At 38.9% G+C, this 72,089-nt stretch overlaps 1 protein-coding gene and 1 long non-coding RNA gene across 3 annotated transcripts; one reads left to right on the top strand and one right to left on the bottom strand.

Moving 5' to 3' along the window:
• Positions 1-14,126: 14,126 nt before the first annotated feature.
• TOLLIP (toll interacting protein) lies at positions 14,127-40,912 on the bottom strand. Of its 2 annotated transcripts, XM_027702729.1 has the most exons (7): positions 40,750-40,912; positions 33,388-33,537; positions 29,359-29,541; positions 28,131-28,283; positions 26,741-26,831; positions 23,288-23,308; positions 14,127-17,576 (listed from the first exon to the last, which is right to left on the bottom strand). In XM_027702729.1, the coding sequence occupies exons 1-7, from the start codon at positions 40,780-40,782 to the stop codon at positions 17,362-17,364; spliced, it is 846 nt and encodes a 281-aa protein (XP_027558530.1). In that variant the 5' UTR covers positions 40,783-40,912; the 3' UTR covers positions 14,127-17,361. The 2 variants fall into 2 exon arrangements, with proteins under 2 accessions (XP_027558530.1, XP_027558537.1); XM_027702736.1 differs by lacking the exon at positions 23,288-23,308 and having other exon boundaries at positions 40,750-40,911.
• A 13,365-nt stretch (positions 40,913-54,277) lies between these two features.
• Positions 54,278-56,475, top strand: LOC113974994. Its single transcript, XR_003536730.1, has 3 exons — positions 54,278-54,371; positions 55,310-55,478; positions 56,199-56,475. It is a non-coding gene; the product is annotated as an uncharacterized LOC113974994 (long non-coding RNA).
• The last annotated feature ends 15,614 nt before the right edge of the window (positions 56,476-72,089 follow it).

Genomic DNA, 72,089 nt, shown 5'->3' with positions numbered 1-72,089 from the left:
TTGAATGCAACAAAATGTTCTCTTGTTTTGCCAGAATGCTGAAAAGACCTCTTGAATGTATTAAAATTCTTATATAAAAATCCTGTGCTGCAAATTAAATTATTATTTGTACTTAACAGTTGCTACAACTGGTACATCACAATCAAGTCATATTACAACAAGCACTTCTGCAATATTCAGTTCTTCGACCAGCACATCTGTGACAACAGAAGCCAGTACCCATGTTACGTCCAGCAGAGTAACTCCATGCTTTTGTCATGTGTTTGATACTTTATTTTCTCCAGGTAAGTGTCTTATTTTTTGATTATAAAAATTTTTATAAGCAATATAAACACTTAAGACACTATTCAATTAAAGGTAATCACTCAAAATAATCTAAACATAGAACTTTTCATAGATGAATACACTTTATATTTTCACAATATTTTCTTGGTTTTTCTCCCTAAGTATTTTCATTTGTCTTGTAATTTCTCCTCCAATTTTCCTCTACAGGTGAAGTGGTATACAACAGAACAGACAGAGCTGGCTGTAATTTTTATGCACTTTGCAGCAAGGAATGTGAAATCGAGCCATTCCAGGGACCGTGTCCTTTGACAACTCCTGTCCCTTCAGTCGCTTCAACAACTACAACACAAGGCACCTCATCCACAGATCACGTATTGTCTTCTGCCTCACCAACCACAGCAACATCCCTCACAACTTCAGCAGAAAGAAACTGTACTGATGTCAATCCTCCACGAAAGGTGGTTCCCCTCCTTACTTTCTAATATACCACTGTTGCAAAACCAGCACAATTTCTGTCCTCTAATAGCCAGTTCAAATCAACCTCTATGTATTTCAATAAGGAAGTTGGTTGTGTAACAAATGACCTGATAACACACAATTCTTTAACCTGGTATTACCAGGCTTTTAAGTAATCTGCAGGTGGAAAAGCTCACTAAGACCATATCAGACCATTTGTTTTTAATAAAAAACATTTAAATGTCATAGAAATAAGCAGCCTATCTATGAAAAGTAAAATATACTTCTTTTTATGCAGAAGAAAATTGTTCTCAGCATTCCTGCTCTTAATAGTATGCTAAGAAAACTCTAATCTGAACTTCCCACCAATTTTGAGTCTATCTTAAGCTGAAACAAAACAACTAGGGCTAGGAAGAGCATTTGAGAATAAATCATTTACATATTTTCAGCCTGGAGAGAGCTGGATAAGTGAATGCCAGAAGTGTGTCTGTGACTCCCTCACTGCTACTGTGCAATGCCAGCCGCTCCCATGCCAAACAGCTCAGGAAACAACTTGTGACCTAGGATTTGTCTCCATGGCTGTACTACCACAAAAAGACCCATGTTGTCCTGAATTTAAATGCCGTAAGTATTAAAAATACATATATAAATACCACACTACACATTCCAATAAATTACATTTGCACTTCTGTTGATACCTAAGGAAGTTCTTCATGTATCACGATAATAGTAAAACCTTAAGTTGTTCTGTCTCAGTGAACACACATCAATTTTTGGCTAAATGTGCATTAGATCTTTATTTAAAAACAAAATGTTATTTTCAATTAACTTCGATGAAAGAATGGGTGGGATAGCAGGATAATACTTTGAACCTTCATGAAGTCTATATAGCTCAATTATCTCTGCATCTGTAATCATAAATGTTGTCAATGCCTTTTTTTAAATGTTATTAATGTAATGTTGGAGCACATTAACATTAGCCCAGCTGCAGCTAAACTAAGATGCATAAACATAAGAATAGCACAGCAAAAAGCTTAACAATTAACTACAAGAGCAAGTAACAGGAAGCAATAATACTAAGTGAAGCGTTATCAGTAATTGAATTGCCAGTGTATGAAAAAAAATAATTATACTTACAATGTCGTTGAATGCTCATGAAAATTTAAAAATCCTACAGCTATACAAGTTTATTTATATACATAAATTTTTATATATATTTTTGTGTGCAAAAGAATAAAAAGAAAAAAGTACCTATAAATTAAGCCTGAAACAGGAAAGTCAAAACAAAGGAACAGGCAAGTTTGAAGTGGTTCTGTGAAAGACACTCTTTTTCGACTCAGAGTCAGTATTCCATCCCACCACGTTCTGAGAGGTCATAAAGAATCAGTAACTAAAGCATCTTTGAATATTACTGGACTGGACTTCTAAGGTTCAAAGAGGAAACAGCTAATTTAATTTGAAGTGAACCAGATATTGAAAGGGCAAAAAAAGGATTTTTCATGCATAGCTTGAGTTTGAAGCCATTCCTCACCAACTCTTCTAGCTAATCTCAATGATGAAACTTTACTTAAACATCCACTACCTATGAGGTCTAAGCATGTAGGAGGATTGAATTCAAGTTTTCCATACTCTCTGTGTTACTAACAAAACTTGATAACATCTTGACTTCTCAGGAAGTCTCACAATTTGAGTTTACTCTGGAATAATTTTTGTTTTGTTTTTCAGAACCAGTACCTGATGTCTGTGTGATTAACGGTACATTGTACACGGTGAGAATGTTATAGCATTGTATAGTATATTGCTGGAAAAGTACATCCTTTCTACCAAAATAAGTCTTTGAGAAAGTTCTTTTCCCAGCACATGTGGGTTTTTTATCTCTCACCCTTAAGTGGAAGTTTTTCAGTTTTTTTAATGTCAAAACCAAATTGATCCCAGAAATGTTCCACAACGTGTAGCAGAAAAGAAGAGTGTACTATTTTTAGTGTTGTACTTTCTTTTTTAAGCTCCCTCCTACTTCTGGAACTAATGAATTTCCCAAACAATCTGATGAATAGTGCAAACTCAATGAAATAAGCACAGAGAACCTTAAAAAAAACAAAGCTAGCATTTTTGCTTTAATTGATACCCTAAACCTTTTTTCTAAAATTGGTACTTAGGTCATTAACTCAAAACTGAAGCATTAGCATTGGAGCCTTTGGGGATACGTTTCAAAAGACTAAAATCCATGTGTAAAGTTTTACCTCTACTTATCTATATGCTTATTTTAATCTCCATTTTCAAATTACAAGTGTTTTACAACCACTGAACATGACTTATAGAGAAAAAATATTCTTAAATGGAGCATTGAAAAGCTGGGAAAATAATGAGACAGTATAAACCAGTCTTACCTTCATTTTATTAATATGCTCTTCTTTTTTACATTGCTTCATTTAGTTTCCTCTTACTGTGTGCTTTCCTGCAAGGTTTGAAGCCAAACAACTCTGTGTTCCAAGAGAGTTGAAGAACTCAGGAGCACTTGGATTTCAGCAACCTTAATGGTTCTCAGCAATGCGTTCAACTCTGCCTATACATTATATGGAAACTGTTGCCATTTGAATGTTGGGGTTTTTTTTCCGTCTTCCAGGTTGGAAAGTCAGTAGTAATCAATTCATGTAAGAAATGTACCTGCAGTTCTGAGAAGGATCCAGTGACTAATGCTAACACTGTGCATTGTGAAACGGTTCAATGTGAAACATCTTGCCCACTGGTGAGTTCAGATTCTCTAGGCTGCCCAGTCAGCCCTCAGTTACAGCAAGACTAGAATTCTCCATCACCAATTCAACATACTTTCTTTTCATCTCCTTATGAGTAGGGTTATCAATATATGACTGAGGAAGGAGAGTGCTGTGGGAAGTGCATCGAAGTAGCTTGCAAAGTCAAACTAAGTAACAACACTGTTCACGTACTCAATGTAAGTATTCCTTTCAATTTCAGATCTCTCTGTTAGCTGATATAACAGCTAAGAGTCAATTTATGTCCCTTACTAGTAAAAACATAATACTGAAATTACTCTGAAAACAACACACCAGCTTTCTGACACTTACTTGGAACAACAAATTCTTGATATGTGTGGTTAATGGGTCAATGATTTCTAATTTGGGGTCTGAGTGTTCAGATCCAGGATTTAAACTTTCAAGTTAGCTGCAGTTTGCAGAATTTCATTTCTGCCACTTCAAAGAACTTCAGAAGCATCTAAGAACCTCTGAGGTATGATAACTTAATTAGCTCTGACATACTCGATGACAATGAAAAAAAACTTTTGCTTTTCTTATAAAATCTTAGGTTAATGAGATCCTGCCACTCGACCAATGCAGCCATTACAAATGTGAAAAAATCGAAGATCAGTTTGTTGCAGTCCAAAGTAAGAGAGTATGCCCTGAGTACGAGCCCGGAGAGTGCGATCCTGTAAGTTTTAATCAATTCCTCACTGATTGAATGCAGTTCAAAAGAACAAGGAGGGACAAGGAAGAATACAACAAATTAGTTTCACTGAAGTTGCGGGAATGTCTTAAGAATGAAATTAGTCTTGCTATAACATTAGTAATAAGAAAGGCTTAGTATTTTTTTATGAGGCTACAAGGATTCAAGACTTCTACGGTGAGGACAGCAAGTTTCATTTAGGGTTCATCACAGAGGAGCTTTCTGCCCAGTATCAATATACTGCTAACTCATATTCTTACTCATGATTGTCATCCATGCACTAATACAAATCCTCCTTTACTTTTACAAAGGATGAAACAGAGACTACGTCCGATGGCTGCTGCAAAATATGTAAACGTAAGTAATGCTGTGTTTATGTGTTCTGCTTAAAGAGGATTGTGTTCAACTTCTATCTATCTTTGAGTGGATGGAAGGAGTCTTCACTCCCCCTGTTTTCACATATTCTATATATGAAGACCCTGTGTTTCACTATTTATTCAAAAGAAAAATGCAGATTTGTTTTCCTGATACTTAATATCACAAATCAAACCAGCAATGGTCAGGCCTCTGCATTATTTTCCAAAGACACTTTTAGAGCTGAAATCAAAGAATAATCTGAAAACTCCAGATACTTTACACAGCACCCACTCCCCACCCCATCACATACTGCAGATTCTCAAAAATCAAACATCGTGCACTTCAAAACTGTTTTAGCATTCCTTTAGTTCTGAACTATAGATTTGAAATCTACTTTCACCTCTTCTTTTTATGAAGCTGCAAAATGCAAGCCTTACAGCAAGAAAACTGTGATCCGCCATGCTGGCTGTGAGTCTTCTGAACCTGTTGAGCTGTCATATTGTGAAGGAAATTGTCCTGGCTCCTCAGTGTAAGTTCTAAAGATTAATTTAACATCTTCATGGCTTCATTTATACTTTATTGGTCTCTCACAAGGAGGCTCATGGGAGACCTTACTGCTCTCCACAACTACCTGAAAGGAAGTTGTAATGAGATGAGGAGTTGCACCAGGGGAGCTTTAGCTTGGATGTTAAGAAAAATTTCTGCACTGAAAGGGTTGTCAAGCATCAGAACAGGCTGCCCAGGGAAGTGATATTTAAAAGACATGCAGATGTGGCACTTAGGGACATGGTCTAGTGGTGGACTTGGCAGTACTGGGTTAATGGTTGGACTCGATCTGAAAGGTCTGTTCCAACCTACATGATTCTGTGATCACAGAATAGCAACAAAGTTAATGTGTTTATATGACTCCATTGAATTGAATCAGATTCAATGGAAGCAAGAACAGTTTCGCTATTGAGGAGACAAGTAATTAAAATCACATTCATAAGTGTGTCTGAGAGGGAGGAAAAGAGAATGTATAAAAAACCAAAAACCAAACCAAATACCCCCAAAAGAAAAGTCACTGAGCAGGTTCTGTGTGTCAGTTTTTACTGAGATGTTTTTTTCCTGGTGGAACACAGGTATTCCCTTGAAGCAAACCAGATGCAACGTGAGTGTGGCTGCTGCCAAGAGCTCAGCACCCAAACGAGAGAGGTGACCCTGACTTGCCAAAATGGAACAAGCATAAATTATAACTTTGTGTATGTGGAAACATGCCAGTGTACCAATGGTTGCTCTTCACAAACCTCTGCATCACAAGACTCCCAAACACAACAATCTGGAGAATACGGCTCCCAATTGCAACAGGCTGCAGCATTTGGTTCCCAATGGCAAATCAGCACAAGCAATAAGATATATCGTTGAAAAAAGAAAGCAGAGACCGTAGGGAAGCTGAAATCATGTCTTCCCTAGAGTAACTTGCTGTCTTTCTTTAACAGATCTTATGTCAACTTCTGTTATCACCTTTTCTCATTTCTTACTTGTAAAAAAAAATTAAAAAAAAGCAAATAATTACATTGTAGTGTTTGGATTTTTTTTCAGTGATACAGTATTGAAGGGTAAAAACAAATGAAAATTAAATATGCAAACACATTTCTACTTGATCACAAAACTGTTATTTTCTGAAAAAGAAAAAGGATTAAGGGGTCTCTAAAAAATAAAACCAGAAAACGTTGCAGCTACATTGTATTTCCTGTCCCTAGTGAAAGCTTTATTGCATAACATTTTTATAGATTTAATGGTCCTAACACATCACAGTGACAGGGACAAAGCTGTTTTCTTTTATTTAATAAAACTTCCAGCATTTTTCAATTTTGGTGACTGTCCAATACCCATCTTCATTATCTAAATGAGAGTCCAATGGCATCAGGAACTTTTCTAAGTCAGATAAGTATGTTCTCTAGCAGCCTTTGGGAATGAAGACACTCTCAAAGCCCTTTTCCTGGATGATGTAAAATTCACTCACTCAGGTCTAAATAGCTCTTTCCACTGGCATAAAAGGTACAAAGATGAAAAAGAACCCCTCTCATGTGCTGCGTTCTAGTTGCCAAGAGGGTGGGATAGCAGGCAGGTGTAGTAATAAATGAAGAGTTCCAGAAAACAAGTATAAAAAAAAGAGGAAGGGAAAACAGTATCCATCACTATCATTTTATGCTTAGATCAAAAGGTATTTGACTGTAGAAATCAGCACTTGCTCCTTCAGCTGAAGAAACAAATCTATATACATACTAAAGTCCATGAAGTTAGTAAAATAAGAAAATTCTTCTGCCTATAATTTTAACAATATTCAAAAACAAGTTCAGGATGTATTTTTAAAGTGTGTGTTTGTTTCCTGTATGACCTAAAAGATTTTGAATGGATTTACACTAGGGAGGAAACTGGCTGCCCTTTCCCCACAGTAGTTCACCATGTTTACCTGAGCTGTTTGGAGCATTTACCTTATCAGTAGCTGTTATAATACAAAGCCTGAAATCTGTCGTGAAGGCTTGGCTGAAAAATAGAGGAGGAGCTCTTTGATCAAATAGCTGCATATTTTTCGCATGCTTACTTAGAGGCAAAATTCAATCCCTGAATGAAATCAGTAGAGCCCTATCTATTGGCCTTCACAGGCATGATCTGATACCGTATTAGGATTAACCAGTGGGGAGAAGTAGATAGGGTTGTAAGCTTTGCATTAAGTCTGGCAGGGCATGATCAGCCATCAGAGATCAATTAATTATATTAGTACATAAAAGTATTTTTTAATTTTAAATTTCCAAATTAGAGGATGTAGGGACTATTTCTCAAAGCTGAACACCACATTATTTCCAGGTAGCTGATTGCTTACCTATGAGTGTAATTTGAAGATGCCATTGCAACACTCAGCGATCACTGCATTCATTAAAAATAAATCAACAAATAAAATTCAGCACCATAACTCACCATTTAGAAGAAATAATCTTGATTAGTGGGATTCTGGGGGGTTGGGTTGCTTGTTTTGGTTGGTTTCTTTTTGCTTTGAAAACCAGCCCACTGCAAAATGCTAGAAACCACTGAATTGTCTCTGCTTTAAAATACAGCTTCCAATTTTTTTAAAGAAAATCTATTTTTGTACTTTTTTTCTCTCAGGCCTACACAGAAGAAAACACAAGGGATTTGCACTTTGAGTAAACAAGATTAGGAGAAAACAATAATTTCAATTTCTCTTTTGAGCAAATGCTATACTGCAATTACAATTCCAAGGAATCTCTGGTAATTACATGAAAGCAAAGAAATTACCTAAAAAGGAAAACATGAAGACATACATTTGTTTGATTTCAAGAAGATACCATTTATATTAAAATATCTCTACTTATTGTGTTCTATATCAAGCTATTTTAACTTGAAATTATAAAATGCATGTATGTCTTAATTTTATAGGAAAATTTCCAAGTATGTTAAATATACAATCATAGCATCAGAAAAATTCCTGTTACAGAACTACAGATTAATAATATTTTAAACAAAAACCAATATATAACATAAAATGAATCCTGAATGCTCTATAATTAGTAAGTGCTGTCTTTTTATCCTATATTTACGATAATCAAATATACTGATGCTTCACTAAAAATTACCACAGAAAAGTATTTACCTTTATCAGGAAACAGAACACTCCTTTTTGTATTCCACTAAGTAGATAATTGCAGGGACTACTGCATTAGGGAATGTTATGTAGCAATATGCATATGTATGGTGGAACTACCCACGTAGTGATTTATTGATGTGTTGACATAATGCCTCTTAAACAAAGCTGTTGACCGTACCAAGAATCTTATTAAATTGTTCATTATTGCTCATTGAATAAAATGTCCCATTGCAAATAAAATGATTTACAGGTTTTATCATCTGATAATCTTAAACTAGACAAATATGAAGGTTATGCTACTGTTCTGTAAGTCAGTGCATTTGTGGAACTGTGGTGCTTAACCACATGAGAGACATTTGTTAAGTTTTAAATTATTATCAATAATATATAAACCCAGACTTCATTAGTTCATCAGCTGGAGGACAGAATTTAGTGTCCCTGACCAAAATAAATTGGGTAACATACCTGTACAACATTCATAAGCAGGGCCCTTTACCTTCCAATCCAAATTATGACCTGTGCTTCCACTAGCCTTTCCAAACAAAATACCAACAACACTCAATCAGGTAGTGGACTGGAAATATGCCAAATAGACTAAAAGTAATTTGAAAGACTAAATGAAATCAATTACTCTGTAAACTGGGAAATAATAGCTCCAAATTGTTTTGGTTAAAAAGAACAGTAGGGCCCTATTTATCAGATCCTTCCCTAAGTCTTAAGCATATGAAAAATTTGCATGATACAGAAATGCTAAACAAGATAAATACTTCTCCCTTTACATTGTTTATTTTTCTTTTTCATCTTTCAGTGCAACTTCTCCTGTTTCCTCTTCTTTTGTAACAGCACCACCAGGCAGTGATTTAAGGAGATATTTCGCTGATTTTGGCTTTTGACTTTTATTCACCTCTCTTCCTTCCCCTTTCCTCTAATGGTATTTGATAGCACTTCCCATAACTTTATGTCTAAAGAGTTTGATGTGTTCATTCATGTCACCTACTTGTCTCCCAACAAACACATGGAGTTACTGCATTGTTAATTTTACCAGTACACACAGTGCAATTCCATCTCTTGAGAGCGGAAATTCTATTCTCTAATGTGCAAGCCTTCCGGGCAATGAGTTATACCAGAAAGTTCTTAAGGATACTTTTATATTTCCTGTTTTCACACTTTCATTTCCTAAGCCCCAAGATTATGTTGCCAACATGACAATAAATCACTGATTTGGCCTATTAGGCTCACCAATAGTTACTGGTGCAGTATTTGAAGTATATTAAGTTCACTTACCGTAATCCTGAAAACAAGGTATGTGCAAAAGGGCTTGCCTGATGGATGAGCATACAGAGCCCTGATATCTTCATGATTTTTGGGGATCTAGAACTTTATCATGAGCTGTCCACAAATTAAAGAATACCTCCTTTCTACAAGATGTCAAAAGGAACCATTGAAAGCCGGCGTGCTGATCTTCTTTAAAAGATCAATCATACTCCATTTGCTTTTGTTACAAAAATCATCGATGCACCAGTTCAGAATCTGAAAATTAAGATACTGCAGACCTTCAATCTGCTTTTATTTATTCTTCTTTCTAAAGCCTCAGCCTTTTGCTTTCTAGAGAAGTAAAAGATTCTTAACTGGATGTTGCTTTCAGTAGTAAAGGACTAAGAATTTCTTTTGCATAAGCTTCACTCACCCCATCAAACCCAACTCACATAATAACACAAAAAAAAATAATTTTTATTTAAAACAAAGAAGTGACAATCAAAGAAAAAAAAAAAAAGGTGTGTTCTAACATGAATTATCGCAGCAACTTTTGCGGCTGCCTATACAGAGATAGTCAAAACACAGTCCTTATGGTCATGTTGTTTCTGACAGCTGACTATACACAACACTAATGAAGCATCCCTGCTTCTCCCAGCTGTTTTCACTGTTTTGTTCCGCTCACTGGGGGCACCACCTTCAATATAAAAATATTCAGGCTCTCTAGCCTCTTGTACCCCAGTTTGTATGTATAACCAGGATTACTCCATCCCAGATGGACAATCCTGAAGCTGCTCTTGTTAAAATCTCATACCCTTGGTGATTGCCGAGCTCTCTAGTCTATCCAGACCTTTGTAAGGCCTCTCTACCCTCCGTGGAGTCCACTGCGCCTCCTAGTTTAGTATCATCAGTAAACCTACTTAATGTACTTTTTACTTCTGCATCCAGACCATTTATAAAAGCTTAAAACTGAGGCCTGGGGAGCCCCAATGGTGACTGGTCACCAGCCTGATGTAGCCCCATTTGCAGTAACTCTTTGAGCTTGACCCATCAGCCAACTGATAATCAATTGTATTGTGGATTTGTCAAGCTGTATGCCAGACTTTTTGTCCTGAAGGACGCTCTAGCACAGCTTTTTGATACTGTGTCAAAGTACAAAACTACTACATCTACTGGTTTCCCTTGGCCAACTAGATAGATGGGTGACCTTGTCATGATAGGAAAGTGAGTCAGTTAAGCAGGACTTTCCCCTCATGAACCCATGTTGGCTGGGATAAAATGATTTCATGGTTTCTCAAGTGTTTTTTAATAACTCACTGAATAACCTTCTCCATAATTTTAACCGGCACTAAAGTGAGTCTGACAGGTCTGTAATTACCAGGGTCTTCTTTCTTTCCCTTCTTGAAATCTGGGACATTTGCCAGCTTCCAGTAGACTGGGACTTCTTCCAGATTCCCAAGACCATTGAAAAATAATGCAGAGAGGTTCCATGATAACAGGAGACATTCCACTACCCTGGGATGAATCTCATCAGGTCCCACAGATTGACGCACATCTAGCTGGAACAGCAAGTCTCGAACAAGTTCAGTTGGCTGGGAGTTTATCATGGCCCCCAGAAACAGTATTCCAATGCAGGAGTCCGGGGGTGACAGAAAAAGAGATGACATTAAATGTCTCCACTTTGTCAAGTGTGCTTGTGTATCTGACCCTGTTCAAAACCAGGCGGGCATCACAACTGGTCCAGTCCATTGCTCCCCCCCCTCCACATGAACACCAAGTTAACATCTGGGAAGCTAAAACCAGCCATAAGGACAACAGTAGTTGATCTAGAGATACCCCTTAGTTCCTTGTAGAACAATTCACTGGTGACATCATCCTGACTGGGTGGTCAACAGTAGATTGCCACAACATTTGCTTTATTTGCTTTCCCCTTCATGCTTACCTAGAGGCTCTCAACCCCTTGTCCTTGCCAAGAGTAAGCGTTATACAATCCAACCTCCTCTACATACAGCACACTCCCCGCTTCGCCTGCCTTGCCTGTCCCTCCTGAGGAGCCTGTAACTATCCATCATGGCACAGCACAGGACACATCCCACTGGATTTTGCTTAAGCCGATGATGTCATAGCTCTGGGAGTGGCCCAACACTTCTAGCTATTTTTGTTTGTTCCTTGTGCTATGGGCATTAGCATATAATTCAAATGTGCTGCAGTGCACTCACACATCATGGCGCGGTGTGAAGGACCTTGCTATCACTCCATCCCTCAAACACTGGAGTGTAGTCGCCAGGCTTACCTCTAGCAAGCCTGGATTTATTCCCTTCCCCCTTCAATCTAGTTTAAAACTGTTTCAACAAGCTCAGCACCTCTGTGCAAAGATCCTTTTCTCCCTTTGAGACAGTTGTACCCCATCTGTTGCCAGCAGGCCTTGCATCATGTAAACCGACCTGTGATCAAAAAACCCAAAATTTTATGGTGATACCAGTCATGGAGCCAGATGATGGTTCTTGTTTCTTCCCTCATCATTCCCTGCAGCTGGAAGGATAAAGCACAACCCTGCTCACGCTCCAGATCCCATAGTAACCAGTTGTCCCAAGGTCCTGAAGTCTCTTTTGACAACTCTTGGCCTTCATACTGCAACTTCATTGCTGCCTACATAAAAAAGCAATAATGCATAATAATCCAAAGGCTGTACTAGGGTTGAAAGTTTCCTCACCACATACCTAACCCAGGCCCCAGGAAAGCTCTAAGAAGTGGGTCTGCTCCCCTCAGAAGAGGGTCTCCTATGAAAATAACTCATCTTTTTTTCTTTCTGGAAGCAGTTTTGATACAGTGCATAGGGCAACTTAACCTTGGCGACTTCTCCAACATAGATGAACCATCATCCTCATCACTGTTCACTTGCAGAGCCTTGTACCTATCACACAAGGGCACCTGAGAAGGTGTGGTAATCACAGAGTGTGCCAGCCAGGAACCTGTCACTTTTATAACTACTTCATCAATCATTTTAAAATTAAGCATTTCAAATCAACCTGAATACTCCACATCAAGATGATTACTATTACAGAGATTATGAATTTAAGGTAGAAAAACATTGTCCTGTGACAGCGTTAAGCTCCTGAATCTAATATATAAAGAAACATGGACAGTACAGACATGGAAGATAAGCTTTTTCACTCACTATTTTGTAATTGGAGATAATTTTAAAATAAACTGAATCATCTTTCATTCTCCTTTAGTTATAAATGCATTAAACTTAAAAAAGTTGTCCATTTTTATCTAGTCCACCTCACATACCAGGGTAGTACACTTGGTGTTTGAAAAACATGTTCTGAGTGAACTCTTTCAATACGCCAAACAGCAGTACTTTCATAGTTCTCCCACACATGGAAACACAGGCGTAGCTAAGACCAATTTCAATCTACTTGCTTCCCATAAATTCACTTCTCCCAATTACATGCAAATTTTCCTTCAGAAGTTATGGTATAATATAAGTATAGTCTATTTGTTGTTACAAAATTAATTATGCTTTTTGGCAAAATAGTAAATACTTCTAAAATATACTGCTGTATGAAAATAGTTCAACGTGCATTTCTAACTAAGCTTCCTGAAGATGTAGAAGAGAAAGCTCGGGTCTCTAGCAGGCTACAACTTAAAACTGCAGAGAAAATTGCTAAAATGGGGGTTCATTTTTCCTATTTATTTTAAGACAATACACATTTGCATTTCTTCCTAGGGACTATGTGCTCACTGATGTTCTGAAATGTTTTAATAATTCAAAATACTCTGATTTATCTTTATCTTTACACCCACACACATCATCAGTGGTTGATTATCATTGAAATGAAAAAGCTAATAAAAATATAAAATGCTAAATAGATGCTTCAGCAGCCACAAAAATGTCAACATCTGTTTAAAGAAAACTAATTCTCACTCTTCCTATCTCTCACAGTACAATGGAGAAAAGTGAAAGCAAACTGTAAGCCTTACAAGATAAATTGGGACAGAAACTGACACTCCAGGACTAGAAGAAAGCACAATTTGAACACAATCGATAATACATTCATAGTTCACAATTGCAGTTGATTAATAATCACTAAGCACAGCAATGCTGTTAAGTGAGAGTGACTTGGTTATCTTTGCAATCACAGAATTAGAAAAAGATACTATGCAAACCAAATCTTCCAAATTCACTTATTACATATTAGCAGATAAAGACAGCTCATTTTGTAGCTGAAATAGCAAACAACAAGGTCTATTTCGTAACTCTTCACTTGGACACCACTCTCATCCACAGTCCTCAGTCCTTCACACTGCAGCATTTCCTCCACACCCACACACTGTTCTTCCCTCCTCCCTTTCCCTCAATGTTGCCCTTCAATGCAACCTCACTACTGCCTTGTTCTGTCCTCTAGACCTGAAATAGTGTAATACTTTCTTGAGAAAGTAACACCTAGAAGAGTCAGAGAGGTATCTACCTGGAGAGGAACTCTTAAAATACTTTTGAGTATTTAATGTTAGTATTCCCACCAGATGGTCCCTTTAAGAACCAGTGTAATTTGTCAACTAATGTGGAACACTGAATAAAAGACATTAACTGATACTGAATTCTAGATCAGTCTATGGACAAAGACTCAAAACTGTGATGCTTTCCAACAGAGACATAATACACTTTCATTTAGATGATACATTTATTAAATTAGAATGAAAAAGTTAATGTACTTTAGAGTGCAAGAAACGTAACTGGACACTGGACCTCAATACAGAGAAACAATGTCTTCAGAATAATTACAGCATAAAACATCCTCTGTACGGTATTACATATCAACCAAACAGGCAATAATGTTTATAAGGGGGGGGAACATTCAGTACCATCAGCAGATGCAAAGAGCAGTAGAGAAGTTGCAAGGATCTAGCTAGACAAAAAATGTTCCTACCTTTAGCAAGTTGAGGCTCTTGGCAGGACTCAAAACTAAGTACTAAGAGCACTAACTTTTAGCAGACGCCTGTCTTACACAGCTGGCTTTGGCTCCAAGCTGCTTGAAGCTGTTAAGCAGAGGAGCAGCATCAAACACAGTATTACCCCATTAGCATTTTGTCAAAGGCTACAATCATGAGTGACAATTTATTCATTTAAATAAACAGACTTTCAATTCAAATACCTTAATTTCACAGACCTTAAAATAACTAAACACTCCCTGCATTTTTACATCTCTCTCAAATTCAAACCTGCCAACAAACAGCTTGACTGGAGGGATATGTATGCTGAATAGCTGAGTAGGCTTATGATTTTTGTTCTTTTTAACAAGAGAAAGTAGCATGCCTTGACATAAGAGTTTCAGCTCTAATGTTTAACTAAATAAAAGACAAAAAAACCTCACAGAACAATATTTAAGTATAGTGTAACATACTGAACTCCATTTACTGGCCATACTGCTCCTACATATCCCAATTTTTAACTCATACATGTACCCTGTTTTGCACAACATTTGCCTAGGAAAAAAATACAAACCAAAAGTAAATCTAAGAACAGGAGTCTCTCTCAGAGGCTCAGCGCCCAGTCTATGAATAAACCTGGCTGGCCTAACACTCGCACTTACCCCTCCTGGCAGTTAGGACTGAAAGGTGTTTATTCTGTGCTTGAAATGGAGCTGTAATAGGATGCAGTACAATTTACCAGCCATTAAGTTGAACCATGACCACTTGCTTTTATGAAAAGCTGTATTATGAATCCCACCGTTTTAATATAAAAATTTAAATATATACATTTTCCCTGAATTGTTCCATCCCTAGCAATTCATGCTATTTGTGTAAAAGTTAAAGCAAGGGACTCTTCACGGAGGTATCTAAGCATTAAATCCTTACCAACATTTACCCTTTTGGGTCAAGATGTCATAAAACACTGTGCTATGAAGACCAAATGCCTCTACACCTACTCAATCACAAAATTTACCATGATTGTAGAGAAGGGGAAAGACTAGTTTCTTGAAGAACACCCATTTTACTTTAGAAAACAAAAGTGTGGTGATTCTACAACTACAGCACACCAAAACTATAGCTTTGAATATCAAAAGCCAATTGGAGGATGTTTAAAGACACAGGTTTTCAATGGAAAATTTAAGATGTTAAGGGATTCATAACAAAATTTAAAACCATACATTATGAAAAGACAGCTTTAAAAGGTCAGAAACTGGGATGATTTTTGGTGCTGTATTTTAAAAGTTTCAGTACTTTAATGATATAAAAATAAATATTCATGCTCTACTGACAGTGCTACCTAAAGGCTACTTGAATGTAGGTTTGGGAGAAAAAAATAAAATCAGCTTTCCAACAGATAATAAAGAAAATATTTTAAGCATGGGACATGAAATAAAGTACAGGGAAGAAAAGAATATGGGTCATTATTCCCTATTCCAAACCTGGCTTTAATGTTCTCATGAATCACTCAAGAGCCTAGATTTCAACTGTACATTCATTTCAACTCTTGAAAATATAAAGGTCTATGGCTATTGTAGAAAGTATTTCAAATCAATCATTAAAGAGATAAAACAGCAACATTGCACATCACTGGAAAAATTAATTGGTGCTTACTATTTAAAGTGCATTATTTTACAAAAACAGACACCGCAGAAATTTATCCAACAGGCGTAACTGATGCAAACTGTAAGATTCTGCAGCTCCTAAATCAACTCTTATTTGAAAAAAATTACACTAACAATAAATACAAACAACCTCCTCTGAGGATCAGACTGTAACTCAGATATGTTAAATTGTCTCTCACAACGAATTTTATTTCCATCTGCATAATAGTAAATTGACTACAGCAAATGTAGTCTAACAAGTCACTGAGCAATTTATAATGCCATTCTAAGATCCTGAAGCTACTTTTCATGCTTATTTTAATATTACAGGAAAAAAATACAATAGTTGTTCCACTAATGTAAAGCAGTAATTTTGCTGAAATATAGGTGTAAAGAAAGAAGCCTTATAACCAGATCATAGATGTTTTTTAATGTAAGACAATATCTTTAATAATTCTTTACGGCTTCAGTCGTTTTCCAGATATAAAAATCCTTCCTTCTGCACTTATCCTTTGAAACAGCCATGGGAATGCAGAAGTAGTAGTTAGAGTGCAATTAACTGTGGGAGTACATTAGGGCTTAGTCCTGTTCTCTGCTATAGCAATACATACTGTACAAGTTAAAAGTCACCTATTAAGATTTTACAGATGCATAACAATAAATACTATGTGGGAGGACAAAGCCCCAAATGCTCACCAGAAAATACATTGCTTTGGTGCCCAATGACTAGATTGAATAAAAGATGTTCATTGCAAATACCAACAGCACGACCTAAAACATTGAGCTTATTAAACTAAAAATCTTTAATCAGAAAGGGGTGAGTGTATCACAGTAATAACTAAACATTACTGGACAAAAAGGGTCTTTCTTTTAACTTCTGTCAAAAGTAGTCTGCTTGCTGAAACCTAAATACTTTTAACAAATCAGTTGTGTTTAAAGAGCAAACCTTCCATGGAAAGATTTTTTTCCTCAGTCTAATGTACACTAGTCAACCCTGTACTGCATAGCATTACTTTGTAAGTTTATGAAAAGGAGGAGAGAAAGAAACAAAGCAGCATTACTCCCCACCCCATCAGATTACAGCCACACAGGGCACAGCTGATAGCAAAGATGCTTCACTGCTCTATTGCATGACATAAGCTAAACTAAGTATGTACAGATTGAGAAAGAAAAAGATCCAAATGTCCAAGGAGAAAAGGGGTATAATCTTTCACACCAGATGCGCTAACAGAAAGCTGTTGGGAAATTCTTCCTCTAGCTAAATCCCTGGCTTGGCAAGTAAAAATAAGTGGCATCAAGGACGGGGACTATGCAGGAAGTGGGCATCTATGATTCTTCAGTCATCTGAAGTAAGGAGTTGATAGCTGCATCCTTGTTCCCCCTCTGAGCTTCTAGCACTGAGCGGATTACTTCCCTGTCCATGTTGGGAAACATGTCCTGGATAGATTTCAGGTCCTCTTCATTACACAGGTGCTGAGGGTTGACCGCAGGTGGTGGTATTGCCATTGGTACCATGCCTGGATTACAGACTGCAGGCATCCCTGCAGGTTAAAAAGAGAAGAAGAAAAACCACGAAACACATGAGTGGAGGGAAAAAATAAAAATCAGTGATTTTAAAGAAGAGAGCAGCTCATGGCTCATCCCAACCCACCAACTTCAGCATTTATTTATTTCAACATGCACTCCAGAAGAGTGGGAAAAAAAAAAGATTGCAGAGATTATACCTATAGTGTTGTAACTGGAAAATATTTTTCTGGAACAGGTTGTCCCCCCAGAGTTGCATTCCAGAAGTTGTAAACTACAGTATGGCAACAGGTACTGGTAACAATTAGGTACATCTTGCATTAAGCAGGTTTACATATGGATCGCTAACCAAATACTGAGCTCATCACAGAAAGGTGTGGTTCGTGTCCCTCTCATCATATTTAAGTTCCAGTGTATTTATGTTGTGATGAAAAAATTGGTTTTACATCAGCAATATACATAGCTGATATTCAGAAAGTCAATGAATGCAATCTCCAGCACATTCAAAGGAAAGTAAAGTACTTTGGTCCACTAGGAGACTGGACCACACAAATTAACAATTAAAATTTTAGCAAATGTTTTTCTCTGGCTAAAGTTTCATCCAGCCTGGAAGGTCACTAAGTGGCAAAAGAGCAATGCCTATAGGGGTATACACACTGCTTTTCCCTGTCTCTCTGCTAGAGGACATTCATCTAACCTGACATTTTTTGTTAACTTCTTGCATGTCTACATGAAATCAAAGCACAGGCAGTTTATAAAGAGTTTTACAAAAATGAGTTTTAGAAAATGAGTTTTCCAATTCCTCTTAAAAGCAATCACCAGACAGAATCCCCTTTTCATCACTTCTGAAAATGGTGTATTTCATGTCTTCACTATGTAGTTTCAGATCCCTTATTATCTTAGTCCTACTCCTTTGTGTGTTACCTTCTGTAGTTCTCCCACAGTATTTCTAAGGTAGGGCAAGGAGAATTACCGGCATCTAGGCACAAACACGGCACTGCCTCATACTGAGAACAAACACTAAAACTTTATCATGCTGCTATTTGCTTTCAAGCATTTTATGCACTGTTTCAAAGACTATTTACCTGGTATTTTTATGGAGTAGTCTACAGTAATTCAAAGACCTTCACGTGCAGTAATAACCAATCAAGAAATCATCACCAAACGTGTTAGCCAAGATTTTTCTTTACACATACTTTAACACCAGCCTTAAGGTACAATTTTATTTCCTATTTACTATAAGAAGATCCTTCTGCAACCTGCTGCAGTCAGAGAGACACAGAAAACTGCTAAGTGTTTTTGTTTTGACAAATTGTCTATTAGTCTCCTTCCTTCAATTAGTTTTTTAAGAAATATGATGCACCCCATCAAAGGTCTCTTTCCATTAGCAGATGAATAATCACTTATTTTTATCGGCTCATTGGCTTTTCAAAATAGCTATTAAACCACAAGATGACCTTTATTGTATCAGAATAACGTATGATAGAAAGAATACTTAGCAAATAACATTTTCCAAATGCATCTCACAAGATGATACCCACGCACTGCACCATTCTTTTTCACATACTCATACGCCTAAAAATTTCAAGGTATGAGCTTTCCCTACTCAACCACGTCACTTATTCCTTACGTTTACCTAGTTACGTGCTTGGTTTAAAACAGTTTGTTATAGTCTTCATAGCTTTTAATCATTTTATGCAATAGAGAAAATGGTTACTTGAGAACTGTTTTTAAAAGAAATTTCACTTTGCTATCCTCCAGTCCTCTGAAAGCAAGACTAATTAAGCAATAGATTACATACTGCATTTGGTAAAAAAAAAAACAAACCTGACATGCAAGACAGGGAATGTTATCTTACCTGCATTTTCTTATTGCTCACCTTAACAGTTCGTGTTAAATTCTGAAATTATAATCTAAGGTTCCTTCTTCATAAAAAAAAGCATTCCTTCTTAAGAAGGGCAAAACCACTTTCTTCCTCCGCCCGTTATTATCTCACCTTCCAACTGGGTTTTTTTGTATTACCTTACATACATATATCTTTTTAGTCATTTAATTACATAAATGATTCTAGGTTCTCTGCTTCTTTAAAATAAAGAGCTCTCAACTTTTTACACATTTGATCTTCAAAACCTTACAACCAGTTTAGATTTAATATTTAATTAACACCCACATCCCCATATTTGGGCAGGCCTACCAATTTTTGACAGAAACCTACTTCACTGTTTTACTTCATATTTCTTAGGATTCACAGTAATAAGTACACACAGGAATAGAACGTTGCTGATTTTGTGGTTTTGGTTGGGTTTTCTCTGAGCAGCTAACAACTCCCTTTACATAATTTTTAGTTCACTTGTTTAGCTTTCTATATATGACCTTAATTACTTCCCTGTAAGTTAAACAAAGCATGAACTATTTGCATCACTGCTATTATAAACCTCCAAAATATGACTCTTTTTGAACCAGGTTTCATGTATTACTCAGAAGTAGATCAGAAGCTGCTTCTCTTCTATTGAATTCTATCTACTCAAAAATCATAACAAAGCATATGTACAACTGATAAAATTTCCAAGAGTGCCTCTCTGCAGCCTCATCTCTTTTAGCATAACGACTAAAGTACTTATGTGATTATTGCAACTATATTATACTACTTCTATTCAGACTTAACATCTAAAAAAAAAGAGCAAGGAGCAGTTTCAATACTTACCTTGTCTCTTCAAGATTTTCTTTAATCTAACTATGTAATTAGAAACATCTATACTCACTTTAACTTGTATAAATGTTTTAGCATCTCTGTGATTCTTTTTTTCTATCAGCATTGAAAATGCTACATTATAAATCAGATTCAAGGTTGGATTAGCTAAGCATCAACTCTGGCTGACAAGGTGCTGTAATGTTATATAGTTTGACTATGTGTATTTCCACTACAATTTTACCTAATGTACTCTTCCTATTTCTTTCCTCAGCTCGGACTTTTGTCCTATCTGAAGGGATGCATTACTGATTTGTAAGCATCTCCATATATATCAGTGTTCTTCAATTTTGATTTTAAAACTCCCCTAAGGAGTTTTAAAGGAACCTAGAAGCTTTAAGTCAAATGTACAGGCTGCATCTATTCAAAAAGATTCATGCTGACAACTCAGTCATGATTCATAAATTTATTACCTGCACACTGGAACCACGTCCCTGTCCCGTCCCCCGAATCACACCTCTACCAAGGACATCTAGTACCTTTTCCGCAACACCCTAAACTTTAGCTCTACTACTTTTTATGCCATTTGGACCATGGCCCCTGTAATCTTGCCTGGCACTATGCATCTGAACACATGGCAAATCAGACCATGTGTGCACTCTAGAGGCAAACCACTGTGCAGTCCTCACCAATACTGCAAATACACTTTCCCCAATAACCATATCCAGCAGCATTTCTGACTGCCTCTTCCATAACTTCAACAAACGTCAACTCATTCCTCACACCTCCTACAAACAATCTTTGTATTTAAAAGGGTTGAACAAAGATGCGCGGCCTCAAAAAAATAAAGGTGCAAAGTACCTGAAAAAACAGAGCAACAGAAGTTATGTTTTAATTTTAACACAAACTTCCCAATACTTTTAGTACGTCATCAACACCCTAAGATTATCTAACAATCAGTCTAAACTGTGTAGGAACTGTCCATACAGGAGGTCAGCTTAAAATATTAATCCAAATTAAATATGAGGCTCACTTCCCGAACACCGCAGCATCCTACAGCCTACCAATGTTTCAGTGTCTTATCAGCCCCAAAAAACAAAAATCAAGACTAGAACACAGTTTTCCTTACTGCTTTCATAAAAAAAAAATAAAAAATTATGAAGCCAGACATCTGCAGACTTCAAAAGTATTTTCAATATAAATAATCAATTTTATACACGAAATTTCTTAACTGCATTGTTTCTCACTAATGATTTTTCAAAATCCATTTTCTCAGTTCTTACAGTTTTAGAAATAGTTTATACTTCCTACAACTACACTGTATACAAATGGAAGTCAGTATCACAGTGATTTTTAATAAATACCTCCATGATAAATGCTTACTTTTCATGAAACTTAACATTCCAGCTACACAAATACCAATTTAAGAGTGGTGGGGTTTTTTTGTTCCACACTCGGCCTAAAAGCATCCATAAGTTCTGATTTCCAAAATAGTAAGACTTAAGCATAGACTTGACGAACTACACACTAGAATTTAGAAAATATCCATATATACACAGTCATTAGAGAAAGTTATCAATGCTCAGTAAAGATCTGCTTTACATATTAAAAACCTCATATCACTAGCAGGTGAAAACTGGAACTGAACGACATTAAGAGTCCACTACCAATGGAATTGCAGGCTCCTGTGTTGCCCTCAGGTATCAGGTTAAGTGTTAGAAGAATGAAGCACTGTTTTCCAATTCAGTGAAATGGCAATGGCAAACATGCTGGCATAAGCAGTGACATTCCAATACGTGAAACAACAGCAAGTCAATTGCTAGAAGCATCAATGGAAGCATCAAAGCAGAATTAACAGGGTAAACTTTTCTAACTGCATACAAGGCATTACACACTTGTAATTTTATTTTCTTTTTCAGTCAAGTGCCCTATGGTTAATCTCTTAACTCATTATTATTCTGTCCCATGTATAGACTCTTTCAGAGTAAACTCAGGAACCTTCTCAGCACAAATTGTTTCATTTAAATGAAGAAATCAGTATCACCTTTTCTAAAAGACACAATAGGTCTTAATGATATTTGCCTCAGAAAAAAACTCAGTGCTAAATATGCATGACATCTCAATTTTTTCAAATGGTGCTTCTTTGCAAGCTACTAGAAAAATTAAGCGTATGGACCCACAAAAAAATTCTAAAATGCCACTGCTCTGAATAAACCAAATATGTTGCAATAACCACAATATTTTTATTTACAGCATCTTTCTGAAATTCAGAGCATCAAGAAATTACATTATATCTCACAAGGAGTAATTGTAGAGTTTTCTGAACATTTTTGATTGAAGACCAATGTTTTATCAAAGTTAATGATGTCATAATATCTTCACACGATTCCAAATCAAAGGTGTCACAGTAAAGTAAGTTCTAAATTGAAGTAAAATTGATTTCCTGTAATATAATCTGCCTTTAAGAGTTCTAGTCAGGTGCTTAAACTTGACATGGATCTAAAACAGATGTGCATGAAAAATACACACTGATGAAAAAAAGTGTTATCTTTTAGGAAAAAAAAAAGCTTATTTGAAGATTAACAGAAGGCAACTGGCAGGTTGTCTTCTCAGTGTCATCGCAGAACTGAGTTCTTTGCTTTCAAGCTCACAAAAAGTCATGACATTACCGGGTTCTCCCTTGCAATAGCAGAACAGCTGCAAGCATAATGTTTCTCTTCTACGAAACTATGACCTAGAAGAGCTCACTGACATAAAACAGCTTCAGAAGAATATTATAACATCACATTATATCCATCAACACCATTATCACCAATTAGTGTAAGCATTACAGCACAAAGCTGAATCTTTGAAGATTTTGCAACAGGTTAGAGAGGCTTTAACAATTTCCAGGAGATAGATCAAATTGTACTATTGTGACAACCAAGTGGCAATACCTTGTGATACAGTCTGCTGTAACAATAAAGCTGTTTAGGTGAGTTCATGCAAAGACTCTTGAGTCAATGAGGATGGGAGTGAGAAAAGAGCTTGGAAACTTACCCAGTGCAAAGTACTCAAGCCCTAAAGACAGGTGAAAATGAAGGGGCAAGGGGAAAGGAATAAGACATGGGAAAGAAATATTAATCTATTTTTGAAAGGAAATTGATCATTTAGCTTCCAACAGTGAAAGTTGGATAAACTGAGGCAGTTGGGTAAAACCTAAACTACCTAATACTAAAAAAACTAAATGCTGCTAGGATTCAGTGTCTCAACTAATTTGCTTCAGCACTCTGATCAAGTTTCCTAAACGTGCTGTTTATAAAGAAGTCACAATTAGAGGAAATGTTTCCAAAATAAGTAAACCACCAGGTATTTGCAGCAAGGATTATATTTTATAGCCCACAAAGGACAACATACATTCATGGTTTTCTGAACAAATACCAATAGTGTCACAAGCTAACCCAAGAAACTCAATACGGACACCAAAAGGACTAATGTACATATAAACACAACCTTGCCTCAATGAAAAGTGATATTCTCCACTCTGACAGGACCCTGGAACACATGGGTTTTTGAGGTACTTTTCACACAGGTGTCAATAAATTAAGTACAAATAAATTTCCTATTTATCCCATGATTATTTAGCTGATAAGAAATATCATTTGCTTATTGAACTAACATTTTTTAGCTTACTGTTTCTGATACACTACTACCAAGATACTATCAGCACCAGTATATCACAATATTCTACAGCCTAAATTAAGCAATCTTTAGAAAAAGAAAAGGGAAGAGATGGTAGACAAATTCAACTTCCAGAAGAGCAACAGGATTGATAAATTTAAATTTTCGTATATTAATCTACAAATATATCATCTACATCAACTATAGTTTGTAGCAACTAGTGCTATTGTCAGAAGTTTCCAATTTTAAAAACTTTTGAAATTAATTATCATGGTGCAAGAATATTATATGGTCATTTCTGCTCTCATCACAGCTCTGTAATTAACATCTATTGCCAAATGTGAGGAAATGAGCAGCCTTCATCTGCTTACCACAATGACTCACTTCTTGCTCCTACTGTTTATCCCAGAGCAATTAGCTGCTCTGAGCCTAATTAGAAAGTTAGTTACATACGCCAAGTTTGGAATAGAAGGTTTCTGTTACATTAAAACAGCTTGGCCTTTGTGACACACCTGAATTTAACTTAACATCATCTCTCCTTAAAGCGCTGCTATTTTGGACAGTTAACAAGTAATTGTTAAACTCTCTGGATAAGCATTTTAGTCTACCCGCTATATTTCCATCATAGATAAGACTTAGATTCTAACAGCCTTGCCCAACAGCGGAATCCCCTCTGTTTCAGATATAATAAACTATTCAGTGATGCTCTTCCACTCTTCTGAAGGAAAACAAATAGAACTTGCTTACTTACTACACTCATTTAGCTGGGTAGGTAAAAAAACTGAACTAAAAAGATGCAAAGAAGATAACCATATTCCTCTGGAACATACTGATGTCCTACCATTGCCCTTCTTGAAGCAGTTTCAAAAGAAAAGAGAAAAAATGCTGTACAGCGTTACAAAGTGTGCCAACAGAGCAGGCCCAGAAGATACAAACAATTCAGTTGGGCAGGGAAGGCCAATAGTTTTCATACACCTTTCTGAAAGTGTTTACAGAATCCAGGAGGAGCATCTAGTTCAGTATACAGAAAACATTTTAAAAAACTCCATGTCTTCCAAGATGCACTACTGGTTTCCTTTGTAATTTGAAATTACTTTTATTAAGCCGTTATATGTGTGACGCAATTAAAGTTACTTTACAACTCCAAACCTAAACATTCATCTAATTATTACTAGTGGGTCATTGATTAGAAAATAAGTCAAAGCTTTAAAACTCACAGTACTTTGGGAAAATTTGATTATGTCCACAGAAATTCTAGAACAGCAAATACAAAGCACAGTAATATTTTTAAAAATTTCAGAAATATTAAATATAGGGCAAAGGTGGCTTGTTAGAAGTCTGGTATTTATAAAGTCAAGGAAGTACATTCAAGCTTTCCCAGAACAAAAAAAAAGGTCAAATCCAGGGGTGGAACTATCACTTGAAAAATATTATTTATTTCTTCACTTGTGCAAGTAGAAAGTACTCTCAAGATAAATACAAAATTAACAGAACATCAAGATCTGAACATAAGATATACCATAGTACTTGAAAAACAATTTTGAGGGTCTTGTATCAGTTTTATCTGTTGCGTTCTATGTCTACTTTCAATTATACCTGAAAGTAGTCTCTGCTTCATTCCTTTTGTTTATATTCTCTCTGGCACAGAAGTTTTGCAATATTATATGAATAGTCTCATTTTGATCTATTCTGTAGCACCTCCTACTATATCTTTTAACCATATGTAAGATGACTATGTTTGAAGCTCACTACAGAAGGTCTGGTTTACCACAACAGGAACACCCTTCAGAATGCACACCCAAGTTAAAAGCAATTCACTGGCAAAGCAAGCAAGACTTAAAATCTTAAAAGCACTTTAGATGAAGCAAACTGCGTGTTTTTATCAGGGAATAAAGTATGCTGCCAAACTTTTCCATGTTTTGCTCTAACTTAACTCCATAAAAATGAAACAGGAGGTAGGATTTCTAAGTTACATATCCAGTCTTCTGTTGATGAGACTTGCTTTTACAGAGAATGGAATTTTAAATTCAATCATGCCCTAGTCTTACAAAAGAAAAATAAAATGTATGTACATCACTGTTGTACCAGCCCTTTGCACTGCAATTATGTCCCACACACTCTACCACTCATTCGTACACTTGCATGCAAAGAAATGAAAAATAAATAAATTTATCTCTTATTTTCCCTAAAAATTACACATATTACTGAATAAATCCATACAACAAACCAGAGATTTTAAGAGCCTATATGAAACACAGACTCAAATGAACTTTACTTATCAGTTACCTAAGTAGGGCAAATTCAAGCTTATTTACATACTTAAAAATTTTCATCTTTGACAGAAAAATCACAAAACCTACCTTAACACACCTTTTCTCTAGAAGTCCAAAACTCACTTTGAACCAACCAAGAGCACTGACAATACCTGCTGCAGCTCATTCTGATGTATTTACGTAACTACCTCAGAGCTCCCTAGCACTCTTCATTCACTGAGCTCTACACCTCACATGCGGTGGAGCAAGTTTCCAACACAGCATCTTCAGTGACCTGACCTAGGTCTAAAATACTCAGAAAGAGAAGCCTTCAAGATACTTGTTCCAACTTGATAGACATTTTAACCTCATGCAGCATCCTTAAACAGTGTACAAGACTGAAAGCAGACCTACACTTAATTTGCTTCCTCTTCTCACAAAAATGTGTCATGGGAAAAGTAGTCAAGGACAAAATCATTTATAGCTCCCTGCACGTTCTGAAGATGGGATAAATTTGGTATTTATTTCTGAGAAACCCTTCATCTGAAAGTTTCAGAGTCTTCAAGGAGAGAAAACATACCTGCTATAGGCACATATCCAACTCCTTGCTGATATACAGTGGGCATCAGGACCACTGGCTGGGGCTGCATCATCATGGCAGCTGGCAAAGACTTGACACAAAAAGCACAGATTAGAACAACTCAAGAAATTGCAAAAACCCCAAAATCATCAATTAAAACTGTCTGCAAACAAGTCATCACATTGCAGCTCCATGTCCAATATTACAATATCATTATGCTAAGTGCTAATATAGATCAAACAATCCCTAGCAAATTAACTGAACTACCAACTTTTAAGTGACAATTTGCCTGTAAATCAATAAAATCACATCATGTCAAAGTACCTTTTGCAAGAGTATGATAAAATTTGTCACTAAAATCTTGTTACTGAAGCAAATTATTTTAAAATACAGGTTCAATCAGCTTTCATGCCTTATTCTAGCGAAATGAATATACAACATATCATAAATATTAGAGAAAATCTGAATTTTATTCTTATTTTTTATTTTTAAAAGCAGTATCCTGCTCTTAGAAGCAAAACTGAGTTTCAATCAATTATTTCTGAGGTAAACCAGTCCTTTAAAGAAAATGTCAATTTAACCCCATTCCCTTTTACTACCACAATTCAGTTCAGTTTTATCCTTGAAAATATTAAAAGGTCCAATTCTATGTACAGTACATTCATGGGGAGACAGTTTTCAAGGTTCATTACAAACTTATTTTTCTTAGGGGTAACAGAACAACTGTTCAGATCTGGGGCAGAATGTGAATTTCAAACAGCAGCCACCATCTGTTCCCAGTTGTGCATTCAACAGCAGCCTGGAACTTCTGACAATGTACAAGTGCAGTAGGAAGCGCTCAGGGCTGCACATGCTACATGTTATCCAACAGCTACTTAATACAAAGGTGACAGATAAGAACACTCCATGAGCTGCTTAACAGACCCGTGTAAGTCAGCAGTTCATAACCAGCAGATTCAAATGAACAAGAATGGAAGTAAAAAACAATGTTGTCTGAAAGATCATTCAAATTATCCAATAAAGACCTAAGACAGAGAAGAGTTTCCATTATCTTTCTTTTAAACTGATATGAATTTCTTAAGATTGGTGGTGGGGGCAGGGGGAGGTATCGGCACTGGGTGTAATTCCTAAACAACAGGAATAAGCTGAATTTTTGTAATTGCAGAACAAGATAAATACTCATCTACCACCTCACTAAAAAGTATTTATTGCCTTAACTAATATGTTTGACTGCTATTCCCAGAGTTAGGTATAATTATTTTAAATGCTAATAGACACAAACACCCAGTATGGTAAAACAGAACTACTTCTACTTCAGTGTAGAATACCTCCTTCCCGCTACTTAAGAAGCTTCTCTCCCTTCCTCCTCCCAACCTCAAACTTGGCTTACCGTGTATGACATAACCAGATTAATCATTCCTTCCTTATCATCACCTTGCCTTCCACTCAGGCTATACCACTCATCTTCCACATTTCCTTGTTTCAGAGACTCAGGAATTGTAATGTGTGTCCAAGCGATGCGGTCATCCATTGAAAAGGCTCGCTGGAATATAATTTAAAAAATATTATCAAGTTAATTGTCCTACAAAAACCCCCAAAACAACTTAAAATTACTCTTGACTAACACTTCAGTTTTATGCTATTTAATTTTGTTAATTTTTATTCCTTTTGAAACTACTGAAGTGTCAGTAAATATTTTGGCCACCTCCTTTCCAATAAGGATGAATGATCCTTTTAATAAATGGGATTATAGGTTGATTGCAGATATTTAATAGCAAGAAATTGAAAGCCTGAAGCAGAACACTTCCAGAAATACAACACACTAATATCAGCATAGTCTGTGTGAATCTTATGACATCACATCAGAGGCCATTACATGAATGCAAACAGCTTCTCTTTACTACTATAGGCTGTGAACTCCAGTAATTCAGGAGCAGATACAAGCACTGATCTGCCATCCCTGCTGCAGCAATGAAACAGGCACTTGAACCTTAACAAGGAAGCCCACAAAAGAGCATCCAAAAGCCTCACTTGTGTAATGAGCACACAGCTGCTGCAGTGACATGCATTACATAAGAGGCAGCAAAAAATAGGCCAACTGTAAGACTTTAGCCTCAGTTGTAGCCCCCTAGTTTCTTCTAATAAATCTTAGTGACTGCACACAGTCTATATTTGACAGTTTTATCCTCAGCATTTCCAAGCTTGGGAAAGCGCTTCCAAGCTCATCCTAGGTTAGAATAACACTGAAGAGTTTTTGAGTAAAACAGCATTGTACAAACAGGTGATTTTTAACAGGGACAGTGCAGAATAAAAGGCTGTGGGGCATTCTGATAGGCAAGAGGAGCTTAAATACCACTCAGACATCTTTTGCTTCTCTTCCTTTGCAGGCAACTCTGCTGGTGGTGCCTCTACCAAAGGAAAAATAATAGTTCTGACACTCTTGGGGAAGAGTAAGGTCTTATGCATTGCTGCTTTTGGCATTCTGAAAAATTTTCATCATCTCCCAGAGAACACAGAAATTGTTTTTGGTAACTCAATGCTTTTTTGCAAGGTTTCACCCAAACCTCAGTCCAAATAGCAGATGGAGAGAGGTAGAAAAAACATATAGCAGTTCTGACCTCATCAAATATCTCTAGATAAAAAGAGTCCACACCCGGGGGAACAGTGCACTGAATAACTTTGTTCCAGCGGGGGTTCTTGGCTCCATTATGTGCTGTGGGAGTTTCATACACAGCATAGCCCAGCCGTATTCGACAATACGGATCCATGCGCGTCATTCCATAGTTCTTTGCCAGTTTTGCCTGAAAAGAAACACAGTAAGAATATAATATTGACATAAACTTGAAAATTTAATTACTATTAGTTCACAATAAGAATCAAATATTGAATAAAGGACTACATTCAATTATGTGGTAGACAGGAAGGAGGGGAAAAAAAAGTCCAGAAAAACAGCATTCAGATTAAAATATAAACCAATGACACCATTAAATGTCTGGGGCACCTTGAAAAGGGATCACCTTTTTAGCTTGTCTGTTGTAGATAATACACATTTTCACCATAGCTAAAATAAGTTGCTTCGCAATAAAGCAAAAGATACACAATTACAAGGAAACAGTAAAAAGTTCAGTTTTTCCCTAGATATGTGCTCTCCAACATACAATCACAAACATAATGAGATAGGTATCCTGTTCTCTTTCACTGAAGTTCTTTTAAAGGACGAAATGCAAAAATCCAGTAGCTTCAAGAACATCACACAATACAAAAGCACAAACTGCAAAAGCAGTTCAATTGAGGTAAACTTCAGGAGATCATACCTTCAGCATGTGCATTGGATAATATTTAATTCAGTGGACAACTAAAATCCTAACATTACTATAAAAACAGATGGTATGTAGATCCAACATACTTTTGCTGTAACATCAGGAGACTAGAACAGAACAAGTTGAAGACAATCCTGAACACAACACCGAATACTGTTCCACAGCTGTGCCAAGCAGAAGCTGGGCTCTTTGGACATGCTGTTTCTCTGACCTGTACTAAGCAGCCTATAGTTCTTTTCATAGTAAGAGAAGTGACAAACCATGGTGCCTAAAGGTGCCTCCCACCTACAGGACAGTTTACAGAATTCAACAGTTAAGAGGTGCATAACATTTATCACAAGTGCTGCACCTCAGGCTTGGAAAGCCCTTTTCTCCTTCAGGACGTGCTGGTTCAGCAATTGGTACACTACAGCTTGTGAGAAAGGTCTCAAACTGTTTCTCGTAAATGTGAACTTAACAATTAAAGTAGGAAAGTTGGCACCTAAATTACCCACTCTCTAGACTCTGAAGTCGTGAGATCAAGTAGCTTATCATAAAACTCTTTCAAAAAGAAAGGCAACAATCAACAATGCTTAGACAAACTCACCATCATTCCTATCTATCTGCACGAAAAAAAGCACAAAAACCTTCCCAGGAAGTTTTTCAGATCTTCCACCAGTTTATTAGTAACAGAACTAAGGCATTCTGCTTGTTATAATTTATCAACACATACTTAAATACAAAATACTTCAACCAGCTTTTCACCTTCTATAGGTTAACTATACTGTGGCAAGTCTTCTATCCAGAATGCCATTTCTCAATATGCAGCCAAGATTCCATAGCATTCCTGCATAAACTCCCAGACAGGGACAGAAGAATATCTCTTGGGATACCACAGGGTTGTACTGCCATTCTGAAGGACCTTGACAGGCTGGAGAAGTGTGCAGACAGGAATCTCAAAGTTCAATAAATGAAAATGCAACATTCTGCCCCTGAGAAGGAACACCCACATGTACAATGGCAGACCTGGCTGAAAAGTAGCTTTGAGGAGAAGGACATTGAAGGTCTTCGTGGACACCAAGTCAGAAATAAGCCAGCAATGCTCCCTTGGAACAAAGATAAGCAGTGTTCTGGGCTGCATTAGGAAAGCACAAATAGCAGATCAAGGAAGATCCCTTCTACTCAGCACTGGGGAGACCATGCCTGCACTACTGTTCTCTTTAGTTCTGGGCTGCCCAGTAGAAGGCATGGTCACTTCTGAATGAGTCCAGCAAAGGGCCACTAAGGGTTTCACAGAATCACAGAACACCTGAGGTTGGACAGGACCCCTAGAGATTGCTTAGACCAAGCTTCCTACTAAAAGCAGGGTCAAATGCTCAGGGAAAGTTCTGAGTGTCTTCATTGATGGAAGCTGCACAAGCCTTTTGGAACTTATTCTGATGTTTGATGTATTTCCCTATAAAAAGGTTTTTCATATATTCAAATAAGAGTTTGCTGTATTGTAATTGGTGGTCACTGCACCTCTTGTCCTTTCTCTAGATAGCACTGAAGAGAGCCTGTCTTCTTCATAAATACCTGATGGCAGGGACTACTTGTTGGTAAGATTCCCCTTAAGACCGTTCCATGAGTCTCTCAGCCTTTTCTTGTATTTAACATCCTCCTTAATCCTTGATTAAGGCAGTGGCCGGGGGGGGAGGCGGGGCATAAGGATGGGATGAGGTTTGGACTAAATATACTCCAGAGGTCCCCTCTAACCTCAGCTATCCGGTGATTCCATAACAAGTGGTTACTTACAGACATGGCATTAAGAACAGCCATTAAATTTTAATTCTTAAGAAAGATAAAGGTTTTTTTCTTGTCTGCATAAGCAATTAAAAATAAACAAGAATTGAACCGATAAAAACCAGTATTAACTCCATCACTTTACCAATGCAAACAGGAATCTGGATGTTTCTGTAACACAACCACTCAAAGCAAGATTGAAAACTTCTTGAACACTCTACTGTCTCCTCCCTTTATCTGCTTCAGGGATTTCTACTATCTATATCTGTACTGATTGGATCAATATCCCATGACAAAAAGCACTTCAAGATGACGAAGCACATACTCAAAGATGAACAACCTATGGAGAAGCACACAACTTGCCAAAAGCTGCTAGGGAGTTAAGAGACACATGGCATGTTGTTTGATAAATGTTTTGTTTCCTTATATGCCTGAGGTTTAACCTGAATCATCTACTCCTAGCTCTCAAAAAAAATTATACCAAACATACTATACTATGCTCTAAAGTGGTAACATTTTTCTGCTGTTCAAAGTTGCAGGCTTCCAGTCTTACACTTCTCTGAACACACACTGGGAAATCCATCAGAACTATAAAGAGGATTGTAATGGAATGCAATGAATGAGTTCCAAGTGTCTAGGCTTCAGAATTAATAAACTTTGAAAAAGCACTGCCCCCAGTTTTCAAAGGAAAGATATCAGCTGGAAAGGAGCACTGAAAAACACAGAAAGAACCGACCAATACCTCTCTTGCTGAGAGATTGTATACAGGTTTACTCCCCAGTAAGGACCTCACCATGGAGCTGTAGCCATATGTGTACTATTCCAGCCTTGGTGCTAAATTTGAGGGTAAATCTCTCTTTGGTATGCTTTTAGAGTGATTGAAAGACAGCACTTGTAAAGAGGTGTAGTAAGTTAGTAAGAAGGACATCAGGTATGCTGATGTAGATAAAAAGAATTGTGTTATGACAGACAAGTTTTGAAACCTGAAATTTTACACACAATGAATGCAGTAATACAGTACTGCCAAGACATGAAAGAATGTGTAAAAAGGGAAAAGAAGAAGTAGAAAATAAAGAGCTAGGACTGTATAGCTGTATAGTTGTGATCAATTAAAAAAGTCTGGAGAAAGCACTGAGAAAAACAGCAAATGCATTAGAAGAAATGGGGATGGAACAGAGCAGACAGTTAAGGAAAAAACATATAAGGCAACCACAGTTTCCTACAATATTCTCAAAATTGTTAATATCTTCCAATAGTAAGTGTTTCTACAGGAAGCCTTCTTAACAGAAGATTTCAGAAACCTGTTCACTACAAAAAAACCCCATGAGTTTATTTCATTATGTGCTATAATAGCAAGGTTTACAGGAAATTGCTGCATCAGGAAGCTATGAAACATGAAACTGGACATGAAGCTACAAAAACCTTAGGAATTACTCATTCCCTTTTACAAGTAAGTTAGTAACTTGAATTCCAATACAAAGTCTTTTCATGGCCACTGATCAAAAAAGATTAATTGTATTAATTACTTAAAATTACTTAATTTTCCAAAGATGGCACAATTCATACCTGTACTACAGTAATGCTGAGTCTTCCTACTGTACCCATTGGTCCTCCATACTGTAACTGCTGAGCTGCCTGGGCATCCAGCTGGATTTGCTGTTGCTGCTGCGTTGGGGTAATGCGAAGAAAATCTTGAGGAAGTTCACCAACATACACCTTAAAAAAGAAAGAGGAAGAAGGGAAAAAATACTTCAAAGGTGAGTTTTCCACATTTAGAACGAAAAAGAAAAGAATATAAATCAAAGTGTATCAAATTCAGCTGGATTTAGTCTAGTTTTGACAGCATGAACAAAAAACCAATAAAATGACAAAACTCCCAACTCATGTAGAGAATGTTCTCATACTCACCTTCATAACCACTAAATTCCAACGTAAGCCTCTGAAAAAATGTAGGACACACAGAGCCAAAGCTGCTCTGCAACTAAACATTTAAGTAGTCCATACAAATGTCAGAGCTACGAAGTTTTGCATCATATTCACATATGATATCTGATGGCACCCAGTTCTTTCACTCACATTGCATCCAAGTATTCCTGTGTCAAGACATAGCACACTGCTTTCATTTGAAAAGGTCACTTTCACAGTCACCTTCAAGACAGATTGTAGAAACAGTATTTCCTATGAATCCTGCAACAGAATAAAGATGCCCTAATGATTTTCCAATGTTAAACACGGCCGGCTTGCAACTAACCTTGGCGACAAAATTCCACCACACTCAAAACAATAATGGAGAAATTAAAACTCTGGTCTATCAAGAGGATAAGTCATGACAGAATGTATACTAGAGGACCTCCACCACACGAGCCAATATGAATCAGCACTCACCATGTATTTTCTGTTAGCTTTACAGTAAAAGAAGGGAAAGTTTCTATCTATTACTTGTCAGTTCAACGACTCAGGTTGTTTCTAGATTTTAAATGCTTTGGTGAACGTTATCAATAACACACTTAGAGAGAGCATCGTTTTAAACTAACACACATACTGTAATAACAAATTTTAAAAGACAAATAAAGTGTAAAGTAGCATAGAAAATTTATAATTAAGCTGTACTTATTTCTGTTGTCTATAGAGTTGTTTACATATTTAATAGAGAACTGTCTACCTCATGAAGACAAAGGACAACGCAATTTCTCATGTTGCAATCCTAAGCAATATTACTCAATTGTCTGTCTGGCAGATGCATGCCTACAGAACATAATTTAAGACGTTAACAGGCCTCGAGGACATAGCTTTTCAAGATTAGACAGCATTGGCATGTCAAGATTGTATCTTGGAGATAGAAACTGAAGCTCTTGCCAAATCACATGTTGCATGACTATTCTGTATGACTATCTGAGAGCCTCGGAATCCTGGCAACAGTGGGTGTCATATGCCAGAAAGGAAGTTTATCTAAAAAGCTCAGGAAGAAGCACTGAAAGCCTGCTACCAGGCTGTTGGGAGGGAGAGAGGGCAATCAGTTTTGCTTACAAGCATCTTAAAATTTTACCATTAAAATCCTGAGCAGTTTTAGTTTTAAAAAGTGAGAAGAAAAAAAACAGGGGCAGACAGAGAAAACTAAGCTAAAAGTGAATAATAAAAGAAAGCTTATTTAAGTTTGGCTGGAAATCACATGTGAGCTGGTAACAGCCTTCTCATTAGAATACATATCATTAAAAAGGAGTTGGTTTTAAAATAAAGCATAATCCATTTAGGTAAGATTTGAAATGACACCAGAATTTATCAAAGAAATGGCATTCACAACACAGCAGGTCCCCCTCTAGCCCTAGTCCTAAAGGATGTTTCAAATCTGTTATTATTAGCATCTCTAGGAACAAATATCATAAACACTTCCTGTAGTCAGAAGTTGTGGCTGCAGCCCAGAAATCTCATTTACATATATGCAAGCTCCCTCTGTCAACGTCTCAGAAAACAGGACAGCCTCTTTTATCTCTACCACACTAATGTGGACACTGGAAAGCTCAAGTCGTTCACAACATAAGTCTAATAGTATCTTTCTCTTTTTTGGATTTTATTTTATATAAGTCAGCCAAATACTGCTCCAAAATAATATAAACAGTCTCTGTACTGAGGTTCAAAAGGGACAAAAAAGTCTGTAAGGGAGACCAAGGTTTTCATACAGCATCTAAGCTAATTTTAGGTCATTCAGTTACCCCATACAAAGCTATATGCTTATCCTAGAATTGCAGAGCAGACTCACATAGAAACTAAAACCAGCTAGCGTTAACTAAATTCTCAAAAGATCTGAGTGGTAAACCCTTCGAAAAGGAAGAGTGGGGAACAGGAGATGCAAACACTCTCATTTTAAACATTCAGTTCTGACATCTAGAAGACAAGTCCTGGTGATACAGTCTGTAAAATACTTAGGAGAGATGTTTATTGAGGAAAATACACTATTCTGTATGTCCTTATGCTAATTATCAGTTGATTCCACATTGATGGCAACAAATACTGCAACCTTTTTATCTGTAAGGAGATAGGCCAATTTACATCTTCCTCAAAGCATTTAAAAGCAGGCACATAAGTGCCACCTCCACTAAAAATACAAAGTTACATAACCAGCATTCAACCAGTTTTTGTTTTTAACGCAAGGAGAACATACGAGACAAGCTTGGATCACTGATCCTACTCCACAATCACTTTAAAACAAATGCATTTCCCTCTACCATAATGGCATTTAAGAAAGAATGTGAAATTCAGACACATTCTGTCACTAAATGCAAAACAAAAAATGAATTTCATTTAGCAATAGAACATGGATAGGACTACAATTCAGAAGACAAATGTTTAAGAGGCATTCATAAAAAATAAGCCTGCTTATAATTACTTCCTAATAAACTTTATTGACAGCATTGCATATCAAAAATATGCATTATCTAGAAACAGAATAATATTGCTTTTCCTATGTGCTACAACCACCTGAGAGGTAGTTTTGAGGATCTTCAAAGTGAAAAGCTGCAGGTATAAAAACTCCATCTCAGCTTCTTCAAACTGAAGGCAGTGTGATATTCTACAGCTATTTGAAGTAACTGAGGACGGGGGTGTCTCAGTCTCACCTCCCTGTTTCTTGTACAACATCAAATGGGGCAAATAGTTGCAAAGTATGTTAGTGCAGAAGGATGATCAGAAGAAAGTGAAATAAGGTTTGGAAGTAAAGGGAAGTGGAGGGAAGTCATCAGAACCCTGAACTCAGTAACTGATCATGCAAACTGATCCCTACAAACAGGAGGGAAAGGGAACACAGTGCCAAGGACAACCACAAATGCCCTAACTTACGGAACCATTTGCCCAGACACAATGCATTCAGGGAAACAACTAAGGTTTCCACACCAGCAACTACCAAGGAAATCTAACATGAAAATTCCTTGAAACATCACAGAGCTTTAAACACCTAACTGCTCAAAAAAGTTCTAACCATTCTCCTTTAAATGGTTTTACTGTCTTTAAGAAAGAAAAAGTGAATGAGACAGAATTTTGAACTACTATTCTATGTTTTGCACACTAAATAAAAAATTGGTACCAGATAAGATGCATCCAGAGGTTCTGAAAGAGCTGATATTTGTTCAAGGCTGCTCTCTAACATCTTTGAAAGGTCACAGAGATTAGAGGAAGGGCCCCACAGCTGCAGAAAGACAAATCTCATACCCAGCTTTCAAAAGGGTAAGAAGGATGACCTGAGGAACCGCAGGCAGGTCAGCTTCACTTCAGTCACTAAAAATTTTATAGAGCAAGTCCTTCTGGAAGACATTTCTTGACACACAAAGAAAAAAAAACCACCAAGGACTAGGAATAGCCAGCCTTTAACAATGCTTTAAAACGAAAAAAGCCTAATGAGCCATCTGCCTTCTACAATAAAATTACTGGAATATGTGAATAAGGAAAGAGCAGAAAAGTATCAAAGCCGAGTCATTACAATCCAAATGGGTTGCATGGATGAAAAACTGGTTGAGGCACTGAGATCAGAAGTTAAAGTTCAGGGGTGAATGACATTGGAGGCTGGTTAAAGGTGAAATTTGTCAAAGGTCTGTACTGACGCTAACTTACGTGTCTTACCAGTTTTGAGGGGGACACCAAATTTGGGGAAAAATGACTGCTATATTTGAGGACAGGACCAACTAGAGAGAGAGGAATTCGCTGGCAGGAATCCTATGAAATTCAACACTTGCAAAGTCCTGTACTTTGGACAGAAAAATCCCTGGCACCAGTACAGACTGCGAAACAACTGGCAGGGCTATACCTCTACAGAGGTGAAGAGCAAGATAAACACGGATGAGCAGAGCACTCTTAGAGTATGAAGCCTAACAGCAGACTCCACTGCAGCAACAAGAGCCCAGCCAGTGGGCTGAGGAAAGCAATGATTTCCCTTTACTCAGCACTCATTAGACCACATCTGGAATACCATGACCTGTTCGGGACCCAGCAGTATTGAGCTTGAGGAAGCCCAGCAAAGACCCACCAAGCACCAAGACGGCCCATGAAAAGGGCTGGAGCACAAAACTTGTGAGGTCAGGCTGAAGATTTGTATAGAGTATGAGAAACTTAAAATGCACCTTGTAGCAGCTTTCCAGTATCTACGAGGAGGTCATTGAGAAAACAGAGCCAGGCTCTCTTCTGAGATGCAACACAAGAAGAAAGGAGATCTCAGCTGTCAAACTGAAACGGAGGAGATTTCACGGGAAATAAACAGGGGTAACTATGGTATACAAACATGAGTTAAAAATTAAAGATAGAATGAGTGTCCATATGACATCTACATCTATCCCTGGAGAAGAGAAGGCTGCAGGAAGACCACAGAGCACCTTCCAGTCCCTAAAGGGGCCTACAAGAAAGCTGGAGAGGGACTTTTGACCAGGGCCTGTAGAAAAAGATATCAAAGTTTTGAAGAGTCTCAAGACAAAACTCATCAGAGTAGTGATTATTAAGGAAATCAGGAGCAGAAATCTATGTAGTCCTAGCTTGGTATCTGATCTAATTTTAAAGACACATTTGCCAGCACAGCAAATGCAGAGTAATTTTGGGTATGACTGGCTAACCAAGGAATCAGAAATACAAGGTTTTGGTGGCTCAGTCTTAACCTCAAGCCTGATCAAACTGTTTATTAATACTCCCATTTGTAAAAGGTATCATTTAGCAGTCCTTACATATTCAGCTATAGTGTGTAAAAGACAGAACTGTTCTCTCCAGCACTAAACAAAAAAATGTTTCCCAATCCTTTAGCACCATTTAGTGGCCATTCATTTGTAATGCAGTTGCATATACAGACACAAGTAGAAATCTATCTTCCTCTCTAGAGAAAATTAGGAAAGGCTGGCATGTATCATATCAATACCCTTAGCTGTGAATGGCTGCTTAATATTGCATAATTTATTAATTAATTTGAAAACATTCAAACCTCTAAAGTGGGCAAAGAAGAAAAGCATGCACAACAATGTTAGGAACATATTAAAAAAAGAAACCCAAAGCCTGAAATCCAGAAAGCCAAAGTCGCACACGATAAATCATCACACACCTTTCCATTTGCCAGGCTTCAGTCAAGTTTAGGAAACAAAAGATTGCCAACAGATTACACAGGAGTACCTGGAAAACTGTAAAACAAAACATCTAGAAAAATAACATTCTATGTCTGAGATGCAGCTCCCTTAAAAAATTTAAGAAAGACTAGGCAGTTATGATATTCAAACATGATGTTTAAGAAGTTGTGGCACTTAGTGCCATGGTCTAGTAACCACGGTGGTAGTGGATCAAGGGTTGGACTTGATGATCTCAGAGGTCCTTTCCAACCTAGCTGATTCTATGATTCTATGTTCAAGAAGGTTCTCACTAAAACTTGTCTAAGCCCAGGAAGTTTCACCAAGCCAAAACAAGCAGATATCGAAAGTACTCCAATCAATGCCAACAAGGTGTTTAGCACCATAGGCAAGCAAAACTTGTCCCGCAAAGAAATGCCACTCCAATTCAGGGATAGAAACATCGGCACAATTTCACATCTCTGCAAATCAGGACTACTGTTCACCTTCGGTCAAACCGTTCTGTTTGTAACCAAATCCCTCAATATCCCCAACTCCCTCTAAACATAAAACTAAAGGATAACTAAAAGTGAAGTTCCTATTAAACAGACTCTGACTATTTTCCAGGAATTTATATTATTTGGAGCTTTTTTGAGTGAAATCTGTTACATATTGACTGAATTGTATTTGGGTGGAACCACACACACGTCAAACCTTTGGGCATAGCAACTGCCTAAGTCACCACAGATTCAACAAGAACAGCAGTTGTTTTTTAATGATACTAAAATGAGCAACAAAAAAATGAATTTACTTTTTTACCTTAATTCTCCACTTAAAACTTTTATTCCAATCATCATCACAATTAATTGTAGAATTAATCTATTCTAGAAGGCCAGACAAATAAGGCATTTTAAGGAATTAAAACCGATGATCATATAATATTACTGTCGCAAGATAACAACAGACAGCAACGCAGTTCTTCAAGATTAGCAATTTCATAATTCACCTCGCTGGTCTTTCTGCGAGGCTCTGTAGATGTACCAAAACAGTAGCTGTTTCTACAAAATAAAACACAGCCGTTTAAACTGATTGTCTAAAAAAAGTCTCAGTTCACCTTCAAAGCAATATCATACTGTCAATTACTACCAGATCCTTCCGGACAGGAAGCAGCACATCAGTCGAGAGCTGATGCTGTACCCCACACGGCGGAACATCCCGGTATGATGCATGGATATCCCTGGGCAAAACCAGACAATAACATATTCCCACTAAATTGTGAGCACCATCTCCCAGGAGGCTGTAAATTGTTTTTACGACTGCTCAGCGCCTCCCGTCCAACACGCACGCCTACATCCCACACTAGATGCGTCGTTCCAGCCCTTAGGCGGCGGTTCCAGGGACAGAGGTCCGACTGTGCTCCGCGAGCACAGGGAGCTGCGCTCCGCTTCCAGGGGAAAGCGCTTTAGGTCCGGTTTAGTTTAAGCTGCTCCCTGCTCGGGAAGGCCTCTGGAGAAAGAAGGGGCAGAACAGCCGCCTCAAGTCCCATGCGCAGAGAGGAAGGACTCTCCCCTCCCCCGAAGCCTCTTCGCCCGGCGGGGAGCCGGGAAGAGAGGCAGACTTCCCTCCCCTCGGCCCCCGGCAGAGAAGAAGAGAGGGCTTTTCCTGTCTCCCCTCCGCCCCCGTCGGAGCGGGGGCAAGGCGGGACACACGGAGTCTCGCTCGGAGAGCGGCGCAGCAGAGGCCGGGCCGGGAGGGCTGGACGGCGCAGCCCATCGGGGTCGCTCCGAGCCGGGCCTCGCCTGCCCCGCGCGGGGAGCGGTACCGGGACATGGCCCCGGGCGGGCCCCGCGCCTGCAGCACTCACCGGGCCCCGCTGGGTGCTGACGGTGGTCGCCATGGCGCCTCGTCGGGGCCGAGACCCTTCCTCCTCTTCCTCCTCCCGCCCCGCCAGGCCGCCGCTCCCGATCCCGGTGCCGATCCCGATCCCGGCGCCACCCGTCAGTCAGCGCGAGCCGCGCGTCACCTGACCAGCCCGCCCCGCCCCCGGGGGCAGCGCAGCGGCGCCCTTCTGCGCACGCGGCTGTCCGCGCGACGGGAGGGGCGGGGAGTCCTCCTGCGCATGCGCAGTTGCGCGCTGCGGCCGCCGCAGCGGAGCGCGGCCCTGCGGAGGCGTCGCGGCCGGTAGGGGGCGCTGCGGCGCCGGCGGAGCAGATGAGGCGCCTCAGGCCGCCATCTTGTGCCGGGGGCGTTACTCCCGCCGGCCAGGGCGCCCCGCGGGCAGGGCGGCTGTGCGGCTGTGGGTGTGGGGGGCCCGTGGGGCGCTCTCTGCCCGCTCTCTGCCGACCATGGGAGCCGTGTGTGAAAGGGAACGACCATTGCCTGGCCTGGCCTCAATGGTTTCCCAAGGCTTGCCGAGCAAGCGCAGCCCTCTCCGGGAGAACAAAAGCAGCTTTAATATTCATTGGAGTGCCGCTTCGGGAGATAAAGTCTGATTATTCCAAAGCCTGTTTAAATAACAGAACTGTTTCCCGTTGTTAGGGCTGTTTCCTGTTGTTAGGATCTGCGGCATAATTTTAGCCCTTAATTAAAATTCTAGCACGGATTTTGGCAGCTAGAAATAGAACAGTGCAATTAGGAATGCTCCAAATATAGCACCAGCTTTTTTTTTCTTTTTTCTCCCCCCCACACTATACTTTCAGTGGGAACAGCTTCATCTTTTTACTTCATAGAATCACAGAATGTTAAGGGGTTGGAATGGACCTTCCAGATCATCCAGTTCCAACCCCCCTGCCATGGGCAGGGACAGCTCCCACCAGACCAGGTTGCTGAGGGCCCCGTCCAGCCTGGCTTTGAACACTTCCAAGGTTGGGGCATCTGCAACCTCCTTAGGCAACCTGTTCCAGTCTTATCATCCTCACAGTAAAGAATTTCTTTGTAATACCTTAGCTGATTTTCCCCCTTTTCAATTCGTATCCATTATTCCGTGTTCTGTCACTACAGTTCCTGATGAAGAGTCTCTCCCTGGCTTCCCTGTAGGCCCTGGAAAGGTGCTATGAGGTCTTCACACAACCCTCTCTTATCTGGGCTGAACAGCCCCAACTTCCTCAGCCTGTGTCATGATACTCAGAGAAATGAGTAGGACAGGGTGTACTGGATTGGGAGCCATTGAAGGGACATAGGTGATGCCAGCTGAAAGTCACCAGCTGACGGGAACAGCTCTAAGGTTCCTCTTACTCCTGTCAGCACTTCCTCTGCTGGAAGTGGAATTCATGTCAACCTGCAAAACCATTAAAGAAGCAAATTGTCCTTCAGTTGTTCTTACCAATAAAAAAGAACCAAACCTGAAAAGGCATCAACTTTTTTTTTTTAAAAAGCACTGTAAATTCCCCCCCCCTTTTTTTTTTAGCTTGTCTCTTGACAAAGTTTGGCTTTTTTCAGGGATAAGGAGTTAAGATTCCTATAAGAAGCTAATGGGACTAAATTTTTTTCATTGGCTCTTGTATAGGTTTCTTAGCAGAGACAGCGCACGATATGAAGGGGCAATGCAAAGTAATTTTAAACAAAGTGATTAAGAATATTCAGCACTTACAATGTCCGATATGTGCCCTGTCTGTACAAAGCTTGAGTGCTGCTACAGTTATGGTAGTTTTTAACAAATGCTATCTAGATGAAGCATCTTTCGGGAAACTCAATTTCTTTATATTCTATATATGCGCAGCAATAATTAAAGGACAGAAGTTTCTTGAGCTAACATGGTTAAAGCAGTCAGTAAACCCCAGAGAGGTAATGGAAGAAGGTCAATGCTTATCTCCATAATTACCCAGAATCATAGATTCATAGAACGCTGAGGATAGGAAGGGACCTTAAAGATCATCTAGTCCCAACCCCCCTGCCATGGGCTGGGACACCTCACACTAGATGAGGTTGCTCAAGGACTTATCCAGCTTGGCCTTTAACACCACCAGGGATGGGGCATCCACAACTTCTCAGCGCAACTTTTTCCAGTTCCTCACCATCCTCACAGTAAACAATTTTTTGTAATTCCTAAGCTAAATTCCCTCTCTTTCAATTTGTACCCATTATTCCTTGTCCTATCACTACAGTTCCTGATGAAGAGTCCCTGTCCAGCTTTCCTGTAGGCCCCCTTCAAACACTGGAAAGTTGCTATGAGGTCTCCATGCAACCTTCTCCAGGCTGAACAGCCCCAACTTTCTCAGCCTGTCTTTGTAGGGGAGCTGCTCTAGCCCCCTTGTCAACTTTGTGACCCTCATCTGGACTTGCTCCAACAGTTCCATGTCCTTCTTATGTTGGGGATACCAGAACTCCAGGTGGGGTCTCACAAGAGCAGAGTAGAGGGAGAGAATCCCTTGACCTGCTGGCCACACTGCTATTGATGCACTCCAGAACACAGTTGGCTTTCTGGGCTGAGTGGTCATTGCTGGCACATGTTGACTTTTTCGTCAACCATCACCTCCAAGTCCTCTGAAGGGAGAAAGTCTTGACATTACTATATCATTACAGCCTTGACATTGTGAGGGCAGGTCGGAGGGGAACGACTGTTAACAAGCTTCCGTGATATTCTTGCATCTATAACCACACAAGCTAGGATATTAGTTTTGGGTAAGTCATGAGCAGTTACAGTTTTACTCACCATGGATTTAATTCCAAGACCTCATCTAGTCACAATAATTTCAAAGAGATCAGACAGGAGAAAATGTTGTTGTCCCTATGAAATTTATACCAACAGAAAAAGAAAGTAATATTAATTCACAGATTCTTGGCATTCATTGTCCTCATACAGAGATACACAGTGACTAAAGTGAGCATTGCCCTTCCTGACAGCGCTACCACTTCCTCACTGCATATTTTATTTTCCTGTTTTATTATTGTTCTCAGGAAATCCACATAGAATCCAATAACATACTTTTACTCACCCTTTTAAGTCATTTGAAGCATTTTCCCAAGTACTTGTTGTTAAACAAGGCTCCCTGCCCCCTTAAATCGGTACCTACAGATAGCCTGGAAACGGCAGAGCAGTGCCGGCATCGCCACCTGGCGAACATCATCGGAACGGGAAGTGGATCCCCAGGGATTACCACAAACGGAGTACTTGAGAGAAGAGCATTAGGCGAGGCATCTGATGTCAACGTGTTCATTAAAGTGGGAATGTAAGCCATGGGAAAGATGAGAGAACAGAAGTCATAAAACCTTCTTATTTGCAACATATGGACATCATTAAGAAAAGGTTGGAAGGTAATCAAAGAAGCTATAATGACAATAAATTGTGTTTATCTTGTAATAAACATTTAGATGTCAATTTCTCCTGTATCATTCTTTCATTCTGATTTCCAGTCTCTTCTCTGTTGTTCCCTGTTCTTCATCTATTCTTCAGATTTGTCACAAGCCCTGTATTCCCTGAAATTTCACCTGGAGCCTTCTGTTCACATTTTTTATAACCTCATCTCCTTGCTCCCAGCTACTGGCTGTGTAAGAGATAATCCATGTTTCTGAGTTCTCCATGCTGGTTCCCCAATACCGGCCCAAATGCCAGAGGTGAGTTTTACCTTTGCCTGGTGTGGACACTTAATAGAGTTTATTTTCTGTAACCACTTGACTCTTTTTATGAAATTTCTCAGAGCTTAATATCTCCAAAGACTTTAAGTAAAAATTGATTACAACTGCACAGGTGGTTGGATGTGTGTAGAGACAAACAGATATGTGTCCACATGGTGTGGTTGCTTGAAAATTATCAAATAGGCACTGCTCCCTAGGCTGGCTCCAGAGTATGAAAGTGTAGATGGCACCTAAGCTTTTCTTCATAAAATCAGAAAATAATGTCTCAGCATGGCAGAGGAAGAGAGTAATGCACATGATGTTGTCCTCACTGAAGAACAGTTACAGCAGAATTCCTGCCAAATTAATTTTGTGCTTGTACCAAGAGCCAGAAGGGACACTTGAAAGGTGGGGGAGAGTCTAATGCTATGGAAGGAGTGAGTGAACACAAAGCTCAGATGGATAATATCTAACTTCTGGTAGGTATTTATTTAGCATTCAGCACTGGGGTCTGACTCTAAAACTGAAACCTGTCAGACTAGCAAGATGTAAATGACAGTAATTGGTGTGGTCAGAGGACTACACTTGTACTTCTATGAAAATAGTGCACTCCTAGGAAGGTCAAGCCTCCCAGTTTATTTAGATAAGATACATAATAGAATCCTCCAGTTAGGAAGTAAACTTTAAACTCTTTGTTAGCTCATCTGTTCCCCAGGGAAAGCTCACAAGTAAGTTGGGCGGTTACATTTTATGCCATTTTGAGTATCTCTCATGATACTGGCCGAGTTCCCACAGTTATTTAACCCCATTTGCTTATTGTGACTTATAAAGACAGTGAAGTCACAAGAATGTGTTTTAAAATGTACTCTTAGCTGATCTAAAGCTGGTCCATAAAAGCAGAGTAACAAATCATAGTTGTGGTTTTTGTAGTTCAGAGATATTCACTGGCCTTGCAGAGGATCTCACAGTGAACTAGCAAAACAGGTTTGGGGTTAAGTTTTGTAGGTATTGCAAACATACAAGAATATTGTGGGATGGCTATGCATCACTTACATTACTGGCTTGGATCTCAGCCCTTTTCGTCATGTCCACGTGGGATTTTAGATACCACAAAAAAGGTACAATTCTATTACATGGGAAAATACAATTCTATTGCATGGGAAAAAGCATCTTTTGCAAAATGCAGAGCCCAATTCCACCATCCTTTCTTACACAGTCTCACAAAACTGACTTGCAGGCAAGGGTGACGGTGGAGAAGGCCAAAGGGATCTACTGCTTTGTGGATCCGACCCATACCAGAGTGGAAGTGCAGAAAAAGAGAAGGGATGTTGTAGGCTTCCAGCTACAGAAAAGCCTTTGGAGCCCTAGTGTGCTAAGCACAGCTTCTCGGTATGTATGTGGATTTACACAAGGGCTGGACACAGCACCAAACACAGAACAAGAATGCTGATCTTTTGTTCATGGTAACAGATCGAGCTTGGTAATGTACAAATGAGCTGAAATAGGAACATGGAAATCCCAGATGGCATTCAGACTGGCTGTAATAAACAATAATTTCCACTTCAATGGCATACAAGGTATTCACTGTGCATTGCAAACTTTAATTAATCCTCACAGTCCAGTTGGGATGCAGAAGAATTACATCCCCCATCACGAAGGAAATATAGCTCCAGCATAAAACGTGGCAATTCCATAAAAGCACACAGCAACATTACCCAGGAGTTTCAGTCAGGATGGATACTGCACTAAGACTACAAGAGAATTCAGTTGAATAGATTGAAGAGAGAAAGAATTAAATACAAACTGAAGATCAAAATCAGCGATGCTTCCCTCCTGACACCAGACCATGAAACAGAGATGTTAAACAGCAGGCAACTTACCACCATCACAAACAGTGCAGAATTTCATACTCCAGTGTTATAGCTGCTGATTGAGCTAGATGAGTATTGGCAAAAGTGTTGTTCGAGCAATTGTGGGGGATTCTAGCAGCAAAGCCAAGAGCACTGCCGAGCAGCTATTAAGTGGCTATTCTTCAGTCACGCTGCACTCAAAATAGCTTTCCAACAGAGGAAAAGCAAATTCTATTGGCTTCAACACCTGGTTGAGCAACTTAATAAGGACAAAATTGAAAGTTAGAGCTGAATCATTATTTATTTTATAACCACATCTTCATCAGACAGTCCACTCCAAAATGGGAGTTATTTTGTTTCAAATCAAGCTTGTGCAAGGTTTTTCTTCATTCAGCACAGAGGTGAGGGGAAAGTTCTTTGAAAACAATTTCAGACAGCAGCTGCTTCAGAGGAGGAGAGTCATCTACAATTATGGGAGGATTTTTTCCGTTTTCTCCAGTTCTGCCATGCTTTTCCCAAACTGTATTTCTTAAGTGTATTTTTAATGCACCAGGAAAATTGTAGCAGTGAAAAGACTGTATTTAGTGTTATTTGGGTAACATGTCCATTTCCAGACAGCATTTCAACAAAGATGAGCAAAGAGTCAGGAGAGCAAAATGCCTCTGTCCTGTGCACAGCAGATACAGAAAACAGCTTGTTCCTCTTATTGAAATTACCTTTTGTGTATTTGAAAGTTGTTATTATTTTACCTCTTAGTTTTCTTTTCTCTGAAGTTCAGCTGTTCAGAAGAATGTCAGATTAAATTTATCCTAATTCCTTCAGCTTTTCCTTACAAGTATACTTTTAGCAAGCCTGATAATTATTGTTATCTTCCTCTGGTTTTTTTCCCCAGTAGGAGAATACCTTCCTTGAAGTATCCAAAATTGGACACAGCTGGGGCAGACATCTTCAAGGAGAGCTGAAGAATTGCTAAATATTTTTTAGGTGATAACATAGGCTATAAATTGCAATAAGGGTTTGCCTTTTTTACAGCAGCATAACATTTCTCACTTCTATTCATCTTATGATCTATTTAACATCCAAATCTGTTTCTGACATGCAATTATTTAGCTTGTTCTTCCTCACCTTGTTTTTCTGCAGTTCATTATTCTTGCCTAAGTGTGTGACCTGTTTGTTTTTACTGAGTTGCATCCTCTCAACGCCTCTTGATGTTGTTCTACAATATATACCTGTTATATTTGATTGGCAAAAATACCTACCCACAGTAACGGTGAATAAATCAACATGTTTGTTTATTCAAAAAGAAGTTGCTTTCTTATCTAAGGAAATCCAACAAATAAAATTTTCACATCTTTTCTATTGAATCAGATTATCCTTTTTTATCTAGATTATTTTTCAAAGAGGAGAACACCCTGCTGCCTCATTTTAAAAATTACAGAATTTAGAAGTCATTATTTGAAAATAAAGACTAATTCTAGTCTCACAGAATGAGGATGTGTAGCATTCTCAGTTATGATATCCATATTTGTACCTAGTACCATGCCAGGCTATGAATAGATATTATAGGAATCCTGTTCATGTGCTCTGTGAATTTCCATGTATTTGTTTCATTTTTTGTTTGTTCTCTTCTCAGAATATAAAATAAATATGTAGAAAAATTAGAGAATTGTTTTTATCTGCTCACCAAATTTCTCCTCACCAAAATATAAATTAAGAATAGAAGGGAAGAAACAATAAAAAATAGGAGTGAAATGACACAGGAAGAAGCAACAACTTCCTTCAAAAAGTTAAGGGTATCATTTTAGAGTAATTTTAATGAGCCCAATTTTTTTTTCAGATTTCTTCCAAATACTTTATACTCACTTTAGTCATACATTTCCATTTGATCTCATATTTTGTATAGGTACAAGTAGTGCAAATGTGAATTTCTGGGCAGAAATTCTTTCTTTCCCACTCCATCCCCGGGCAAGCAACCATTGCTCTTCTTCTTACTCAGGTTTATTACGGAAGTCTTTATTCATATGCAGCAAAACATAGTTTTTCTTCTTTGTAATTTAATTAATTTGTTGATCCTCCTCAATAACAAGACATACATAAAAGTCAATATCCTCTCTCCTCTGCAACTGCTGTTTTTTACAGAATAGGCACCATTTTTTTGTGTGTGTAAAAAGATTTCTGCACACTAAATAGCATACTTTCTCCCACTGGGTACTTCAGTTTTACAGATATGAATTTTTCTAATTAACAGTGAATAGTATGAGGACTCTACAATAACAGTGGCTTTCAATAGTGATATTTAGTAGGTTCTTTCTCTGGTAGGCTCGTCCTCTAAGTCTTTTTATTTGGTGCCTCAGTGCCTGCAAGGAAATCATTATTTTCTGTTAGATGTTTAATTACAAACCTTGCAAGGAAATTTGCTGTTTTCCAAACAGTGCAGAACTAACTTCATTACCACATTGACATGCTAGATACACTTGTCAGCTCTAAAGTTCCGTCTTCTTAAAAGTCTGTAGCCTATATTCCCTTTGGAAAAGATTATTTTCAAATAATTCAACAGCCTAATTTACTATTTCCATCTTTCCTCCAGAGCCTTTCTTGCTGAATGTGACAAGTTATGGGAGACAGGGCAAGTTGCACAGAAATACACTTGGTGCCTGCAGTGAAATGATTTTTATATGTACTGGCTCTGGTTTCTTGATGGTCAGATCCTCAGCCTCCTTTGAAGTCAGCGCTGTTATACGAAGATTGTCTGGAGCTCTGCCCAGAGAGGAACAGCAGTTTTGCTTCTCTGCAAAGCTGCCTCAGGGAAGTCAATAGAAGCTGCAGGAGTGCAGCGCCTCTGAAAATACAGCACATTCTGCAACTTTTTAGCATGTTTTTTCCAACACCCTCAGAGTTGTTGGGATACTAGAGGCAGTGTTGAGGTAAAGAAATCAGATACTGAGTCAGCTGTAGGCTCAGCATTCTCAAACATCAGGAGTGGACGAGTCTACATCTCTAGCTAAATATTACAAGCATTCTTTGACTCCTACTTCTGTTCACTGATTATTAGGTGTCACCATATAAGGTGACACCTCAATGTTCAGTCACATAAGTATGTGAATGAAGAAAATTATTTTCTCCTTTCAAGAGAGACTTCTAATGAGAAGTCTTGTGTTTAAAGCTAATTGCTTTAAACAGAAGAGCAATATGCATCTTATTAGACTTGCTGAAGATCTAGGTTGAGTTTCTATAGGCTCTGTGATCTCAGTAAGTGATTTGATCTCTCCACACTGGCCTCTCCACTCCCAAACAAGGGCCATTAACGCACCTCTTGAGGGCTACAATTCAAGGGAAGGATCATCTGAGAACATGGGGAGAGTGTTTAGTACAAAAGGTCCTTTTTGGTCAAGGTCTTCAGCACTTACTGCAATATATATACTGTAATTTACAGGAAGAAATTAAACCCCCAATATTTAGAGAGTGTGCATCATTCCTTTCTGTCTTCTGAAAGACTGGAGAAAGAAAAAATGGAAGTGTGTTCTAAGATACAGGGCATGCAGGTGGTAATCACTGGTCCCACATGGGAGCTGCCAGCAGGCTCCTTCATGACCATGATCAGGTTGGGTTCCCCCAGCAGCCAGTGGATGTGTGCAGCGCACCAGAGGCCGCGTACCAAGCTGAATGTACAGCACAGCACAAGCCTGCACTGTCTCAGGTTAGCTGTGCTATTGGTCACTAACTGGTTAAGACACAGTGGTCTTTAGGATAACTGCAGCAGTATGTGTGCATATGAACCCTCATGAGGCTGCATGTACACCTCAAGCTGTCTGCATGAATGCACTTGGAAAGAATGAATTCTAGAAAAAGTAATGAAATAAGGCAGGTAAAAAAAACAAGCTTTCATTATCTTTGCATGTAAAATTTTCAGATTAAGAAAATTGCCGTTTAAAAGCAATGAATTGCTGCTCTTAGTGTGGTTTTAACCAAAATTCTAATAAACTGTAAAGAAAGCAAAAGTTTGTAAAACACACATAGATAACAGATCTGTATAACACATATGCTTGGGTACCTGTTTCAAGTCACTTCTTGCTTGGCTTCCCTTCTGCTGCTTATAGCATCATGTAGCACTTTCTGGCACATATTGGTGTCTTCAACACGAAGGTGGTGTCACCTGACTGTAATTATACAGATTTTCCCTGCAGGAATTCAGCAATACAGCTATATTGAGAACATGAAAAATGTATGAATTAAAAATAAAACTTTGCTTTCCTTTTTTCTTTTTTTTTTTGTTTTTTGTGATAACCAAGCACATAATTTTCTTTCCATTTTACCCCTAAAATAAAGATGAGAAAGAAACATCATAGGATTATTTGAGCCTTTATGCATCATTCATAAAGACTGCAAATTGTAGAAAGGACAGTGCTGCATATGTGATTTCTCTTCATTCTGCTTCTTTATCCCTGGTTTAGCATAAAAAAACCTCTCGTATTTTTGTATCACCTGTAAATATCACTATTGAAATAGTTTATCAAAACCAGAGAAAGATTTGTTTTCTCTCTGTGCTGAATTACACCAAATATTCACGTGTTACGTGAAGCAACGATTTTATACCGTATAATACATTTGCAAGCTGTAATGCTTCTGTTGACTCCTACAGAAGCCTCTAAAGTTTTGTGTAAGCCACCTTCAGATTTCACGTGTGCTATGCATACAGGACAGCAGCTGAAGCTAGTTGAGAAGATCTGTTGAAAAATGAGGGCAACAAAGCTATCGACCCCATTGCAGAGTTATCTTCTGTGACTCGTCTCAGGACATATTTCTGGAACCCTTTTTAACTTTGATCCAACCAAACATTTGTTTTTCTCATAGCTTTCCCTGTGGCACTGGACAACAAGAATGAGATGACATCAGTCTGGCTTTGCACAGGTGCAATTGCCGATGAATTTCAGGTAATACAATTCAGACTCCCTTTACACAAATACCTCCTTACAGGCAGTTTACATCTCATTATTAGTGTTATCCAATAAAAATAGTACTTAAAGGTCTCTATTTAGATTGGGTTCTAATTGTACCAGGCATTTTCTCTGATTAAACCATTTTTAGGTGTGTATACACTGTTCTGACTGATGTCTGATACAGAGTAAGAGATTCCTACCCTCAGCCTTTGCCACAACTCCTTTTTTGCACCCTCAAATTTGCTCTTTCAACCATTTGTCTTACAATTCCCTCCCTCAGTTCTGTAAAACTATTCTAGTTTAAAACACACAAACAAACAAACCAATGCTCTCAAGTATGAAAAGAAACATACTATTTAATATTACTGCTTCATTATTCAGTTGGGGAACCAAGATATGGAGAGATTGACTTGCCAGATGAAAAGGAGGAAAGACGCAGGAAGAAAATTTAGTTCCTCTGAGTCACAGTTCAGCATCTTAAGTAGAATTCTTCTGTGTTCTGACTTCATCTTACCTCCGAGCATTGCCCAATCTCTTTATGCTTAAACTTTCCTCTTCTAGATTGTATCTCTTCTGATTTCAAAGGGTGACTTGTCACACAGAACAGGCACAGAAGAGATTAAGGGGTTGTTCTAGGCTTTTCATCTCTGGAATTTTTCTTCATTACCGCTGCTACAAGCTACAGTGAAAATGATTTCCTGGAATTACAGCTTTCCCTTCACCATCTCAGAATTTTTTTCCCTATATCATATTTGTTCAGTGCACATTTTCTTGCCAGCTTCTGCCTGGCAAGCTTCATCTACCTGCTTTGTTCATAAATGTCAGGGATAATTCTGAAGGCTCAGCATGATTACCAGTTGGCCAGCTGCCATGTTGGACTTTAGGATTTAACTTTTCATCCACAAAAATGACATGTATTTATTTATTTGTATTTAAGAAGTTCCAGTGCCTATTGTGTCTAGGTACACAAACAAAAGCTTTCAGCCAAATGTAAATATGCACTGTCTGAATTAATGTCCACTAATGAAAGCCCTTCTTAAACAACCTAAACTAACATACCCTCTGACATCTTTAAGTTCCTTCATGCTCTTTCTCAAAACATATACTCTGCAATCTGCAATGTGACCCGTAGGTGAAAAAACTTAGAAGCTGACAGTCTAGTAGGGAAGTGGATTCCGGGATCCTGCATGAAGTACTGTACATTGCCCACTTTCAGTCAGATTACCACAAACTGCATTTTTTTGTCTCCTTTGCCTGAGGCAGTGAGTTCTCTGTTGGGTTTTTGCTACATGCAGCTATTTACTATAAAGTATATTCACAGTTAACAATCTAATTTACAAAAACTATGCTCAGAACCTAAAGTTTACTTGCTTTCTAAAAAAACCCCACATCAGCTCATGTATTAATGCATAGGAGGTTTCACCCTGATAGGCAGCTGAGCAACACACAGCTGCTTGTTCACTTTTCCTCAAGTAGGACTAGGGGTAGAATCAGAGGGGTAAAAATGGGAAAACTTCTGCATTGAGATAAAGGGAATTTAATATTTTTTTAAGAAGGGGGTGAGGGAAAGTACAAAAAAACAAAGAGAGGGGGAAAAAAAACCCCACAATAAACAAAATCAAGTAAAAAAAGTGATGCAAAAGAAAACACTTGCTCACCACCAACCAACCAATGCCCAACCAGTGCCTGAGGAATGGCAGCTCTTGCCATTCTTCCACCCCCTACCCCCAGTTTTATTGCTGAGCATGGCATCATATGGTATGAAATATCCTGTAGGTCAGTTGGGGTCAGCTGTCCCAGCTGTGTCCTAGCTGTGTCCCCTCCAAATTTCTTGTGCATCCCCAGCCTCCTTGCTGGTGAGGCAGTGTGAGAAGCAGAAGAGGCCTTGACACTGTGTAAGCAAAGCTCAGTGAGAACGAAAACATCTCTGTTTCAATCACAAATCTAAAATGTAACACCATGCAAGGTATTGTGAAGAAATTTAACCCCATCATTGTCAGAAGCAGTCCAAGGGGAAATCACAAAATTGACGTGGACAGCTCTGCAGAGCCTTTATAGCTATTCTTAAAATGATAATAGTCCGTTTTTAAAACTGAAGTATGGATAAGGATTTGGACCAGTATATCAAATATACTGCCACTGAACCTAGTGGAATGTTGTTACTGATAAATAGTAACTGAAAAGTCCAAAGCGAACTGTTGCTAATGGCAAGACCTTTAAGATACTCCAAATGTAACAGAAGAAATTTTGTGTTTTAAGCAAAGAGAGGGAGTTTTCCAGAAGCTTGGCTTCAGCATACTTATGCAATAAGGGGGAGCATGCCAGTGTTTGTTTTCATCACTACTGCCAAAAGTGCATTTTTCTCAGCTAATTCTTCTAGTTGTCCTTTCACTTGCAGAATCCAATTCCTCTGAAGTTCCCTGAGCTTGTAAAGTTCTTCTAATACATTCCTTAACTGGCAGGCTCTGAGTTTTTCTTGCTCATACAGTTTCTCCTTCAACCCCTGTGTGATTTGCAAATATTCCAAATGTCTCATTTTCATATTTCTTACTTCTAATATATCCATTTTATGATACACTTTATCTTAGTATAGAGAAATCTGTCAGGACATTGCCATGATCTCTGCCTACAGTTGTTCATTGATTTAATATAAATTTTTACTCTTCAGTTCTAATTGTTCGGTTTTGTTGTCTTTGTCTTCCAGTGTGTCCCTGGCATCATCCACTTCTCTGTATAGGTTTTCTACTGATGTCCTCAAACAGCTTGCACTGGCCTGCAGTCACCTGAAGGCATCCTTCAAATCTTCACTTTCTTTCCGTAAATTCTGATTTCCAATATCTAGCTCTGCTACTGTTTCTCTGAGGTACTCTGAGGTTTCTCTGCTACTGTTTCTCTTTTGCAAGTTTTAATTTCTGAAAAAAAATTTATTAACCAGAGAGGTTTTTCTGTTAGACAGACAAAGCATGGTCAAGGTGGCAGGACACTGCTGTGCTCTGAGATCTTCCAGCCTGCCCAAGTGTGCCATAGTATGGATGTCACTATTCCATTGTTCCTAACTGCCTGCTCCTATTGGGCAGCAATTGCTGGCAAGATATTGTGAAAAAAAAGTATCAGAAGATGTTATTAAGAAAATTAACAGCTGTAGGGTAAAGTTACTTCATTAGAAATTAGTTGAGAGTTAAACAGTGCACAGAAATATATCAATTTTCAAGCTAAGTATTTAACAGAGTGGTGAAAGGCACCATGGTAGGAGTGATGCTTTTTATATATTTACTGAATGAATGTTCAAAAAACTGTTATGAACAGTGAAGTGACCCCGTTTTTAGATGACATAGCATTCTGCATGTTAGAGCAATTCCAGCTGAATTGTACATGAGATTCTTAGATAACAGTAACCATTTAGGAGACAAATGTGGAAATCATGGTGCATAGATCGATAAAACAGCAATCCCCATAACACTAGCAGCAGCAAGGAGAATTCATACTGGCTTAAAAAAAAAAAAGTAGGGTAAAACTAGTGGGGTGTTCTTGCAGCAGAGCTCCTCTAGCCCTCTCTCCTTGGCTCTCCCACCTGTCTCCTGCTCCTATCCATGGCAATTCTCAACCTTGGTTTTTCTCCTCCCTGAACTTTGTATACAAAGGTTTGTATACCTTTGGTTGGCAGTATATTTTATCTATGCCTCTACTGTGGGTATTTTCAAGGTAAGGAGTAGCCTAGAATAGCTGTATACAGCACTGAGTGTCATTGCTGTTCTCACACTAGTCCCATCCTCAAGTACTCCAATACCAGGACAAGCAAAGTAGGCTGTGTAGGGCTGTCCACCCTATTCTCCAGTGGAGATCTGTGGCACCTTTAGAGCATCCACGTGTTGGAATAATTAATGAGGTTTCCAAGCCCAGCTCATCAATCTTCAAAGTTTCTTCAGTGTGTCTGCAAGCAGTTCCTCTGCTTTGCTAACAAGTGTCCTTCCTGGGGCAGAGTCCACAGGTTCCATTATCTCAGCACACCAAATCCGTAATGTGGTGTGTCATGGCTCTCCCAGTACTCAACTGTCCTGCTTCTGTTTGTCATGACTTGTAACAGTCTGTGCACGTCCCTACACCAAATGTCTCACTCTTCATTCTCAATGGCTGAAGTACGCCAATGACACCTTTCCCATAGAAGGAAAAGCAGGCATTCATGAGATGGAGCTTGGACAACACAGAAAGATTTTATTCAGTTGCATACCTTTTTGTGAAGTGAGTTAATTTAGGTGAGCTGTATTAACTGTTAATTTCCCCCTCTCTTTTCTTCCGCTAGTTGGCAGTGGGTCTCCCCATTGTTTGAAACCAATTAGCAGGTGTACAGCACTGCAGAACCAGCAGCTTTGCAAAGGATTTTCCCTGTCTGTGCTGATTCTCCTTCACTACTGTTACATAATCCTCTCCTTCTGGATGAGTTATTCTTCCATTTTATGCTGTTCTAGCATGAAATTACAAAGCCCCATACTGCAAATTAGATTTCAGTAGGGATATCAGGTGTATCAAGAAAGGCAATTCCAAGTGGCCTCAAAAAATGCCCTCTTTAAATGTCTCTTGAATGGAAGCATCCGCTAATGCTGCAGGGAAAACAGGGACAAAAGGCAACAGGAGCAAGAAAAATTGTGATATATTTTGCATTGTAAAGATTGAACCTGTTGGCATAATTTTCAGTGTGCAAAGTCCTTACTGTTTTAATAAGACTGGGATATGCAGCACCTCTGCATGTGCAGCAACTCACTTGTAATGAAATATCTTTGAACCATGTCCCTTTAAAACACACTTCCCTAAGAAGCAGAAAGGGTGGGGGAAGATGGAAGGAGATTCAGAAATATGCCATGAACTTCTATAGAAGGGAAACCTTGTTAGGAGACATGAGGTTATGTCCCAACTTATTTTAACCCATACGGGGTTCATTCATCATAGCTAACCTTCAGTAAAACACATTCTACCAGCTACAGGAAGCCCAAGGAAGACTAAGGAGAGTGATAATCACTGAAAAACCCTGCTGACGACTCCTCACATGGCTTCAGGCTGCCTCTTGAAGACTCCATGTGGTTGTTTCAGAAGTGCAGCCTCCCTGCCTGTGTTGTATATTGATGCAGGAGAGCAAGGCACACTCCTGTAGACAACAGTGAGGGAATATTACAATTTGAGGAGGATGAAGTTCAGCCTTTGAAACTAAAAGAGGCTACTCCTTGGACCACCATGGTTTGTCATAAAACTGGAAAAGAAGCATCTACATTCAACATCACTTCATCTACTGGTATTACTAGAAAATAAGTCCAAAATTGTAATTTGAAAGGAAGTTGGAAAGCCAGAGAGTTACACTAGAGCCAAACTGGACCTGCTGTATTTAAGGGAGTATTCAGGAGGTTTGGAGGTAGGGATAAATAAAATGCAGCAAAGAAAAATGCCATGTTGAATAGCATGGAAATACTCTATAACAGCAGAAATCAGAAAGTCATCATCTATTTTAAACTCATTCATGATTGAACAAAATGACTGTTTGTGTCAAAAGGAAGTTGTCGAAGGAAGGAAATGAAGATTTGGCCCTAACTTAATTTCATGCTCCCCTTGCTTTGGACTGATAGGCACCAAATTAACTTTGTGCTAATCAAGAGGTTAGGAAACATTATAGAGATGGATGATTTCTGCTGATTACGATAAAAAAATATATTTTGTCTGCACATTTAGACAATACAGCAGTGAATTTCTCATAAAACAATTAGTTTTACAATATTTAAAACTTTTAATGCACAAAAGTAGAAAGCCTTTAGAAGCCTTTTCTTTCTCTTCTCTCTTCAGACCCCTGTCTCCCCTACCTACCCCCATCCTCAGCGCTTCACCACTTCCATTCACAGAGCAGCAGGAGGGACAATCAAATAGAAAATCCTGTTGTTCTGCTTTCTCTTTTATTATATTCAATACTTCAGCCAAGAAATCAGGAAGAAGTTAAAAGCTTCTGTTTCAACTTCCCACCCTGTTCAAATTCTTGCTCTCATTTTGTTTGTCTGAAACTTTGCTCTCTTAGAAGCTTGCCAGTGTGTTTGAATGTGTGCTTGTGTACTTACAGACATATCTATGCCCTTGTTTTTTCAGTCAAGTGATATTACAAAATGACTTTTCATTTCTAACAGGGTTCAGTCATCTCTATAATAAACATATCCTTTAACAAAATTCTCAACCTTAATGCTTTTGAAATGTCTCTAATTTACTGACATTTTCTCTGAGCACCTCATCAATTTAACTATTCAAATTGCTAACACTGTCAATAATTCCTCCATGTCCAGCAGATCCACTGCAGACCTTGAAATCCCTCTGATGCCTCTGCAGACAAGAACACATCTGGTTGTGCATCCATACCATGCTGGATCAGAGTACTTATTAGCCTGGCAGTGGAGTCTCATCACTATGCAGTGTGATGATTAACAGCTTCATTTTCACCATTGCCATCCAGAAGGGCCTCTCATGGGGTCATTTCCTCCCCTCACTTCTATCTTACACTGTTGTAATTCCACTTATTTCAGCACTTGGAGAACAGCATGAGCACAAGTGTCTGTATTTCTAAGGGTTTGTGGGGAAGATTTTGAGAAACATTTGGAGCTGCATGCCTAATTGCCTTCCATGCCTTTGAAAAAGTCCAGATGTCTGTACTTTGGGAAAGATATGAAGGGGAAGCAGATGCAGGCTGACCTGTCTTCAGACAAGATCCCAAACTTTCATAATGGCCCAACATATGGTCTACTGGGACATTTGGACTGAAGATACTGAAATAAGCTACACATGACCCTGCTGCACACCAGCTGAACTGTGTGCTCTTACCCTGTGCTATATAAAAAGCATTTGGAAATGGCTCATCTGTAGGAGGCAGTTCAGGCCTTGGAGTGTTTTGAATTCCACCTTTCTAGACAAAGCTCCCATGCAGAGGCAGCTTGTTAGGTGGCTCACCTCAAAATTTCCTGGGCAGAAGTGCTTCTATCTGTGGTGGTACATACCACTTGCTAGTCATATGTGACAGTTCCCTAAAAGAGACCTTCCTGCATGTACAAGCAGAATAAAGAGATGAACTGCTTCTGCTGATGCTGCTGCAGTCAACAAAAATAACCAAACAAAATCAAACAGGAACTGGATGGTCTGCAGTAGAGAGCCAAGAGAGCAGTTGTAAACTAGCAGTGCTTCAGGGGGGAATCCTTTCAGAAGTGCAGCCCAGTAACTACAGCATGAGGAACTTGGTAAAGATTTCTAGAACTGATGTCATAACCACAGATTTCCTGGTAACCAAGCTACTTAAACCTTCTGGGTCTTGGTTTCCTTGTTTGTGAATTTGCAGTTGAGATAACCATCCTGGTGCAATGTAATTAGCTTATGTTTACAAAATGCCTTGTGATACTGCAAGGGATGTTACTGGCTACATGCAGGGAGTATTTTTTCTATAGGACAGCATATGTGTGCTTTTCAGTTTGTCTTGATAGCTGCATGTTCTGTAAAACTGGGGTATTAAAAATTACTGAGCAGCTGAGTGATGGTCTCAATGCCTTTGGAATTGTGGATAACTGTGAAAAGTTGTCCACTGAAAACAGAAGCCTGCCTCTCTGAACAGTATTTGCTTCTTGAAAAACAGTTTTGCTTCCATGAAAAACAAGGTTAAAAACAAATCTAGGAGAATAATGTCAGAATAAAATGTCATTTCTCCACTCAAGTAGCATTTTGAGGAAAATAAAACATATAATTTCATAGCCCTGATGACTTCCTATATGGATTACAAAGTTCACAGAATCATGGAATATGCTGAGTTGGAAGGAACCCATCAGGATCATTGAGTCCATGTCCTGGCCCTGCTTAGGACACCCCAAGAATCACACCATGTGCCTGAGAGCATGAACCAAACACTCCTTGAACTCAAACAGGCTTGGTGCTATAACCACTTCCCTGGGGAGCCTGTTCCCGTGCTCAACCACTCTCTGGGTGAAAACCCTTCTCCTGATATCTAGCCAGAACTAAAGTCTCTAAATGGAACTAAATTAACCATTCCCATGCAACACTTTTGAATCATATTATGTAGGAGCAATTGGAGCAGAATTTGGTCCTCAATCAGATGTTTTATGAAAATATACAGACACAAATTACGGACTTCAGACCTGGATCAAAATCTAGTAAAGTCACCAAGGGAAAAAAAGGAAGCGAAAGCAGCCACACCTTCAACATCTGATAAGCAGGACTGTGAGCTGTGAAGGAACTGTTAGTTGTGGGATAAAGAATGTCACTGAGTATCCTGCTGTATTTAACTTCTTTTCAAGGCCAGCTCTATCAATGGGGCTAGCAAGTGCAGCAAAACATTTCAAACAGCTAACTGTCCAGTAAAGATGTGTGGGAGATTTGCTGCTTTGCCTGGCTCAGCAGAGCCCAGAAGAGCTGCCAGCCCTGCTTCCCTTCATCTTTCAGTCTCAGATGCTGCTGACACCCTATTGCTGACAGGATCTGTTTCCCCATATGTATTCATTTGTAATATTAAAAATAGCTCTTGTGTGCATAAAGGCTGAGTGAAGAGGGAGGCATTCTTCTCTTTTGTTCCATCGTCTCTGGAGAGTCTCCACAGCCATTTTCAAACAAGCTCAGAACAATGTTTGAACATTAGTTAGAAACTTATATAGAAACAATATAAGGAAGCAGTCAACATAGGAGATGAACATGCATTAGAAAACATAAGATCAGGGTTTAAAGCTCTTGATGTTGCCATTGCATTAGCATAAAATCTTTATTTGTACCCCTTACTTGGTCAATAGAAGGAGAAAAGAAAAAGGCACATTCCCTGTAGCTTCATCTTGGCCACACTCAGATTATTTCTCCAAAGACATGAAGGAATAAATCATAGAGTCATTTAGGTTGGAAAAGACGTTCAAGATCATCAAGTTCAAATGTAATCCTAACACTGCCAAGTCCAGCACTAAACAATGCCTCTATGCCCCACATCTACATATCTTTTAAATACCCCCAGGGATAGTGACTTCATCACTTTGCTGGGCAGCCTGTTCCAATGCGTGATCACCCTTCCAGTGAAGAAATTTTTCCTGATGTCCAGTCTGAACCTCCCCTGGTGCAACCTGAGGCTGTTTCCTCTTGTCCTATCACTTACTACTTGTTTGTTCCTATCACTTGGGACCCACCTCACTACAGCCTCCTTTTAGGTAGTTGTAGAGAGCGATAAGGTCCTCGTTGTGCCTCCCTTTCTCCAGGCTAAACAGGCCCAGCTCCCTTAGCTGCTCCTCACAGGACTTGTGCTCCAGCATTGTTGTCCTTCTCTGGACTTGCTTGAGCATCTCAATGTCCTTCTTGTAGTGAGGGGCCAGAAGTAGACACAGCACTTGAGGTGCGGCCTCACCAGTGCCCTGTACAGGAGGACGATCACTGCTCTGGTCCTACTGGCCACATTATTCCTCGTACAAGCCAGGATGCCACTGGCCTTCTTGGCCACCTGGGCACACTGCTGGCTCATGATTAGCTGGCTGTTGACCAACACCTCCAGATCTTTTTCCACCAGACAGTTTTCCAGCCACTCTTCCCCAAGCCTGTGGCACAGCATGGGGTAGTTCTAACCCAAGTGCAGGATCAGTCACTTTGCCTTGTTGAACCTCCTGAATGGATTTAACTCCATTCACCACCACCCTTTGAGCCCAGTCATCCAAGCAATTTTTTACCCAGTCATGGGAAGCCAATTTCTCCAGGAGAATGCTGTGGGAAATAGTGTCAAAGGCTTTACTAGGCTACAGGTAGACAAAAACCACAGGCTTTCCCTTGTCCACTAGGTGAGTCATCTGGTCATAGAAAGAGATCAGGTTGGTCAAGCAGCACTTGTCTTTCCTAAACCCGTGCTGTCTGGGCCTGATCCCCTGGTTGTCCTGTATGTGACATGTGATGGCACTCAAGGTGACCTGCTCCATGATCTTCCCTGGCACCAAGGTCAGGCTGACAGTCCTGTAGTTCACCAGATCCTCATTCTGGCCTTTATTGTGGATGGGCATCACATTTGCTAGCCACCAGTCAACTGGGTCGTCCCTGGTTAGCCAGGACTGCTGGTAAATGATTGAAAGTGGATTGGCAAGCACTTCCAACAGCTCCTATAGTACTATAGATTTTTATGTCTAAGTGGTGTAACAGATCACTAACCATTTCCACTTGGATTGTAGGGTCTTCATTCAGTTCCCTGTCTTCCAGGTCAGGGGGCTAGATACACCAAGAACAACTGGTCTTACTATTAAAAACTGAGGCAAAGGTGGCATTAAGTATTTAAGCCTTTTCCTTATCCTTTGTCACTTTGTTTCCCCCTGCATCCAATAAAGGATGGAGATTCTTCTTAGCCTGCCTTTTGTTGTTAATGTATTTACAGAAACATTTTTATAATCTTTTACTGCAGTTGCCAGATTAAGTTCTAGTTGGGCTTTGGCCCTTCTATTTTTTTCCTTATATAGCCTCATGATATCCTTGTAGTCTTCCTGAGTTGCCCACCCCTTCTTAGAAAGGACATGTGCTCTCTTTTTTTTCTCCTGTGTTGCAGCCAAGGCTCTCTGTTCAGCCAGGCTGTTCTTCTTGACAGCCACCTCATCTTTCAGCACATGTGGACAGCCTGCTCCTGTGTCTTTAGGATTTTATTCTGGAAGAATGTCCGGTCTTCCTGACTCCTTTGGCCTTCAGCCTACCAAGGGGCTCTCTGAAGCAGGTTCCATCAGAGAGACACTAGGTTGGTCAAGGGTCTGGAGCATCTCTTTTATGAGGAAAGGCTGAGGGACCTGGGCCTGTTCAGCCTTGAGAAGAGCGACCAAGAGGGGACCTCATCAATATATATAAGTATTTGGAGGGAGGGTGTCAAGAGAATGGAGCCAGGATCTTCTCAGTGGTGCCAACCAATAGAACAAAAGGCAATGGGCAGAAACTGATGCACAGGAAGTTCCACTTGAACGCGAGGAAGTTCTTTACTGTGCGAGTGACCAAGCACTGGAGCAGGTTGGCCAGGGGGGTTATGGAGTCCCCTTCCCTGGAGATATTCAAGAACCATCTAACACAATCCTGGGCAATGTGTTCTAGGATGACCGTGCTTTATCAGGGAGGTTGGACCACGTGACCCACTGTGGTCCCTTCCAACCTGACCTATGCTGTGATTCTGTGAACCACTGACCTCATGGTTGTTCAGTTCCACCTGCAGAGCCTCATACCTATTATGCCAGGGCACCTGGGAAGGTGGGGTAGTCACAGAGGAGACCCAACTGCTGCACTGGGAAGGAACTTGCCACTACTGCCCCCTATCCCTTAAGTCCTACCATGTGAATATACAGGGAGGATATATTTCTTCCTGTCAAGATCAAAAAGGTGGGGAATGGAAGGATCTGTCAAAGAAGGTTTAGCCTCCAGTGGGTAAACCACTCCACAATAGGGGCAAAGCAGCTTACTTCTCTAAGAGACAAGGAGGACATTGTGTGGTGATTCAGAAACCAGGCCATGATGCATAAATGCATTTAGGTGATTGAGTTGAGTGGGTTGCCCAAATGCCCATGTAGATCTTAGCATGTATATGTACATAAAAGTTATTAGAAAAGGCTGAGGAAAGGGCGATTTTTAGTCTTAAGAAGAGAAGGCAGTGAGGAGATCTTATGGCTATCTGCAACAACTTAGTGGGAAAATGTGAAGAAGAAATGCCACCTATTCTCAAAGTTATTCCCATACTCAGGGGACAACCACCCTGTCGTGGAGTAGTGAAAGGAGATGGGGGCATTGGGTTACTGACTCCCAGCCACTTGAGGTATCTCTGCAAGACTGGACCTTTGTCTTCCTTTTTCTGACAGCTATTCCTTGCAGATTCAGGGAAAGTACTCATTAATCTTCCTCCATTTGATTTCCGTATTTCTGAAGAATTTTAAATAGACAAATGGGGCCAGTTCACTTCCCTTAGCTGGGTATTTTCTCAATTGCTTTTTACCTTTGAGACCTTGTGCACTCAAGCTATTTGCAACGTCTGCTTTAGAGTACATTTAGCTCAACTTATTTGGCATTTGAGGCTTCACAGCTCCTTGCTCATATCCTGGCACACGAGCCCAGACCTTAAAACACAGTCCTCCATATTATAACTGCAAGCAGGAATTACCTATGACTTTTTAATTCTGTCTCTGGTCTATCTGTGGACTAATTTAGTTTCTTGTTCTCGTTCTCTTCATAACTCTTAAAATAACCTTGTTTTTTCTTCCTGTAAAAAAGTACTAATAAGAATGACTTTAAAAAGTGGACTCTGCCTTGACATTAACAATTAAAAGGGTCCTTATGATTAGGCATCCTGAGCTATAAACACGCTGCTACCTGCACGACAGAAAAATAACTAACAAATACAGTATAAGATTCTGTAGAATCTCTCTCCCTTAGAGATCACTTTGATGATGTGAAACATTCTTGTGTAATTTTCAATGGAAAGGGAAAGAGAGCATCAGTTCCGTTGAGTATGACAGAGAGGACAATGGGGACTTGCAGTTTAACAAGCCCAGTCTACACAAGAAATTGAAGTAATTCTAAATTAACATAACTAATTAGCAGCCTTAGATAACATAATTGCTATGCAGAACTTCCCAGTTTTAGTTAGCATTCTGTATTAACTACTATGTAATTATTAAGGCACCATACTCAGCACCAGCAACTTAATTATCATTAGTATTGCTCCAGTCTCAAGCTTGAATGCGGATGATTAATAAAACACAATTATTTACATTGTAATTTTGGCATTTTAATTAAACTGAAAATGCACTTGGTTTGCTTTTTGTCAGAGTGTTAATTTTTTTAATTAAGGTCAAATCTTTTTGTCAAGTTTTTTTTAAATCCCTAATTGCAAGTTAGATAGACTGATCTCTTTTCATCTTAAGAAAAAATTGTGACTGTTTGTGCCAAATTAGTTGGGGTAGCAAAACAGTCTTGTTGCCCTGGAGTTATGTAATCCCAGTGCTAATAAAAAATACCTTGATATGTGTTTCCCATGATCTTAAGTAACTTTGGTGTGTATAAATCCTACTTAATTTTCTTTTAGAATTAGTCTTCACAAGTGTCAGTTTGTTATTACTTATAGTATGGCAATACTTTGAAGGTCCTGTTGAGACCAAAGAATTTAGAGACCAATAAGACCAAGAGTGAAAGGGGAAGTGTTGGCTTACAAAAGTAAAATGATCTGCTCATTGTTACTTAATATGTTACTGTCAGAGCCAGGAATAGAGTTGAGCTCTTATTTCTGTGCTCTGATGCTAGATCACATTGCTTCTTGTGTTTGAAAGTTTAGAAATGTCAAATGTGTGGCGAGGCAGAGGCTTAGCCTCTATTTTCACAACAGGTCTCCTGGCCTTAGTAATAATTAAAGATTTTTTTAAATGCATTTTTGTAACTCCTTTGATTTCAGAGGATTTCTTTCTGATTTACGCTAGCATAAGATGGATGAGGCCTGGGATTAATAGCTTTCTTCGGAATGTCTAAACACAGTAAGGTTTGCTTATATAGAGGAAGAGTGATTTCCCTGCCATTACCTGGAGAAATTTACTATGTATTTGCAGCAAGTTCTACCCCGGTTTTTGCCCACTGAGAGACTCGGGGTGATTGCCATTAGAAACTTTATAGGTAAGATTCAGTTTCTTTTTATATAGCCAGGATTTAACTTAACTCAAAATGTCAATGTGTTTGCCTTGGGGGAGAATAGGAAGGAGAATTATCCAGTCTATTTCAGAGATTAGTCTTACTTGTGCTTGCTTTATTGCTGTATCTTCCAAGTTATAGGACTGGAAGCCCAGAGGTGAAATGGCTGAACATTGGATCAAGAGCCAGGTTTTTGGGAGCAGAGTGAGAGAGGATTTGTCAGGCAGACTGACTGAAAGCCATGATAGACAGAAAATGAAAAGACCCAGAGGGGAAAAAATATCTATTTGTTTAGAAAAGAAACAGGTTATGGAAACGAGGATGCTTTGAGCTGGGCTTCTTAAAACAGAAGCAAGGAATTAGCAGACTTTGGAAGCTGAAGACCATGTAGGAGGCAAAGCTCGAAGCTGGGAAGGGGAAGAGAAGAAAATGTTATAATTGCAGTGCCACTCAAATGTGATCTAATCTCTGGTTTGGGCAAATCCAAGACCTATGTGTCTGCTCAGCCCAGCACAACAGTGAAATGACTGACTGTCAAGAAAAGGGAAACCAATTGTCTCTCTGTAGAGATAGTGTAGATATCTATGGAGCTGTACATTAAACACTTGATGAAACTTAAACAGGTGAAGACACTTTCAGTCTATAAGGAAGAAAAGTCTATGCCCACTATGCAAATTTATAAATGTGTCCAAAATTTCTAGTTTTTAAAGAAGCCTAGTAAAAAGACCTCCCCAAAATATTTTTCCCATATGGGATGGGAATAGGTCACTAAGGAAAAAAAAATAGAAAAACCACACAAAAACTGATGCGAAAGCAGATCAACAGGTAAAACAAAGGAGCCTTTTGTGAGAAAACTCATGCAAGACTTCTCATCCACTTCAAATTTCCCTTTTACATTGGAAAATCCTTATTTTTAAAGATGTAATTAGCAATAATTGTAGGGTTGTGTGCTCTTCTCTTTTGATTCTTCTGCTGCTGTATCTTCTATGAAGCTGCTATGTATGCAAAAGAAGACACAAAGCCCCCTACTCCAGGGATCACTTGTCTATTGTTTTTGTTGCAGAGCTCTTAATCTCTGGAGATTATTTTTCAGTTACTTAAGAAATTCTGGCCGAATTTCAAGACATTATAATAATGAACCAGGTGAGGACAGGGGATTTCTAGGCATTAAGAGAGGTACTTTCATTTTATCTTGAAGCAGATACATAAAGTTAGGGATGGCAGCTTAATTTCTGAAGCCACTGGAGGCTTTGGGAATTTTCGCCAATTTAGTGAGAAGATAACAGAGTTGATTTACTCCAGCTAAAGACTGAGCTACATTCTCGAGTGCTGTACAGTCATCATTGAAGTGGCCTATACGATGGCCTCATTAGCCTGGAACAATCTCAGCTGAGTTCTACTGCTTAGATAAAACAGAAGGATACTAAAGCTTTTCTCAGTCAGATTTATTATCAACATTCTCATCTGTATCTGGTGAGAAGAGTGTGAATTTCTCTTCCAGAAGCAATCCCTGCCAGAGTAATCCCTACTTCTAACACTTCAAGATTACTTAGCTGCATTACACTTTATCTTAACGCCCCTGGGAAACTCAAGCTGAGGAACAATTCCATAACCAATTTTCAAAGCAGCATCATGACAAAATTATTATTACACCAATATTTCTGGGTCTGTAGCAGCTGGTACTAGGTTTCTAAATGGAGTTTAAAATACTAGAGTCAACCTGTAAATCCCTAAATTTATTGGATACCGTTACCAGAGGGACTGCCTCTTGATTCCTTTGCAACTGTCCTGGCTGAGATTTCTAGGGGCACTTCAGTGGGAATTCTCTGACTATAAATCAAAGAGGTCACAGTCAGACTGCTTTTCACAGGTAAGGGCTGGAGATACTTGGGATGAAATTTGTATTTTATAAAGGTGAAAGGAATTGGTTAGTGCGATTTTACTACAAATTTCATATATCTGCATTTCATAGGGTAAGAATGAAGAGCAGGGCATGAGTCTCCTCTGCACAGGGACTTTTATGAACTTACTTCCATCTAATTACTGCTCTGTACTTAGTGCTTTTGGGGCAAGAGGCAGAGTAATGATATTCTGGTGCAAAGCAGTGTCCCCTGAAAAATTCCTATTTAGTTTCAGTGGCTCTAGATCAGACCTATTAAAAGGAATAGCCATAGCCCTTACAAGAAATCCAAGCTAGTTAAATATTGACAACTTCTGTATAGAATAATAATACTTTTATAAAGCAGAGTTACAAAGCTCTATACAATGAATTACATAAATCTTGAATGCTTTGCATGATTTTTTCTATATTTTTCTATTACGCTCATTTAAGGAGCTTTTTGTTATGACTACTCGCACCTCCAAATGTTGTCTTTCATATAATGTTTGGGATGTAATATACTTCTGATTTTTAAAAACTAAAAAAAAATAATTTAATTAAAACAAAAAATTAATTGTCCCATTACATGGTTAAGCATATTCACCTTTCACTTCCAAGAGTTTAATCAGAAGATGGAGCACTGCAAAAATCCCAAGATCTATATTTCATTAAACAAGTAAATACAAAGGCAGTCGTACTAAAATTGTGTGAAATAGAAAGACACATCTTGCTTTAGTACAAACAATATTAGATTTTGATGTAAACCATGATCATTCAAAAAAGTATAGAGTCACATGGTTTTTATGCTCAATTTTTTTACCATAGTTCCTTTCTTCATCAATTTTTTTTTTATAATTCACAGGGAAAATAGAAAACAAGCAGTGTCCACCCCTCCCCCATTACAGTACTTTGCTTGTGTTTTTTAAATTATGTTAAATTAATGTTTATTTTAGTTAGATCTTTCCTAGGTATGTCTAGATAGATTTTATTTTGGATAGCATATGAGGTAATTGGGGAGTTAAGGAGTCTGTCTGTTTTTAGAACTTAAATAAGTAATCCCTCTGGGCCCTTTACAGCTAAATACCAATTTTCCATTCTCTTTATATATGCCAGTTTGAATTTCATGTCTGCTTCTTGGTTCCATGCGATATTTCCCCATTCTTTGCCAACACTAATAGGTAAGTGGCAAATGGACCTGGGGATTTTTAGAGAAGGACAGAATGAGCTCATGCTAAGGGTAATCACAGATACCCCGGGAAACTGTATTCTTTCCTTGCCACTGTGCTAGTCTTCAGATAACATGCTGCAAGATAAGAAGTCACATATTTTACATACATTCATTAATTTCTTCCTACCCGTTAAGTATCTGATCAGATGAGCTAAGAATTTGCAGCTAAAATTATTGTCAGTGAGAACTATTTAATTCATAATGCCCAACACAAAGTGAAGAAACAATTTGCACTCAATCACTCTGTCTCAATTTCCATCTGGAAAATGTGAACAAAAATAATTAAATTAACAAGAATGTTGTGGGGGAAAAAGTGTGAAGTATTGGCATATTACAGTGATGACTGCCATGGGAAAACTCACAGGGAAATTAACAATCATCTCTTTATAAGGATTTGATCCACATTCAGTAAATAAGTAAGATCTGCTGACTAAACGTTTAGCAATGATAAAGAAATTAATTTTTTTGTTAGCTAAAATTAAAGCCTGTTTCCCTGGAAGAAGTATGGTCACTTGAAAAAAAAAAATCCTGACATGAGGTTGTATTGCACTTCCACCAGCTTAAACTCAGGAGCTTCCCAACTTTAAAGCTGTCTAGCTAGCATTATTTATATGAAAAATGGCAAAACTATAGCTGAATACAATTTAAAAAAATTTATTTTAAATTCTTTTTAAAATAAGGACACAGCCTCTATGCAGTATGTAAAGGCTCCATGGATCACCCCTAAACTTACAGCATTTAAGCTGTGACTGAATTTTCTGATAACTTACAACTAAATCCATTAAGTGGGTTAAGCTAAATTAATTAAAAACAGTGTCCTACCAGAGATCTGTCATCTGTAGCACTTTTGATTTGGACATGAATGACCTTCCTGACAAATAACACACATATACCCAACTTTTCAGATAGCAAAAAAACTACAAAATCCCCTCTTTGAAGACATTAAATGGAGGTTAGCAATTGTTATGATTATTTAGGTTAGTGACAAGCTTGAGTCAAGTTAGCATGTGTCAGCATTTGTGGAGATCAAGCACAGAATAATGAAATAGGGGTCTGAATGTCTTAGTCTGATCAGGGAAAAGCAACTCTAAAACTGTTAGCTGGCATGAAGACTCATGAGAGTAATGAACTGGCTGTTTGAATGATGATTAAGCTGAATAGTGTGTGCCAGGAGGACACAAACAGCTCTGTCACCAGGGAAGAAAACCAAAACAGCCTAGGAGACTGACAGCTCCTCATATCAATATCCTCATAGTCTCTTTTCTATATTGCCAGAAGACTTGGGAGCAATGCAGGCTTCCTTAGGGCATGGCAAAGCAGGAATAACCTAAGTTGCACACTATGTCTGAATTGAATGTCCCAAGAGTGATGTCTAAATAGTGTCCATGTCTGAAAATTGCTCTCAGTAAGTGCTTCAACCTCTTAATTCTAAGCTTGCATTTACGTGTGACTGAATTGTGCATGTGACTCCCTGGATCCTGAGCACTTTCTCATCCTGAAAACTTTTTTCCAACTTTGCCCTTCTCAGGTGGTTGCTCCTCAAGGTGCCTTTAGGCAAAAATACACTGAACATAACATTCTTTCTGGAAAGACCAAGGAGCTCCAGTTTACTTTACCAAGCAGCTCTTTACTTACTGTTTTCTCTTCACTCTTTCCAGAGTGCATCTTCCAGCTGTAAATCTATGTAAAGACTCTGCTCACTCTGTCTCATGCCCTTGTGGCGAAATTGCTATGTTGAGCAGAGAGATGGACCAGGCCTCAGTGTCCACTGCAGGGAGGCACTAGCACATTGCCAAATCTCAGATGCTGCGGTAAAAGTAGTTTGTTCACATGCAGGGGGTCCCAAATACTTGTTGTTTTGGAGAGGTCTTTTTGCATAACATGAACTCATGTGTGGGGTTTTTTTGACAGCTTGCCATGATTTAACCCCAGACAGCAACAAAGCCCCATGCAGCCACTCGCTCACTCCCTCACCAGCAGGATTGGGCAGAAAATTGAGAGAGTAGAAGCCAGAAAACTCGTGGCTTGAGATAATGACAGTTTAATAGCTATAGCAAAAGCCGTGCACACAAGCAAAGCAAAACAAGGAATTCTTGGGGGCAGGTAGGTGCTCGGCCATCGCCAGGAGAGCAGAACCCCATCATGTGTAACTGTTACTTGGGAAGACAAACACCTTAACTTCCAAGTGTCCTCCCTCTTCTTCCTTCTTGCCCCCACTTTATATGCTGAGCATGCTGTCATGTGGTATGGAAAATCCCTTTGGTCAGTTAGGGTCAGTTGTCCTGCCTGTACCTTTTCCCAAACTTCCCATGCACTCCCAACCCTCTTGCCAATGTGGCAGTATGAGAAGCAGAAAAGGCCTTGGCTCTGTGTGAGCCCAGCTCAGCAGTAACAAAACCAGCTCTTTATTATCCACACTGTTTTCAGCACAAATCCAAAACAGCCCCATACTAGCCACGGTGAAGGAAAAATCAGTCCAAACCAGTACACAGCTGCAGGGAAGAAGGGCTTTCTTCCAGTTCATTGCTGACTTGTTCGTCATGGGTCTGTCCACAAGGGATGGTGGAGTATGAGAGCTTTACTGACAGGCACCTGGCAGCAGCTACATTGCTGACTGACATTATTCCTGTGTGTCTATGAGTTTGAACTCTGCATTGGTTCATAGAGATGTAAGGTTTAATTCCTCAATTTGTATACAAACACTAAATCAATGGGATTCCTGTGTATGCAAAACTCACTCAAGTCGATTATCTCTACTGGGTGTTAGATTAGACTCTGCCTGCAAGACCAATTGCACGTACGTTGACTAAAACCAAAACCAAGGCTACTGTGAAATGTACTTTGAAATCTAACGCACCACATAATTTAAGAATGAGTTTACACCAAAAAGGCAAAATGACAAAAAAAATTGTCAGTAAGCACTGTATTGATAAAGATACCTCTCCCATTTGTCTGGCATCTGTCCACTTATGCTTGCATTGCTATTCTACCTATGTACCTAAATTGAGGTGAAATATAAGATTTCCATGTTTATTCATATTTCTAAAATATGTTGTGTGAGCAACTGACGATGAAAGAAAGATGACTACTGTCAGGCAACTGAAGGTAACTGATTTATTAGCTACCCCAATTTGCCTCTACTTATGTCCCTTTAAGTAGTCCATCCTCACTGAACTTAAACTCCCATAAAGCAACACCACCACCTACAGCTCAAACATCAGACTCTTCACCATATGCTAATTGCACCTCTCTCTGTCCTGAACTAAAGCTTTACCAGATCCAATAGTAATAGATTACTTCTTTTGAAAATATGCAGTATCACTTCAATTCTTGTTATCCAAAATTAGGGGGTTGGTTTGGAAATAAAAAAAAGGAAACAAAAGGAATGAAACACCTCAATGCAACTTGTTTAAACAAAAGATTCTTCTCTATGTCTTCATCCAGCAATTTGACTTCTGCAGTACAGGACTCGCCATGAAATGCCTTTATGCATTGTAAGCAGAACATTTTAGTTCAAGAGCAATCCAAGCTCCTCAGAAATTTGTGCTTCTGTATTTCAATGGAAAAAATACCTTCATCAGCAATGGTAACTCATGAGATGTTATATTACAGAGAGAGACTCCTTTTTCTACTACTACAAATGGATACCACAGGATAAAAATCATTTTACTCCAATCATATTTCAGTAATTATTTCTTACTTTGGTTCTTTGTCCCATGGCTTTGGCAGGCTGAAAGGGATACTTCCCCCTTGATTTCACAAAGGTGGGTGCAAGGTTGCCTTGCACAGTTGAGAGAACCCTGGTCTCAATGTTGACAGTGATAGAGAAAGCTAAAATCTTTTTACTTACAGATAATAAGAGCTGAAGGGAAGTGAGAGTGCCCACAGATGATATTCTGTCCTGTGGCCTTTACCTGCTCCTCCTTAAAGAAGTAAAGCCAATTTGTGAGCAGCTTTTGACTCCTTGTTTGCCCTAGAAGGCTGTTTTGGTGCTTTTTTGTACAAGCATAGTCTGGCTCTTAGAGGGAACCACAAAAGCTTCAACACAGAAAAGGCCACTGATTACCTGAATTTATTGTCTGTAGC

This window comes from Neopelma chrysocephalum, unplaced genomic scaffold (assembly GCF_003984885.1).
Source record: "Neopelma chrysocephalum unplaced genomic scaffold, ASM398488v2 Primary Assembly neopelma1_24, whole genome shotgun sequence".
NCBI classification, from domain to species: Eukaryota; Metazoa; Chordata; class Aves; order Passeriformes; family Pipridae; genus Neopelma; species Neopelma chrysocephalum.
Note: the sequence above shows the minus strand (reverse complement) of the source record. Positions and strands in the feature narration are given on the sequence as shown.

Excerpts from the sequence above, each read along its gene's own strand:
- TOLLIP (XM_027702729.1), bottom strand. The coding sequence starts at position 40,782 with ATGGCGACCACCGTCAGCACCCAGCGGGGCCCG. Across the intron at positions 28,284-29,358 it reads ATCTAGAGATATTTGATGAG|CGAGCCTTTTCAATGGATGA; the intron begins GTCAGAACTGCT and ends ATTATATTCCAG. Across the intron at positions 23,309-26,740 it reads TGGATATGTGCCTATAGCAG|GGCTTGAGTACTTTGCACTG; the intron begins GTATGTTTTCTC and ends ACCTGTCTTTAG.